This window comes from Carassius carassius, chromosome 8, assembly GCF_963082965.1.
Source record: "Carassius carassius chromosome 8, fCarCar2.1, whole genome shotgun sequence".
Lineage (NCBI taxonomy): Eukaryota > Metazoa > Chordata > Actinopteri > Cypriniformes > Cyprinidae > Carassius > Carassius carassius.
In genome coordinates, this window is record NC_081762.1 from 21,188,161 (window position 1) to 21,254,535 (window position 66,375).

The 66,375-nt window shown below is 39.2% G+C and overlaps 2 protein-coding genes and 2 long non-coding RNA genes across 6 annotated transcripts in view; 3 read left to right on the top strand and 1 right to left on the bottom strand.

Moving 5' to 3' along the window:
- Positions 1-22,855: 22,855 nt before the first annotated feature.
- LOC132144753 (uncharacterized) lies at positions 22,856-38,746 on the bottom strand. Of its 2 annotated transcripts, none has more exons than XR_009434398.1 (4): positions 38,648-38,746; positions 25,904-26,050; positions 24,738-24,921; positions 22,856-23,886 (listed from the first exon to the last, which is right to left on the bottom strand). It is a non-coding gene; the product is annotated as an uncharacterized LOC132144753 (long non-coding RNA). The 2 variants fall into 2 exon arrangements; XR_009434397.1 differs by having other exon boundaries at positions 25,886-26,050.
- A 167-nt stretch (positions 38,747-38,913) lies between these two features.
- Positions 38,914-56,544, top strand: LOC132145525 (visinin-like protein 1). Its single transcript, XM_059556627.1, has 4 exons — positions 38,914-39,057; positions 54,319-54,494; positions 55,154-55,369; positions 55,466-56,544. The coding sequence occupies exons 2-4, from the start codon at positions 54,333-54,335 to the stop codon at positions 55,661-55,663; spliced, it is 576 nt and encodes a 191-aa protein (XP_059412610.1). The 5' UTR covers positions 38,914-39,057; positions 54,319-54,332; the 3' UTR covers positions 55,664-56,544.
- Positions 56,545-57,005: 461 nt separating this feature from the next.
- LOC132145526 (uncharacterized) lies at positions 57,006-60,639 on the top strand. Its single transcript, XR_009434472.1, has 2 exons — positions 57,006-58,573; positions 58,685-60,639. It is a non-coding gene; the product is annotated as an uncharacterized LOC132145526 (long non-coding RNA).
- A 3,002-nt stretch (positions 60,640-63,641) lies between these two features.
- Positions 63,642-66,375, top strand: part of LOC132145527 (large proline-rich protein BAG6) — a 17,012-nt gene continuing 14,278 nt past the window's right edge. For both annotated transcript variants that reach the window (XM_059556628.1, XM_059556629.1), the window contains exons 1-3: positions 63,642-63,776; positions 64,317-64,407; positions 64,612-64,729. In XM_059556628.1, the coding sequence (XP_059412611.1) occupies positions 64,330-64,407; positions 64,612-64,729 (196 nt within the window). In that variant the 5' untranslated portion in view covers positions 63,642-63,776; positions 64,317-64,329. The remainder of the gene's footprint in view (positions 63,777-64,316; positions 64,408-64,611; positions 64,730-66,375) is intronic.

A 66,375-nucleotide genomic window follows, 5' to 3' on the forward strand; every position in this document is an offset into this window, starting at 1 on the left:
TGTGGACAGCGGCACAACGCAGCTGGCACATAAACAAATTGGAATTACTGGCAGTTTTTCTGGCTCTCCAGTATTTTTCGAGTCTACTGACCGGCCGTCATGTGCTTCTCAGAACGGACAACACTGCGGTCGTGGCTTATCTGAACCATCAGGGAGGATTACGTTCTCGCCCTCTGTGCAGACTGGCGAGGCGGATTCTTCTTTGGTCTCACGACAGATTTCTGTCGATCCGGGCTGTTCACATCCCCCGACGACTGAACTTCGGAGCGGATTTATTATCCAGGCAGACTCTGGAACAAGGGGAATGGAGATTACACCCCCAAACGGTGAATCACCTATGGCATATTTTCGGGGAAGCGAAAGTGGATTTATTCGCGTCGAGCACGACTACGCATTTCCCGCTATGGTTCTCCCTATGCCCTCCATCACCCCTGGGTCTGGATGCGCTAGCTCACAGCTGGCCCAGGACCAGTTTGTATGCATTTCCTCCGATTCGGCTGGTCCCAGCGGTATTATGCAGAATACGGCGGGACAGAGTGGGACAGCTGTTGCTGGTGGCTCCGCGATGGCACACACAGCCGTGGTTTGCGGATCTCATCAATCTTTTAGCGGGCTCTCCGGTGGAGATTCCCCTCAGACGGGACTTATTATCGCAAGCACAGGGACGGATCTGGCATCCGAGGCCAGATCTGTGGAACCTGTGGGCGTGGCCTCTGAGCGGAGTGAGTTGATATGTCCCGGTCTTTCTGCTGAAACTACCGAGACTATACTGAACTCTAGAGCAGTTTCTACGAGACGCTTATATGCTTTCAAGTGGAAACTGTTTATGACATGGTGTGAAACTCATGATGTAGATCCAGTTTACTGCCCTGTGGCTTCAGTACTGGAGTTTCTTCAAGACCGTTTTTCGGAGGGATTGACACCAGCCACCCTGAAGGTTTATGTGGCAGCTATCTCAGCTCACCATGAGCATATAGGTGGTGTTTCAGTGGGTCGTCATCCACTGGTTTCTCGCTTTATACAGGGTGCGCGACGGTTGAGACCTTTCCGCCCTGTGCGAGTTCCTTCATGGGATTTATCCATTGTGTTACTGGGTTTGTCAGGGCATCCGTTTGAGCCCCTGGAAACTGTATCGGATAAGCTCCTGACTCTGAAGACACTTCTTCTCATGGCTTTATCCTCCCTCAAGAGAGTTGGGGATTTACAGGCTCTCTCTGTCTCACCCTCGTGCATGGAGTTTGCACCAGGCTCTGTGAAAGTGTTGTTGCGACCTAGGCCTAATTATGTTCCTAAGGTCGCGTCTAATCCTTTTCATTTTCAGCAGGTGGTCCTGGAGGCTTTTTCTCCTGCTGCGACAGAGTCTGGAGATCTAAGTCTTTGCCCTGTGAGGGCGTTGAAGACTTATGTGGATCGCACTGCCCCATGGCGTGAGTCTGACCAGCTGTTTGTCTGTTTTGGACATAAGAATAAGGGCCATGCAGTTACGAAACAGCGCATGTCCCATTGGCTGGTGGAGGCTATTTCCTTGGCCTATGAGGCGCGCGGGCTCGCTTCGCCCTTAGGAGTAAAAGGTCATTCCACAAGAGCAGTGGCTTCTTCTCAAGCCTTTCTCAGTGGATCTTCTTTGAATGATATCTGTGCTGCGGCAGGCTGGTCCTCACCGAGCACTTTTATCAGGTCTTACAGTCTGGATGTGAGGATGGCTCCTGGCTCCCGGGTTCTCTCCGCTTGAGCAGATGCTTCCTTGGATCCAAGCTATCAGGTACGTCAGGCGTGATGGTATAGCGTTCCCATACGTGGTGACGTCACCGCAGCATCGAAGTGACCTATGAAAGGGAACATCTCGGTTACGTATGTAACCTTGGTTCCCTGAATAGGGAACGAGATGCTGCGGTTCTGGCCGTGCCATACCTTGATAGCTTTCTTCTCTTCTTCGTCATGAAATCTGAGGTAAATGGCGCGCGGCACCAGGTATATATATGCCTACGCATGCTGGGCGGTGCCACGCGCTATTTGGCCAATAGGATTGGCGGGATGGTATAGGGCTTCAGACATTCGTCACACCGAAGGTGTTCCCATACGTGGTGACGTCACCGCAGCATCTCGTTCCCTATTCAGGGAACCAAGGTTACATACGTAACCGAGATGTTTGACGGCTTGGGTTGAAAACGCTTAACCACTCCCCTCAAATCATTAGTCTGCTATGAGCAGAGATGGAGAGGAGGATCATTCCATCCTTATGTTCATAAACATTGTTCGCTAAATGTCTTGAGAACTGAATTGTATTTTTGAAATTCAATTAAAAAATATACGAATAAAATAAATAAAGTTCAGATATTTTTGCTCTTTAAACCTTTTTTGTTACACAATCTTTCCCACCCAAGTTACACCACGAAAACATCGAACGTTAAGTCTTCAAATTTTTTCATAAACCTCAAGGGTAGGCCTATGAGCAATATGGTATGGGCTTGCAATCTATTATTTGCCTGTACATAGCAGGATCATTGTGTGTATGCCATGTTCAGTAATAGTTCTTTGGCTATTGTTAGCCTTCAACGATTAGGTTATGTAGGACTAGTTGCCATTTCTTGTGAAATGTTATATATATATATATATATATATATATATATATATATATATATATATAGTCATATGCCTACCCACACACATTAAAATAATTTTGATACATTAATTGATTATAAGTGAGAGTTGTAGCATTACCTTTCTTTAAAAAATAAGAAGTAGAATAACGAAAGACAAATTTATCACAATTTCAAAAACAAATAAGCTGCACAACTGTTCAACTGATAATATTCAATTATCTTATTATTCTGATTTCTGAAGGATCATGTGACACTGAAGACTGGAGTAATGATGCTGAAAATTCAGCTTTGACATCATAGGGATAAATTACATCTAAAATACATTAAAATATATTATTTTGAATTGTAATAGGCTAATATCTTACAATATTTAATATTTTGAATTTCTTTCAAAGAAATGTTTGAGAATTTCTTGCAGAGTGAAATTCGTTTAAGGCAGAGCCATAGAGAGAGAGAGTTGCGACAACGGAAGTTCGAAATGTTTGGTTGTCACGTGATTCATGTAGACTTCAGATAGTTCCAGGAAGTGCGTTGGCGGCCACTCAAACTGATAGAGTAGAGTGACAGAACTGCGAATTCTGGTAAGGAGTCAATAAATGCATTTGTTTTATATATTTATACAACACACCGACATATGTATGTAGCATGAATATGTAGTTATAGCGATGTTATAAGGGGAAGTCGTGGCCTGGTGGTTAGAGAATCGGACTCCCAATCGAAGGGTTGTGGGTTCGAGTCTCGGGCCGGCAGGAATTGTAGGTGGGGGGAGTGCATGTACAGTTCTCTCTCCACCTTCAATACCACGACTTAGGTGCCCTTGAGCAAGGCACCGAACCCCCAACTGCTCCCCGGGCGCCGCAGCATAAATGGCTGCCCACTGCTCCGGGTGTGTGTTCACAGTGTGTGTGTGTGTTCACTGCTCTGTGTGTGTGCACTTCGGATGGGTTAAATGCAGAGCACAAATTCTGAGTATGGGTCACCATACTTGGCCGAATGTCACTTCACTATCACTTCACTATGTTGTTTTTAAAATATCAAATCAGGTAATTTTTGAGGATTAGTGTTCAATTAACTTACCGTTATTTTAAAAAGGCTGGTGACAGTTGATTTTCAGCTTGCACTGCACTGCACTATATACTGTTAGCAGCAGTAATTAGCATTTTAAGTAAATGTAAAATGAAGCTTATTGTTTACAATTCTTACAATTACATATATTAATATAATTATGTACTTATTCATATACACAATATATTCAGGCATACTTGTATGCAAACATGTACACTGCCATTCAAAAGTAATGATGCTGAAAATTCAGCTTGGCATCACATGAGTATATTACATTTTAAAATAGAAAACAGTTATTTTAAATTGTAATTATATATTACGAGATTACTTTTTCTTTGTATTTTTATTGAAATAAATGCAATTAACTATTTACAGCAATTCATGAATACATTTTTAATAAATTTAATAGCATTCCAAGCATTTTGTATGTGTCCTTTCTTTCATGTTGTCCTTGCATAGTCTTCACCATGGTTTGCTGTGCTGCATGGGGATGCTGCACTCGGTCAGAGAAAGGTGTGCAAATGTATGGCTTCCCCGCTGACATGGAGAGGAGAAAATAATGGTTGGATCAAGTCAGCAGCAGCAATCTAAATATAAATAAAAATTACATCAACAACAACAATTTGTTAGGTAATTATTCATAAATTTATTTAAACCCAGGGAGCTGAGACATTGCAGGGAGTCATCAGTGTTACCTATAACTGTGTACCATAACCTAATAAGTTGTGTGTGGAAACTAAACTCAAGTCACTCTGCAGGCACATTTTGAGGAAAACCAATTTGTCATGACCAAAAAATTAAAGAGTAGGCTGAGACCAGGTGCTATTCCGACAACCTTTGTGGTCAAAAAGAGGAGTGCCCCTGCTCCACGATGCACCCCTAGACCTGTAAACATACAGCAAATCGCTGCTGATTACAGCTATATTATTTCAGGTGATACATATATAATAAGTACAGACTCGTACTAGTTGAAGTAATATTTCTAATTTTGAAGTGATGTGATATTTTCAATATTTAAAATTAGCAATTCCATGTATTCTGCCTCTATCAGTTTCAAAGGTTGTGGAAAAAAATAATGAGGACACTTAGAGAAGGGAAAGTGACAGTGAAGAAATAGAGGACATGGCTAGAGAGGAGAGACAGGGACAGCTGACACTACTCAGTCAGCCAGCAGCAAGTCAGTCAGCTTTCCAGTGAACCATCAGCCAGTTACCTGGGTCTATTAAAAAAATTAAAGAGACAAGAAAAAAAAATAAAACAATGCAAAGGCAGCACTAAGAAAAATAAAGTATGAAAATGCAGCTTTAAAAAAAAGGTACCCTCACCACTCCTGAACTGCATCCTCACTGATGCTCCATCACAGAACAGTCCAGTGGCAGCACTGATCCTCCACCTACCAGCACCCACAGAATGTTACAGCATGTTAATTTTATACACTAACAAGTTTAAGTATATAATACAGTAGTATTATAACATAGACAGGTTATATAATATAGACAGTTAATAGTCAATGAATCACAATGACTAAAAACACTCCACCCATGTTTTTGCAAACTCAATTCACTCTAAATTTATATCAATAGGGTGCATTTTATTATTAAGGAATTTAATTATTTAATACGTGTAATAAGGAACAAACTTTAAAATCTCATTTTACCACTTCCACTCACCGCTGTCACACGCAGTCAAACGTTAATATTGAACTAATAGGCTATGTAACGTTAGCTAACTTTCCCCACCCAGCAAAAAAAAAATGTTTAGACTCCTTTTCTCTAATTCCAAACACGATGGATGAACCTGAATTAAGATAACAGATTTTACAATTAATAGGGTGTCCGTTACTAACTTTATTCAGCTACAATCCTAGCCTAATCTGTTAGTTATCGGTCTGTGTACTTTTTGATCATTTCATTTTCTTTTTGGAATGGAATAACGAGAAATGAAAACAAGCTCGTTTTTTAATTTAGTTTAAAAAACGAAAAATTCGATTTTGACTCGATTTTTCATTTTTCGTTTGTGGTTTACAAATCGGTTTATGGGTTCGATATTTCGTTTGCACACGTGGGCGGTACTGAAACGCCCCTTTCATCTGATTGGTCAAACCGCTCCGCTTTCAGTACGATCTTTTTTTTCTGTCAGGCAAAATAAGAGTCCGAGTGCGGCACTGACAAATACACTATAATAAAATAATGTCTGAAACCACCACTCACTGTTAACTAAGCACAATATTTGAAGCAGAAATATGTTGCTGGTCACGTAATTAGTGCTGATGAGACTTGCAAGCGACCCCAAAAATGTGAGCCACAGACAGTAGGCCTATAGGCTATGACAGATTATTTTAGCATGATGTATTTCTTCCCATTGATAAATACTGTGCAAATAGTTCCGTCCCTTTGGATAAAAGGAAAGAGGAAATAAAAATCAGGAATAGGCTGAACTAGGCTACAATAATATGTCCGTAACATTTACCACTCTCGTCTTTTATTTGCAACAAAAGGGAAAAATGTAATAGAAATAAAGATTATATTTGTGAATAGACGTAAGTATGTGTAGCTCAATTCACTTGAAACTCAGTTCACATGAAAAGAAAGAGACAGAAAAGAGAGAAGCAAGAATCAGTGAACGTAATACTGATAAAATTAGCAGGGTTTGAGATTTATTAAAATCATGTCGGTTGAAAACGGCATCCTACCTATAAAATGTTATTAGTTTTATTTTAAAACGAATAAAATTGTATTACATTCTGAATTGTTCGATGTTTCTCTGAGTTTTCTGTTATGTTGGCTTGAGAAAGCCATATATTTAAACATTAGGCTATTATTATTATTATTATTATTATTATGAGAAATTTACGCTGCCTAGAACTTTAATGCTCCACCAAACTCAGCTCAGACCTTCAGACTGGTCTGACTTGCTTATCTTTTCGGACTGGTCAGACTTACCTTCCAAAAAAAAAAAAAAATTCCCATCAACTCGTGTTAGTCTAGACTGTAGACTAGAGCAATGAAGGCCGTAATACTTAATGCTGTCCACTAGAGGGGGCGACAGGATAGTAAGTCTTTTTTACTCTCTTTCCCTGTTTGCATCAGTTTAAATGACAAATAAAAGCATGAATTTCACTCATAAACAGGCCATATCTGTGTATGAGAATAAGCTTTATACTTCAAGCTGTAGGCTACAACTAATTAAAACTTGAACCCTACTTCAAAGTTTGCCACTCTTTTTTTAAGATATTGTTATTCACACAGGTTTTTGCATTTATTGCTTGTCCATCTGGAACTATTATTTGTCATAAGCTCTATATTTTAAGATGTACTAGCTGTTGATAAATCACATTAAATTAATGTAATGAGCTAATGTCAGGGCAAATGTCCTGCAAAGTTTTGCTAGGCTAGTTAAACACACCTGAACCAGCTAAGCGAGGTCTTCATAATATCTAGAAATGTTCAGGAAAGTGTGTTGGAACTGGTTGGAGCTGAACTCTGTGCAGGAGCTGAATGTGCAAAGTTGGGTGTCTGCATGCAGGTTTGTAGGTGCAAAAACTTTATTCTGTTCTCACAACACATGCAAACAAAACGGCAATGTTTTTAAACTTTTGAAGATGTCTTTGTCACATACCCTGCTTGAACCTTACTAACTGAACAAACATTCATGCAGGAAGTGGAGAAAAATAGAAAGAATACTGTTTTACACAAAACTCTTAGTGACTTCAAGCACATTGGATAGGCCTGCAACTTCTGTGATGACAACTTCTTCAGATCTGCATTTAGGGCACTGCCTTGAGTTCTCCATCCACTGGTCAATGCAGACCTTGCACCCCACCACACTCCTGCAGCACGAGGTGAACACAGGTTCTTCAATGATAGCCTAATAAAGAAAATATAAAAAGTCAACATTAACTGCAGCTGGTGCCAAATAAACATGATTATGTTTTGGAAAACAGTAAGTCAAATCATATCAATTATAGCTGATATCATGGCTAAAAAATTATACAACCTTTGGCAGTTATTGCAAAAACCCAGTCTATAGGGGCCACACACTTGCAACTGATATCAGTGAATAGATTGAACATGATTTCAGCCGAGCAATATCCATGCTACTGTTTTAGCTCCATATTTGTTCCTTCTAGTTTACTGTGTTTTGGTTAGGACATTTCAAGATGCAGTTTTGTGTGTGTGTACCTCTGCAGATTAAACACATGAATGTCTCCTTTAAAATTGTTGCTAGGTTTGCCCTTTGTGCTGCTCCCTGTGTAATGGAAACAATCTCCTGAATCTGTCTGGACACATGTTCCAAACCATGAGAGGCCTCCAACAGCTCCTCGATTTGCGATTTAAGGTTCTGAAGGACAGATTTTTCAGCATCTCTGCGACTATTAAAAAAAGGTTAACACATAAATAATTTTCACTTATCCCCCCTTACTTTTAAATAGTGGGTAAGAAAAGGGTAATTTGTAATTTGCAGGAAATGTATTATATTATACTGCAATACCTCAGACTCCTACTGTGCTGCCACTGTCTAAACGCAGCGCTTTGCACTGCATGGACTTTTCTGGAGTTTGGCCTCCAATAAGATGATCCTAAACAACAACACAGGCAGATACCCAGTAAACAGTACAGCAACAAGTCTTTGCCAATAATAAATACAATAATAATAAAAAAGTCTGAAACTGAATCTGAAAGAAAGAAAAGGAAAAAAATCAAAGGCTAAAAACTTGGTCTTTATAAACATGGCATTTGCTACTGAAAATATCTGTCTGCATTTGTTTCTCTGAAGTACAAATGAGCTGCTAAAGTTTTAAATCATGCTTTTTCATTTTTCCCTCAGTGTTTTTGTCACATGTTAGAAAGGATAACAAAGATGGGTTCTCATTGACAAGTACATTTTTGAGACACAGTTTGTGTAAATATTGGCCCTTTATTATTTCTTCAAGTTTCAGATTTTATCTTCAATTTATTTATTTGTTTTTTGAAAATAAGAAAAAATATACTTTGTGCAAAGCTCAATATTAACAAACATAGGATTTTATTTACCAGTTGTGCCCTCTGAATGCAAGATTTCATTTCCTTGGGTGTTGGTAAGGACATAAGATTCATCATTGCCCAGAGCCAACTTCACTTTCTCTAGAATGCTGGGCACATTTGCCTCAGATTCTGTAAAACGCCCCACCACTACTCGACTAGAGACCAAGCGTGCATCTTGTATTTCAGAGATGTGTATGGATCTATAAAAGAAACACATTTCTGTATTGTACAAAAATGTAACTTAAATCCAGAAGAATTAATAATTTTAGTAGGAATAAAAATGTTTATAATGTTTATATTTTAAACTTTAAAAAAATGCTTAAAATGTTTATATTTTTATGACTTCACATATTGACATTATAAAGGAGTAGGATTTTAAGGGTTTACCTTTGAAATGATCTTGGCGTACTACCTTGACATCCTCTGCAGATTCCGCCACACTCCACCAGGGCTCCTTTTCTCTCCACCAGGGCTCCTTTTCTCTCCACCAGGGCTCCTTTTCTCTCCACCAGGGCTCCTCTTCTCTCCACCAGGGCTCCTCCTCTCTCCACCAGGGCTCCTCCTCTCTCCACCAGGGCTCCTCTTCTCTCCACCAGGGCTCCACCTCACTCCACCAGGGCTCCTCCTCTCTCCACCAGGGCTCCTCCTCTCTCCACCAGGGCTCCTCCTCTCTCCACCAGGGCTCCTCTTCTCTCCACCAGGGCTCCTCCTCTCTCCACCAGGGCTCCTCTTCTCTCCACCAGGGCTCCTCCTCTCTCCACCAGGGCTCCTCCTCTCTCCACCAGGGCTCCTCTTCTCTCCACCAGGGCTCCTCCTCTCTCCACCAGGGCTCCTCTTCTCTCCACCAGGGCTCCTCCTCTCTCCACCAGGGCTCCTCTTCTCTCCACCAGGGCTCCACCACAGTCCACCAGGGCTCCACCACACTCCACCAGGGCTCCTCCTCTCTTCACCTGGGCTCCTCCTCTCTCCACCAGGGCTCCTCCTCTCTCCACCAGGGCTCCTCCTCTCTCCACCAGGGCTCCTCCTCTCTCCACCAGGGCTCCTCCTCTCTCCACCAGGGCTCCTCCTCTCTCCACCAGGGCTCCTCCTCTCTTCACCTGGGCTCCTCCTCTCTCCACCAGGGCTCCTCTTCTCTCCACCAGGGCTCCTCCTCTCTCCACCAGGGCTCCTCCTCTCTCCACCAGGGCTCCTCTTCTCTCCACCAGGGCTCCACCACACTCCACCAGGGCTCCACCACACTCCACCAGGGCTCCTCCTCTCTTCACCTGGGCTCCTCCTCTCTTCACCTGGGCTCCTCCTCTCTTCACCAGGGCTCCTCTTCTCTCCACCAGGGCTCCACCACACTCCACCAGGGCTCCTCCTCTCTCCACCAGGGCTCCACCACACTCCACCAGAGCTCCTCATCTCTTCACCAGGGCTCCTCCTCTCTTCACCAGGGCTCCTCATTTCTTCACCAGGGCTCCTCTCTTCACCAGGGCTCCTCCTCTCTCCACCAGGGCTACACCACACTCCACCAGGGCTCCTCCTCTCTTCACCAGGGCTCCACCACACTCCACCAGAGCTCCTCATCTCTTCACCAGGGCTCCACCACACTCCACCAGGGCTCCTCCTCTCTTCACCAGGGCTCCTCCTCTCTCCACCAGGGCTCCACCACACTCCACCAGAGCTCCTCATCTCTCCACCAGAGCTCCTCCTCTCTTCACCAGGGCTCCTCATCTCTTCACCAGGGCTCCTCTCTTCACCAGGGCTCCATCACACTCCACCAGGGCTCCTCCTCTCTCCACCAGGGCTCCTCCTCTCTTCACCAGGGCTCCTCTGTGCCTGAATTCATTCCTGCTTTAGTCAGGCCCTTCCCCAAGGCACCTCCAAGAAAAGAAGTTGCCAAGCCCAGAAAGAAGATAATAAGTGCCATCCTCACAGACACTCCAGCCGTTGCAGAGGAAGAGGTTCGAAAGAGTAAAAAGACAGCCCCCAAGAACAGAAGCCTTGGTGTGAAAAAGCGAAGTAAATCAAGTAACTCAGTCGACTGCCTTGTGTGCGGGGAGGAATTTACATCCTCTGCACCTGGAGAGAAATGGGTTAAATGTGTCTTTTGTGATGGGTGGTCACATGAGTTATGCACAGAGGGAAATGAACATTATGTTTGTCATGTCTGTGATGAAGAGTAAGTTGTATTAAAGGGATAGTTCACTCAAAAAAGAAACGGAGCCAATGATTTACTCACCCTGAAGCCATCCTAGGCATATATGACACCTTCTTCTTTCAGACTAATACAATTCGAGTTGTATTTAAAAAATGTCCTGGCTCTTTCAAGCTTTATAATGAGAGTTAATGAGTATATTTTTTGGAAGTCCATCAGAGCACATTCATCTGTGATGGCAAATAAACCCATTCACTCCCATTATAAAGCTTGGAAGAGCCAGGACATTTTTTAATATAACTCGGATTATATTTGTTTGAAAGAAGAATGTCATATACACCTAGGATGACTAAAGGGTGAGTTAATCATGGGGAAATTTTCATTTTTGGGTGAACCATCCCTTTAACGAGTAAAGTTTCTAGGCTACACATCGTACAGTGGTATGTTGAAAATGTTTCCACTTACTATGTGATGAATATTTGTTAGATTTATCATTTATTAGTACTGATACAAAATAATCAGTTATTCAATTCATTCAAAATATCAGTTATACAGAAACGGTGTGAAAAGATGATTTTTTGTATCTTTACCTTGAAAAAGCTTATGCAAATGTTTAAATGTCTTGTGAAATGAAATGGTTTATGCACATTTTAAAATGTCTTAAGATAAAAAGAGAAAGTCACATGATTTTTAAAATGTTAGCCTATCGGTTCATGAAACAGAGGCCTATATACAGGTCTGTTTTAAAAGTAAAATAAAAAGAAATTGGCATGATTTGTTGTCTAATCTCCCTTAAATCACACAGTTGAAGAGGTTGAAATGTCTTCATAAATGTTAAGAGTGACATGTTTTTAATTTTTATTTATTTATTTATTTATTTATTAATGTATTTATTTATTTATTTATCTACTATGCCTACTGTAATAAGAAAAATAAATTATTATAATTATTGAACCAGTTTATTGTTGAAAATAAATCTTTGTCTACACTCAAGAATATTGTTTTAATAGATCAAAAAATGTACATACTGTGCTATGTGGAATACAACATTTAGTTGAGTATACTATAAGGAAATGGTACTACAATCTAAACTAAACAGATTTTTAATTTATTGTGTGAAATCTGACTCTTCCAGCAACTGTTACAACTAACCCCCTGTCTGTTACAACTAACCCCGCCCACGGGGTAAATTGTAACATTTGAATCTCGGCGCTTTGGGCGATACAGCACAGGAATGGTAGGTCCGACGAACATACAAACAGTGCTCATTTGTAAGAGAGGTTTGCATGTTGTTGGTTTAAAAATATGGTTTGACTAACCCCATTACTTTGTTAATTATTTGGCCAAATCCAAAAAGTGTTACGTTGTGCCCCACGCTCCCCTACTGAAGGCGGAGCGGTTTGACCAATCAGATGAAAGGGGCGTTTCAGTACCGCCCACGTGTGCAAACGAAATATCGAACCCATAAACCGATTTGTAAACCACAAACTTGTCTCTTAGCGCGCTACGAATACTCAAAAGGTACACCTTAACTACAGGTATACCTTTGCTACGTGTGTTCTCCGAACTATACCTTAGGATGTAGCTTAAGGTAAACCTTCTTAAGTTCGACCTTAGCAGTTGCTGTCCATGGTGGAGGCGCTGAATAGGTTGATATCGACGCCTCGATGATCGATTGTGCGCTCTTTCCTTCACAGCGGTATAGGTAAAGTATTGAGAAAACAATGTTCTTTATAAAGAAGCGTTTTAGAAATAGTACAAACTGCATTTATCGGGGCTTATTGAAATACGTACATGCAGAAATAAATATGAGTATGTGTTTATAATTTAGCAAGTGTACAATCCCAAACCCTCACGGCCATAAGTGTGTTAATGTTCTCCACAACGTATGCTGATTATCCACCAGCCGTATCACATTATTGGCGTAAATCGCTCATTTGTGTAATTGGATGATTTCCTCAATAAAAGCGCAAACATGAGAGACATACCGACATTCACTATGTCGGGGAAAAAAGTCCGCAAAAAGAGATCGCCCAGCCACACTGAGGTCTTACTCAGCCCATATCCATCCCCAACAACCTCCAGAAAACTCCCCACAGCATAAAAACGAAGAGCCGCCAGCAGCTGAATTTCGGGGCTGAGGGGGTAGCTCCGTCGAGTTTGTCTTGACAAATCTGGGCCAACAAGATGCAAGAGCTGCAGAATTTGCTCCCGTGGCAGGCAATTTTTTTTTACAATGGTCTCTTCTGACATGGTAGTCAGTGGACTAAAATGTTCTCTTATAAAGTAGTTGACATACACTAACTGGCTCCGCGGACGCCGCCGTCTTTGATTTAAAACAAGTACTCGCTGTCTCGCTGCCATAGCTATAAAGTTTGTGTAAACTCATCTTTCTTTATATAGACTCCTAAGCCTTTTCTGTCAAATGGTTCGCCAGCTGATGTGCCTTAGGATAGTAATTAAAAAAGCTAACAACCATTAGTGTATGGAAACTTTATTAATGAAAACACTTCCATACACTGGGTGTAGGCTATAACAACTTAAGTATTTTATGTGTATAATTTTAAAGTAAAGTAAAAATGTAATTTTAATTCTAAATCAGATTTTATATTAAAAGTTCATATAAAATTTTCTATGTGTAATTAAACTGCGATGTAAAAAATCTTTTTGCGTAGTGGTGGCCACTAGCGGTATGAACCGTAAGCAGCGATAAGGTATAGCTAAGAGCGCTCCAGACCAACCTTACGAACGCATGACTTACAGAAGGTATACTTAACTAAGAAGGTTTCGGAAACCACGTATTAACGATAAGGTACTTCTTAAGGTACAACTTAAGAACGACGTAGCGTTAAGGTAGTTTCGGAGAACGCACCCCTGTATAATAGAATAAGCAAATAAAGACTATATAAAAAAAGACTATATAAAATATAGGCTAGGCCTAATACAAACACATTTCCAAAACTGTAAAAGGTTAGGTTATATAAAAATAGAACATTAATAAATTATTTTATGATAAACATTGCCTATTACTGTCTTAGTTAACTCATAGTTAAACGCAAATAACAATGATCATTATTATTATATTTAGGCTATATATTTAGAAGACATTTTTATCCAAAAAACGAACAAAGTAATTAATCAAATTTCATTCATAATACAGGTTAGACAATAATAATACAGGGCCAGGGGGGTATTCCAGAAAGCAGGGTTAACTTACTGTGAACTAAAACCTGAACTCTCGGTTGATTAACCCCAAACCTTGCTTACTCGAGGTATGTGGTTCCAAAAACTTGTCCGGGAGTAAGTTAATTCAACTCAGAGTATGTTCCTGGTTAAGACTCAAGACATTCTCAACAGAGCGACGAATCGACGAGTCACTATAGAAACGGGCGCTAAGAAAACACGCGCCATGCTGTTTCTTTCTTCTTCTTTTGTTAATTAGTTGTTTACATGCTTAGAGCATATCTCCACCTAATTGATGGCGGTGCAATCATTTTTATTTTTTTCCATTTAATCTTTAATACTTGAGAATGTGAATTATATTGTTTGTTTTATGCTAATTATACATTAAGTCATATCAGATATGTATTTTGATTTAGAATTTAGACATTATAGAAAAATGCCACTCCATGCAGTGAGATATAACATATAATAAATAAAATATATAAATATATATAAGTTAAACCTTACCTTGTCATAGTGTTTTATAATTTATACATACCTCTTAATACATAATTTACAGATAACTCTTATATATGCCAATAAAAGAAATAATCATATTAGAATAATATATTACCTTATTTATTACTTATATTAGCGCTTCCTCATTAACATATATATATATATATATATATATATAATAGGCTATATTTCATATTCTAATATTATATAATGTTGTGCGGTATCTGTCACGCCCACTGAAGGCTCGCTGAAGTGAACTAATCGTGGATCATAACCTGCTCTGGAGCAGGTTATGTTCAGAGAGTGAGTTTCTATGACAACTAACATAACCTGAAAGTTACCTCTGTTTTTGGAACCGAAAGTTGAGGTTATCCATTTACTTACTCTTAAACATACCCGGGTATGTCACATAACCTGCTTTCTGGAATACCCCCCAGGATTATCACAAATAAACACAAGATTTTGACGCATATCCAATGGTTTGTGGGGCATATGGAGCGCGCACTGCAAGGAGGCACGGGCGCAAACCCTTGCATTTCCTATCAACAGTGGAAACAACTTAAAAAACTCTATCATTTCTGGACATAAAACATAATTATACATCATTCGCAACTACTTTTATTTGTGTAAACTCACAATAACAAGAAAACGTTGTGCTTTTGTAGCCTATAATAAAATAAAACAACCAGACGCGGTTTCATAATCTCCTTGAACTGGCCTTCAAAAAATAAATAAATAGCCTAACATTTTTTCCATATTAATTTGTGAATATTTTAAATGTTTAATAAAGGGGCATAAAGTCATCAACAGAAATCTGAAAATACGTCAATATTTATTTTTTTGCTCAGCATTTGGTGTATAGCCTACAATTCAAATTCAAATGTTGGTGTTCAACTTTGCGTTTTTTTAATTCAAATGTTATAAGAGCATTAGGAAATAATATTTTAACAATGTTATCATTAAACATTTTTAGAATGTTTTAGGGAATGTTATCCTAACTTTAAGGAGAACATTCTGGGCACTTAAATAAAATTAAACGCTAAAAAATTTATAAATAATGTTCCAACAATGTTATCATTAAACATTTTTAGCGTGTTCTTTTAGAATGTTATCTATAAGGAGACCATTCTGGGAACTTAAAACTACTCAATTAAAATGTTATAAGAACATTAGGGAATATGTTTTAACAATGTTATCATTAAAGATTTTTAGAATGTTTTTAGAGAATGTTTTCCTACCTTTTAGGATAACATTCTGGGAACTAATACCTGCTTAAAACATTATTAGAACAAGATAATGTTCTCAGAACATTTTTAGAAAAAAAAAAATCTAGCTGGGACCGTTCATTTTTCATTTTTCAATTACGGGTTAAAAAAGGAAAAACGAATGGACACAAAAACACAAGGACCCGACAGCCTATTGCTCCGTACTACGGGGAATTGTTTCTTTCTTATTTATTCATAATTTTTTTTATTGAAATTCAAAAATACAAATAAATTGAGTATGTTTTCATCAAATTATGTCTATCCACATAAGGATGCAAAAACTACAAAAAAATAAAATGAAATAAAAATGAAAGGACAACACAAACATAGGATGATCAAGACAATGGGAATGACCAAACAAACACAAAATACATCCTGAGTAATACGTCCAACAGTGGACCAGACGAAGTGGACAAAGACAGATCCATCAGGACCAGTTTATTTTGTGCTGACATTCAAGAAGTAAATACACATATCACACATGTCTTACCTTTGGTTAAATACCCTTTTCATTCATTGATAATATTTCACATCATATTTTCATTTATAACCTGTAGAATGAGGAAGACCTGTCAGATTCTGAAGGGGACATGCTTGATTCTGAAGATGAAAATTATGTGGACAGAGAAGACTTGATCTGAATTATCAGTGGTATGAAGTAAATGATTCTGTGACACAGTGTTTTTGTTAGTGTAATAGTTCACGTAGACCTGTTTTGCCAAAATACGGAAGTGAATTGACAGACATAAATAAAGTATTCAGCATTACCAACCCATGAAAGCACAAATAAAAACTAATGAGAATATTGACACCATTACGACATATCATTCCTGGGCAATTCTAAAATTCAAGAATGTACCAAACCCTGTTATTTTTATTTTTTACCCTGTTATTTTTGGTTTGCAGCTAGGATATGTTAAAGTGATTTAAAGTGAAAAAAGTGAAGCCATTTTTAGATTATACAGGGTAAACATTTCTAGGAAATATACCCAAGAAAAGGAAAGAAAATAAGCTGGACTGATATTCCTGATCATTCTGCTGTTCACATTTTTACATATTTTGTCTCTCTCTCCCTGTAGGGAAATGAAGATATAGCCGTTACTGGTGACAAGCCCTTGTATCCTGGTGCACCTATTTCACAAGGAGAAAGTGTGTTAATGCTGATGTCCTATCTGTTACGGCACAATTTAACAGGCGCACCAGTGTTCAAAAGTTCTAAATGCAGCATTTGGCCAATTCAGTGTCAGGTAATTGAACTGGAACCAGAATTGAGAAAAAGTCAAATTTTGATGTCAGCGTTATGGTTTGGGCCAAGTAAACTATCCATGCTAACATTACTAACACCATTTGTTAAAGAAGCCTTATTATTAGAGACTGAAGGTATTGACTGGCAATACACACAGGGAAACCGGCATGTTTCTAAAGTGTTTGTGGTGGTTTGTAGCTCTGATTCAATGGCTCGTCCAATGCTTCGTAACACAAAGCAGTTTAATGGTTTTTATGGTTGTGACTTCTGTTATCACAAAGATGGTAAATCCTATACGATCAACCTGAACCCGCACTTCGAAATGAAAGAGATCATTTCAGTCATGCAATGTCAGCTTCAGATAATGAGCCAGTATTTGGAGTCAAAGGGCCATCTCCTTTAACAAAGCTTAATCATTTCCAAATGATAAATGGTTTAATTCCTGAATATCAACATGTGTGCCTTGGAGTCACTCGGCAACTGTCCACATTGTGGTTTGATACAGCAAACAGTGAAGCCCCCTGGTACATTGGCAAACAGACGGAAGAGGTTGATATGCGACTTTTAAAAATAAAACCTCCTGTTGAGATAACTAGGACACCAAGATCAGTGAATGAAAGGAAGTTCTGGAAAGCTTCGGAATGGCGAGCATTTCTCCTATTCTATGCTCTCCCTGTACTGAAAGGAATACTACCTGCCAGATTTTGGAATCATTTGTTTTTATTGGTGTTTGGTATATATACATTACTCCAGGATAAGATCAAGACTAGAAGCGTATTGTTGATGGAACTGGCTCTTAAAAAATTTGTAATAGAATTTCAAAGAATATATGCGAAAGACCACATGACTTTTAACATACACTTGCTCACACATATCGCACAAAGTGTGAAACAGTGGGAACCATTATGGGCTATGTCAGCCTTTCCATTTGAATCCAATATGGGTACTCTGTTAACGTATTTTAATGGAACACAGAATGTCCCTTCACAAATAGTTAGAAAATTTATGTTGTGGAAAGAATTGCCAGAAAAGGCTAAACATACGAGTGCAAAGGTCCAGTCATTTGTTAAAAAACTTTATTTTAATAAGCAAAGAACAGATAAATGTGAAAAATTAAATGATAGTGTCCAGGTTTTTGGTGATCCCCCATTTCAGGAAAACATCACAACTTCTTCCCGGCTTGCGATTTCTAAGTTATGTGGAAATCTAAGTAACTGCTTCTGGTCTTACAGCCGTTTCTTGGTTAATGGAGTTCTGTATCACACTCAAAAATATGATAGACTGAAGAAAAGATATAACAGTGCTGCATACTTGAAAGATGGTACATTCTGTTTAATTAATGACTTAGTCATCTTTAAACAAATGTGCGCCCATCAAAGCCCTGCATATTGTGCATGTACCAAATATTGCTGTGCTTTAGTTGAGGTACTTGTTAAATCTAGCAGGCCTTTATGTAAAGATTCACAAATAAATGTAGAGAGTACTTTTGTACATGAGGTTAGGAAGAATGGAAAGATCAGTGCCATCTGGGCTGATATGATAAAAATGAAATGTGTTGTTGTTGAAACAGTTGACAATTTGTACATTGCACCTTTGCCAAATCCATTTGAAAGAGACTAAAAAAGCAGTCATTAGTGATATTATGCATAGTACTATAGTGTCATAAAAAGACTTGCTTCTTTTCCTATTTGGCTTGATGATTTGTAATGAGATTTAAAATTGTATCTGCTTGTATAGTTATCTATGTTATTATAGAAGCCAGTATGAATTAATTCTGTTCCAATTCTTACACCTGGCAAGAATTGCCAATAAAATCATTAAAAATGTATCTGTTTCTATGTGGGTTAGTATCACTGTGTCAATATCATGTTCAGTTACATGTTTATTTTATTTACTCTATGCTATTCCACCCGAAAGCTTGTTACTATATAAACTTGAACATGTTATTCTATAAGACAGTGTGTAATATCATTTTAAAAAGTATTAAGTAATAAAGTAATAAGTATAAAAGTAATAAGCTACTCAATCAAAATAGTAAACACAATTACACAATTAAGAATACTTAGAATACTTAATAATACTTTTAAGTATATCTCGAATAGCAAGCAGGCCAAATATACTTAGACTTGTCTGTCAGTATAAGTCAAGTATACTTAAGTGCAATTTGAAGTATATTTCTGAGAAGTACATCTGAATAGTACATACAAAGTAGACTGAAAGTAAACTCTCTTAATTTAAGTTTAAAGGGTTAGTTCGCCCAATTTGCAAAATTATGTCATTAATAACTCACCCTCATGTCGTTCCAAAACCGTAAGACCTTTACGGGTTTATTTTTGGAACACAGTTTAAGATATTTTAGATTTAGTCCGAGAGCTCTCAGTCTCTCCATTTAAGCTGTGTGAACGGTATACTGTCCATGTCCAGAAAGGTAAGAAAAACATCTTCAAAGTAGTCCATGTGACATCAGAGGGTCAGTTAGGATTTTTTGAAGCATCGAAAATACATTTCTGTCCAAAAATAGCAAAAACTACGACTTTATTCAGCATTGTCTTCTCTTCCGTGTCTGTTGTGAGAGAGTTCAAAACAAAGCAGTTTGTCATATCCGGTTCGCGAACGAATCATTCGATGTAACCGGATCTTTTTGAAACAGTTCACCAAATCGAACTGAATCGTTTAAAACGGTTCGCATCTCCAATACGCATTAATCCGCAAATGACTTAAGCTGTTAACTTTTTTAATGTGGCTGACACTCCCTCTGAGTTCAGACAAACCAATATCCCGGAGTAATTCATTTACTCAAACAGTACACTGACTGAACTGCTGTGAAGAGAGAACTGAAGATGAACACCAGCCGAGCCGGTTAAATCGTTCGACCAGTCCGTCTGTTTGTGGGTGATAGACGCTTGTTCGAACCGATTTAATGCCCAATAACTCGTAAAGCTCGCGAATAGTACGTGAAATAAAGGCCGTGCCTTGATTGGTGAGGATCTCCTTTGGGATCCCCACCTGGGAGATTAATCGAAACAGTGCACTCGCCACACTCTTAGCGGAACTAGAGCGGAGAGGTACTGCTTCAGGATATCGCGTTGCATAGTCCACCAGAACTAATGCAAAGCGATGTCCCCGTGCTGACCGCTCTAATGGCCTGATGAGGTCCATGCCAATTCGTTCGAAGGGGACCTGCATTAACAGTAGGGGGCACAATGGTGCTTTTGGGGTGGCCGGTGGATTCACCAAATGGCATTCACGACAAGCCGTGCACCACCTGCGCACATTCTCGTGAATGCCCGGCCAGAAGAAGCGTGCCATGAGACGGTTTAGTGTAGCCGCTTGCCCTTAATGCCCGGCCATTGGATTACAATGAGCCGCCTGGAAAAGCATTTCCCGACGGCTTCTAGGTATTAATAACTGGGTTGTATCTTGCTTTGTCTGGGCGTCTTGGATCACCCGATACAACTTATCTTTTAAAATTGAAAAATAAGGATAAGAGAGCGGTTGATCAGGGTGGAGAAGCTGTCCGTCGATCGAACGAACCTGATCAAAGACGTTTTTCAGCGTTTCGTCGCGGGACTGTTCCAGGGGAAAATCATCGCGCTCAGGGAGGATGTTCCGCTCGAGAGTACTCGGTTCCCCTGCAACAGGCTCCGGAGATTCCGGTTCAGCCTCTCCCACCTGCACAACCGCTACTCTAGCCTTCTCTTGTTTTCCCCAAGAGACATCCGAGCATAAATACCCCAATAATTTATTAAACGAGGGCCAATTCGTACCCAAAATTATCGGATGCCTGAGGTGCGGATTAACTGCCACCTCTATTCTATGCTTTTCTCCCCTGAATTGAATATCCACAGGCAAAATAGGATAATCCACCACTTCCCCATGTACACACCGAACCTTAACCATGCGGCTATTATCCAATGCCCCCGGATGAATCAGACTTTGATGGATGGAGGATTGGTTACATCCGGAATCAACCAAAGCCTGATATGTACCCCCCTTGATACTCACGGGTATTTGGTATAGGCCAGCTTGTTCGAGGGCAGCCTGTGGCGCGTCGGGAACCCGGATCAATGTCCCCACCTCCATCAGCGGACACCTTTCAATAAAATGCCCTTGGTCCCCGCAGCGCCAACAGGCCGGCCCAGACTTTACCGCCGCCCTGGCAGCAGAAAGTGGGTCAAGCGATTGGCGAGGAGAGAGCGGAGAGGGCGTGGCTTGGGGAAAGGATCCCGTGGGCGAACTCCCACCCCTGGGAGGAGCCCTGAGCCCCGCTGCTGTTTCGGCCCCGTTCCCCGTCCTCCACCTTGGGGCTAGCTTCGTCGGAAGCCCTCCACGGGACCTAGGGAGAGGGACAGATTTGGAGAGAGAGGGGGGAAGGGAGGAGAGAGAGGGAGAGAGAGAAGCCGATGGCAAGGGTTCGCCGACCCCTGGACATGCCAACATTTGGTCTTCCGCCAGCTGGATGGCCTGGTTCAGCGACGTCGGGCGGTGGCACTGGACCCACTGCGCCGTCTTCCTCGGCAGCTTGGCCACGAACTGCTCCAGTACCACACGATCGATCACGTCCTCGACGTCGCTACTGTCGGCCATCAACCACTTGCGGCAGGAGTCCCGGAGCTGCTGTGCCATCACGAAGGGCCGGCCCGACTCTTCCAGGGTCAGGGTCCTGAACCTCTGGCGGTGTTGCTCCGGGGTCCGACCGACCCACTGGAGGATGGCACGCTTGAGGTCCTGGTAGTCCTCAGCACTGCACAAGGTCCCAGCGTGTCTCTCTCTCTCTCTCTCTCTGCGGTGTCCCAGCTTATATCCGGTCTCTCCACGCCAATTACTGCAATCAAACACACGTGTTCGTTATTTGCACTTGACCTACTTACGCCTCGCTCTGCTCCCTCGTCTCTCTCCCGTTGCAGATTCCGCCAAACCACGCCCCCCTCGCCACAGTATACTAATAGCACACTTGAATAAACTTATTTTTCGTAAGGGGCGTATCACGGACAGCGACACTGAACCGAGCTCTCTTCTGCGAAGTTCTCCTTGAAGTCCCTCATGCACCTGAATGAACAAATACAAATCACAGTTTAAACAAACAAAAAGATGTGAAAGAGCCCAATTCAGTACTCGCGGTGTTCTGGTGTTCAGGGCTCATGCAGAGAAAGACGTCTCAAAACACTTGAACACCGAATTTGGTTCTTTTTGCTCTTGTGCATACAAAATATGTCAAAATATCCACCTTGGAAACTGTTATTTCTTAAGTGAAAGTAAACCGTTGAGGAATAAAATGGCATGTGTATTATATTGGATGCGTTCACCGTCTCTTAAAGTGACCGTGCCTAATTTAGCTACTGGCTGCTGTAATGTTAGTCCAAGAAAATGAAAATGAAAATCACTCACTGCTCTTGACTGAATTACTTTGTAGTTTTAACAGTCAAACTAAAAATTATTCAGACACCAGATATAATTTTTTATATATATAGCAAAACTGTAATAATGTGAGATATGTTGAAGGTGTCTGAATAAATGTAGGTTTGATTGTATATTTAATTTTTACATTGAAGACTATCCAGTGCTATTTTACATTTAATTATTTGGTTTCTGTACCTTGACACCTACAAACTTGAAAAAACACTTAAACATTTTGTAAATAGCACAAATAAATACAAATAAACGAACATACAAATTAAACAATTTCAAACAGGGCCCACTGGTACAACCTTCACCGGGGCCAGTAATTTTTTCTCTTTTTTTTTTTTTTGATTTTTGATTTTTTTGATTATGTTTTTACCAGTTAACTCTGTAAAATAAAATAAAACAATTTATCCATTAAATGCTATTATTTTATTTTGTTTTGTTAGAGAGCCTTTTAGAAGGACAAACATACAGGTAGTGGAAGAATGAAATATAGACAGCAAACAAGCACTGACAAACAGCTAAAACCACTGAAGTCTTAAGCAGACCATGGAAGAGCAAATGTTGACACTCAAATATTTTATTAACATAATTATTCATACATTTTCTCACACCAAGGTTACTGTTTGTTAAAAATAACAGACTTCAATAAAAGTTCCCTGTGCATGGTTTTTTCTTTTGTCTATTTGAAAGCCTTTGTGTGATGTGTGCAGTCTGTCTGATGTAGACTGCAGTGTGTGTGTGTGTGTGTGTGTGTGTGTGTGTGTGTTGTTAATAATCATGCATTGTTCACATACAGTAAGTGTAACTGGTGATTCTGGTTGATTTGGGCTCTTTCCTCTTTTACACATCATCAATCACTCCACCCCCCCCCCCTAAAACACACACACAAACACACACACACACACACACACTTGACCATTCAGTCTATAAATAGAACTAGTGAGAATCATTAATACAGGACATTTCTCTTCCTTCCTCCCATCTGTCTTCTCTTTTTGCCTTCTCTCTTTTTCCCAATTGTTCTCTTTTCTTCCTCACCTTTCTTCCTGTTTCTATTTGTTACCGCTCTCCCTTCATCCCTCTATACTCCCAGCCCCATGGTTTATCAATCAATAACTGAGTATTATTGATCCGGATATTGTATAAAAATTCTCTCATGTGGGACGGTCCCGGTCATATCACAGCTTTGTGAAGTGGGGTCATAACTACAGCGTAACCCTGTCAACTCGACCCACAATGCTCTCTGTTGCTCAGCCACAGACAAAAAGTCAGAAAAACAAAAAACACATTTGAAGAGCATTATTGAGTGTTGTTCAGGTCAGAAGAGCTGGTGATTCCTCTAAAAGAGGAGAGCATGATGCTTTGGTAATTGATGAATGTTCGACGGTTGAGTCACATCCTCAGTAAGGCTTGTGCATCAGGATGCATCATTACAACTGCTCGGCACATCACATATCTTTTTATTTATTTATTTTTTTTATTTAACCTTTATTTACCCAGGTAAGCACATTGAGAACACTTTCTCATTTACAATGGCGACCTAGCCAAGATAAAAGCGTCGAGGTACAAAAGTTACACATGCAATTACAAGACAAAACAGATCAAACATCAGATCAAACAGACAAAGACTGCCATGGTATATTAAAATGTACAAACACATATATTAATGACTAAAGTGTGAGCTGGGATTAGCATGTACAATGGTCTGACAATGTGTTTGCTAATAATAATTTGAATGTGGATAACGGGACAATGGATTCAAGCTTCAGAGATTTTTGAAGTGTATTCCAGTCGTTAACAGCGGAGAACTGGAAAGAAAGACGACCAAAGGAGGTACGGGCTTTAGTAGCAGTCAAAGTGATATACCTGCTTGAACGAAGGTTCATAAAGGGGGTAGCTCTAGAGATTAGTGATCTTAGATAAGGTGGGGTTTTACACAGTAGGCATTTATAGATGAAATGATACCAATGTTTTTGACGTCGGGTCTGTAATGAAGGCCAGCCGATTAAACTATAGAGGTCGCAGTGGTGGGTATTATATGAAGCATTGGTGACAAAACGGATGGCAGTATGATATACAACATCTAGTTTACTAAGGAGAGAGTTTGAAGCAATTCTGTAAATAATATCACCGTAGTCAATAATTGAAAGGATGGTCATTTTCACGAGAGCGAGTTTTGCTGGAAAAGTAAGAGAGGCTTTATTATGGAATAAGAAGCCAATTCTGGATTTCATTTTAGTTTGGAGCTGATTAATGTGGGTCTGGAAAGAAAGAGAAGAATCTAACCAAACCCCTAGGTATTTGTACTTCACATATTCCCCTCAACGTAAGATGCACTTTTTACAGGTTAAGGATCAGAGAAAGGTGAGAAGATGTGAGCTCTTCATGAGACAGATGAGAGTTATTGTGTTCTGCCATCATTCAGATCTGCAGTGCACTTAACCGCAGTATCTGTAATTAGTCTTCTGTATAGGTCCCTTTGGATTAATGTCTGTTCAAAAACAAGTTAGCAAAGTCAAGGGAGATACTGTATTACACTAGATATATACATAATAATGAAAATTATTGTTAGGTGTTTCATTGTCTCAGCAAGTAACAAGGTATGATTTTTTTTTTTTTTTTTTTTTTTATGAAATAATTAATGTTGATTATTTACACCTTTCATATTATACTGTTCAAAAGTTTGGGGACAGTGTGATTTTTTTTACGCTTTTAAAAAAAGACTCTTTTATTTGCCAAGGCTGCATTTATTTGACCAAAAATACAACAAAAACAGTAGTATTGTGAAATATTATTACAATTTAAATAACTGTTTTGGCAATGTCATTTAATCCTGTGATGCAAAGCTGAATTTTCAGCATCATTACTCCAGTCTTCAGTGTCATATGATCCTTCAGAAATCATTTTAATATTCTGTTTACATTTGGTATATTTGGTGTTTAAGAAACATTTCCTACTGTTATCAATGTTAACAACAAGTTGTGCTGCTAATATTTTATTTTATTTCCAAACCTAAATCAAACCTTTTAAACTTAATATATAATTTGATAAACAGAAAGTTCAAAAGCTAGTTACTAAAACTGTACTAAAAATATTTCAAATTTAAAAAAGTCCTAAAATTGGTATGCAAAATACAGTTTCTTATGGTTTATTTTGTAGATTTGGGGGTTAAATATAATGTACTTTTATTATTATTATTGTTTCTGTTGTTGTTGCAACTTTGATTTTGGAGTAATAAACTAAAATATAACCCAGACATGTTTGTGTGAAATAGGGCTATATGCAGGGGAAAAACAAAAACAGCAACACATGCGCTGACTAAATAAATGTCCTTATTTTTATAATTTCTCTTCATTATCTTACATTTTGTAGTCATTTGTCCACATTATTATCAATACTGTACTCCTTATTGCACCCCTAACACCCGCACACACAAACACTGTTGTGTGGGACACCTGTGTGTTGTTGGCCACCTGAGGGGCTTTGATACACGCTGGGCTTTAATCTCCACACTGGGCTCTTGTGCCTTTGAAGTGCTAATCTGAGGCACCTTCCCTTCCTCCTCACAACATGGACACACATCCTTGGTCAGCCTGTGGTCAGGCCTGGCCTGTGCAAACCTAAATACATGCACAGAAAAATACAAAAACAAACACCACCTGTTATTGGAGCAGCAAGGAAAACACTTGTAGCACCTCTAGAGGGATGTCAGAGCCCCTCATGTCATTTATTTTCCTTCTGTTATCACTAAGAATGTAACATTGTGTTTTGAATAAGGCACCATAATGATACTATGTTTTTGGGCACTAAGGTTATACTGCAGTCTTATTTTAAGTATAACACACACATACACAAAGAAAAAAAAATCTAGAAACATTTTTCCCTGAGACGTTGCTAGTAAATTTCACAAAAATGATAGAGTCAGCAATATTACAATGAATTAAACTTTATTTTCTTAGTGCATCAAATTAACAGAAAATTAGAAATGTTGACAACTAACTGAATTATATTTACCCTTTTTATATAATATTTATATTTTATTTAATTTCAGCTTTATGTCAGTAACAAAATCATTTTTATATTTTTTATATATGTGCTGTCAAATCAATCACAATTAATCACATCCACAATAAAAGTTCTGTACTGTGTATATTTAAATGTATATATTACACACACACACACACACACACACACACACACACGACTTATAAGATGACTTATAAGAACATTTAAATGCACATCATTTAATAATAACTTTTTATTAAATCATATTCATTGTAATGTACTTCTTGTAATCTTAGGTTGTAAGTGGTTCTAAAAGTGCTTCATAGTGTTTTTGTACAAATGGAACAGGAATAAAAAATATTTCACTTTAGTAGCAGTGAATGTGCAGTCAAGAGAGATTACATGCTTAATAGAGCCGGCATGAGAAAAGAAGAGAGGCAGGCGTGGGAATGAGAGAGCAAGAGGATATTTATAGTAACGTATATGAGGAAATCAAGGATGGAAAAGTAGACATTTCATAGATAGATGACTCTATGTTTTGTTCTTTCTCTCTTTCCATCCCTCCCTCTTTGTTCTCACCAGCCTCTCTGCAGATGAAATAAGAAGAGGAACATGCAAGGTGGTTGTCACAGGCCTTTTCTTAGCCCTGGAGGACTGGTGCGGTTGCTATAGAAACTAGGTCAGGGCTGCCGCATCCAGGGAGGCAGAATGTGTGAGTGAGTGTGTGTCAGGTGTATGAAGATGTGCTGATGAAAAGAGGGGTCGAGGTAAAGCGGAAGGAAGACTGACAAGGATGAGAGATGAAAAAGCAGGTTCCTGCACCATCATTCAGCTAAACTCAGCCTGTGTGTTTACATGAAATCACAAAACAGGCATTAAAGCTCAACTGTTCATATCATAAAGTACTTTAATAATAATAATAATATAAACTAATATTTTAATAAGTATATTTTATATGCACAAAAATAACTTTAAATAAAAAAAACTGGTCAGTCTGTGCACAAGTGATCAGGATTTATTTCTTTTATTATTATATTTTAGATTTGTACTTTTTATGTATTTTAAACACTCCACTAGGTGGTGACAAGTGATGGTCTTCATGAGTGAATCATTGAAACATTCATTTCACCCACTGAAAAACACACATTAATCCAGATAAGAAACAAATGAGAGTATTTGTAAGTGAGTCATTGAATGATTCACTCAACTGATTTAAAAACACTGATTCATTAAAAAACTAAACAGTTACTGTGTGTTGCCAGAATAACAATATTGTGTTTAAAATGTCAGTTTCTCAGTTTAAATTTTACATTACTATTAATTTAATTTAATTAGTGTATTTCTTTTTTGTCTATTACAAGCCAGCAGAGAAAGAGTCACTCTTTTTTTTCTTTAAAAGCACAAGACCACTCATTTATAGACCTGATTGCGTAAATAAAACCCAACCTTACCTTAACTCTAAACAATAAATACAGAAAGTAGCTGATCATTGTATAATAATGAAATATAACATTTTAGCTGATTTGCTTTTCATGTATTTCTACATCTCCAATATTTTTGATATTCCACATTATTAAATGTGCAGTGTCTGACTGACATTTCTGTTCACAAATAAACTCTCAGTTTATCAAAACTGGTAAACATTTACATTTAAAGCTTTTAGCAGATGCTCTTATCCAGACCAACTAACAAAACGTAATGTGAATGAGCTAAACTCCGCCTTAATGGATGTGTGTGTTCAGAGACAGAGTCAAACATCTGAGATATGGTTTGTGTCAGGATGTATATTGCTGATGGCAGATGTGAAACGGATTAACCAAAGGCCTCCAAAACATCTAACATCAATGTCACTGCCGGAGACTCTCTGTCTACATGACAAGCTGAGAAGAACTGCCTTTGTGTCCTTGGATCACACTGACACAAATGTTAACAGAGGAGCAAACTGTTTGGACTAAAGACCTTTTATCTCAGGTTTCTCTGTTGTTTTCTGTCGGCAGAAATAGACTGATACTTTGTGAGTCATTGAGATTTTTCTTGTTAACTATGGAAAAGCCTCAGAAAAACCTCAGGCCATTAACCCCAGTGACTCAGACGTCAGGTCTTCTCTTAGATACCATGAGAGATGCTCAATACTGGTTAACTCTGTGTTAAGTCTGAATGTCAGCATGGACTCTCAAAGTTTGCTCGTCAGTGTGAATCAGGTCATGGGTTTTGGCATACAGTACAGACCAAAAGTTTGGACACACCTTCTCATTCAAAGAGTTTTCTTTATTTTCATGACTATGAAAATTGTAGAGTCACACTGAAGGCATCAAGGGCTATTTGACCAAGAAGGAGAGTGATGGGGTGCTGCACCAGATGACCTGGCCTCCACAGTCACCGGACCTGAATCCAATCGAGATGGTTTAGGGGTGAGCTGGACCGCAGACAGAAGGCAAAAGGGCCAACAAGTGCTAAGCATCTCTCGGGGAACTCCTTCAAGACTGTTGGAAGACCATTTCAGGTGACTACCTCTTGAAGCTCATCAAGAGAATGCCAAGAGTGTGCAAAGCAGTAATCAAAGCAAAAGGTTGCTACTTTGAAGAACCTAGAATATGACATATTTTCAGTTGTTTCACACTTTTTTGTTATGTATATAATTCCATATATAATTCCACATGTGTTAATTCATAGTTTTGATGCCTTCAGTGTGAATCTACAATTTTCATAGTCATGAAAATAAAGAAAACTCTTTGAATGAGAAGGTGTGTCCAGACTTTTGGTCTGTACTGTATATGACAGCTTACAGGTTGTAGCCATCCACCTCACACAGTGAACTTCATTAATCTCTCTAGCCAGAGCCGAGAAGGATGTGTTTGCATGGAGCATCAGGAAATTAAACCTGAGATGTGCTGTTGTGGTCTACAACTCAGGAATACATTCAGTGATTCTGTACAGTGTATTATTTCTAAATATAAGTTCAATCTTTAGTGTAGCATTATATTTTAAACAGTTATGCACTTGAACAATTTAATCCTAATCAGTGGTGACTATTATATAGGAATGCACTATTTTTTTTATTCTGGAAGACACCGATAAGTCGATAATTATTCTCATATTATGGCTGATTATTATTTTACCTAAATAAATTAAATGAAGAATAAAATCACTAAAAATAAAATCAGTTGCTTTAAATTCAACTAGTTTTTATTTGTTTATTTCAAATTATTCAATATTATTAGTGTTGTTAAATATTAACCTTCAATGATAATTTGATTGTGGCAAATACAATCTAATTGTAAAAATAGAAGAAATTTGTAAATATCTATTACTGGGCAAATTTTTATGTTCCCAAGGTTCTCAGAAGTGGAAGCTATGTAGTTTGGTAAACTGGTGAACTAATGGCAGAAAACTACAACAAATGCAATGTTTATGATCGATTTCACACTCATAACAAAAGCAAGGTCCACAACATTTTTTCTATGAATTCCCAAAAGAGGGGGAAAAGTATTGTTGCTCAAAAATATCTAGGTTACGTATGTAACCCTTGTTCCCTGAAGGAAAAAAAGAGACTGACGAATGGGGTCTTGCCTGAGAGCCCAATCACCTTAGAGTGGAAAAAAAAATGAGCCAATGGTAACAGTGTACCTTGGTCTGCGATCGCGAGCTCCCCGCCACTGTGTGGGTATACAAGGAGCAACGCAAGCAACTCGCATTCAAGTCTTTCGCTGAGGAGCTGAGCCAAGTGACCTGGCCATTCAGCGGAACAGCGATGAGGCAAAGAGACGTAACATTGAACGTGACAGACTGAAAGGGAACATCTAGGTTACATATGTAACCCTCGTTCCCTGAAGGAGGGAACAGAGACATGAACGCTTCGTCAACTGAAAATGCCTGCAGGTCCCTGATCCTCTTAACTGAAGCCAAAGCCATCAGTAGCGCAGTTTTCAATGATAAAAACTTTGGCTTTACTGAGAGCAAGGGTTCAAAGGGAGCCCTCTGCAGTGCGAAAAGAACCACTGTGAGGTCCCAAGAGGGAACGTGATGAGGGTGAGGCAGATTGAGCCTCCTGGCCCCTCTCAGGAACCTGATGACCAGATCATGCTTCCCAAGAGACTTACCATCAACAGGGTTATGGTGAGCTGAAATGGCGGCCACATAGACCTTCAGGGTGGAAGGAGACAGCCTTCGTTCCAACTCCTCCTGAAGAAAGGAAAGCACTGACCCGATCGGGCATCTCCAGGGGTCTTCACGACGTGAAGAACACCAAGTGATGAAGAGGTTCCACTTCAAAGCATAGGCGTGTCGGGTAGATAAGGCTCTAGCCGAAGTGATGGTAACTACCAACTGAGGTGGCAAGATACCAAAACCTTCCGTGACCTGTCCAGAACCCACACATCTAGGTTCCAAAGATCAGGACGCGGGTGCCAGAGGGTGCCCCGTCTCTGAGAAAGAAGGTCCTTCCTCAGAGGAATTGGCCAGGGAGGGGCTGTCACAAAGAGTACAAGTTCAGGGAACCAGGTCCGGCCGGGCCAATAAGGTGCAACAATGAGGACCTGCTCCTCGTCCTCCCTGATCTTGCACAACGTCTGTGCAAAAAGGCTAACTGGGGGAAACACATACTTGCGCAGCCCCAGCAGCCAGCTGTGCGCCAGAGCATCCATGCCAAAGGTCCGAAGTATCTCCGAAGCGTTCCCAAATCAGCTGAACTGACTGGGTGTGGAGTCTCCATTCCCCGGGGCATGACTGCTGACGTGAAAGCTTGTTGGTTGCACGATTGAGCCTGTCCAGGATGTGAATGGCACGAAGCGACCTCAGATGCTTCTGACTCCACAAGAGGAGATGGTGAGTTGCGACATGTGACGGGAGCGTTGACCGTCCTGATGGTGGATGTACACTATGGTCGCAGTGTTGTACGTACAGACCAGAACATCCTTGTCCATTAGCAGAGCCATGAAGCAGTGAAGAACAAGCCGTACTGCTAGCACCTCGAGGCAAATGATATGCCACTGAAGTCGTGGTCCTGTCCAGGAGCCTGACGCAGCATACCCATTGCACATGGCACCCCAGAGAACATGTCTGGACACTGGTTCTAGGGGAACGCCAGCCCGTAGAAACGAGAGGTCCAACCACGAGGTGAAGGTTCAGGGGCAGGCTGGAGGGACGGTCACTCAGCATGCCCTGTTGCCATGCCATATTCTGTGGATGACATATGGCCCAGGAGCCTCTGAAATAGTTTCAGTGGAACCGCTCTCTTGCCCTTGAATTGACTTAGGCAATTCAGCAGTGAATGCGCACGCTCGTTCATAAGCTCCGCAAACATGGCGACCGAGTCTATTTCCATACCGACAAAAGAGATCCTCTGCTCTGGGGAGAGTTTGCTCTTTTCCCAGTTTACCAGAAGACCCAGACGGGCAAGGTGTCTTAGCACCAGATCCCTGTGCTCGCATAACCACGCACAAGAGTGAGCTAGAGGTAGTTGAGGTTATGGACACCTCGTTCCATGAGAGCAGCCAGAGGCTGGGGAGCTCTAGCCAGGCTCCCAGAAACCGATCCAGCAGGGTCAAGGGAACTACAGACGTACCCACAGTGGGGCAGCAGGGTGGAACAGATGGCCCCCGGGATGGGAGGCATAGCGTCCCGAGAGCTGGCAAAGAGGGCGTGAGAAGGCAATCCGTTCTCAAGCCGGCTCTGCATGGAAACTGGCAAGGGGAGAGTGGAACAAGAGCGCTGAGGAAGCACGTCGCTAACTGTTGTCTGCGGCCTCTTGGGACCTGGAGGTAGAGGAAACAGCTCTTAATGAAGGTTTGGGTATCAGTGGCTGTGGGGCCAGTGGCGGAATAAAATGAAAATGAGAACAAAGGATCCACACCCGGCCCTCCTCCAGGGGAAGGAGTGGTCATTTTACCATCTCTCGAAGAGCTGACATCCCCAACAGGAATGCCGCTTTGCAGGTTTGGGGGCAGAGACGGGCTGCGCCGCCCATCTCCTCACTGCAGCCGAGGTGGAGGCTGCTGTTGTGGCTGAGCAGGAGTCGAGGAGACCGGGGGGGGCCCTTGGCAACGAGCAGACTGAGCCAGCGGCAGTGTGGAGGCAGCAGTGGGCCACCGGGGCAGAATATGCTTGATGGCCGCAGACTGCTTCTGGGTGGCAGAGAACTGCTGGGCAAAATACTCCACCGTGTTGCTGGAGATGCCAGCCTGGGAGACCGGGGAGTTGAGGAGCTGAGTCCATTTAGACTCCCTCATGTCTGCCAAATTTAGCCATAGGTGGCGCTCCTGGACCACCAAAGTGGACATCACCTGACCCAAGGAGCATGCAGCGACCTTCCTTCCACCTCCTGCAAAACCTCTGGGTCAGCACTGCCCCCGTGCAGCTTCTTGAGCACCTTGCCCTGGTAGACCTGATGTGTGGCAATGGCGTGCAGGGCAGAAGCGGCCTGACCCGCAGCTCTGTAAGCCTTGGCCACAAGCATGGATGAGAACTTACAGGCTTTGGAGGGAAGCTTGGGACCACCATGCCATGTGGAGGCGTCCTGAGGACTTAATTAACTGCATTGCAACAGAATGCTCCACTGGGGGTACCCCAGCATTACCCTTTGGCTGCTCCGCCATCGAGGGCAATGAAGGCAGAGGAAGAAGCAGAACGGTTTCAGGCAGTTAAAGGTGCCTTCCATGAACTGGTCACTTCCTGGAGCACCTCCGGGAAGAAAGGAACTGGAGGTGGGGCACTGATGATCAGCGCGTGCAGCCCCCAGGAACCTATCATCCAACCTAGAGCACTCGGGACAGGGTGGAGGATTCCACATGCTCTCATCTGCCTGGGAAAGCATGGCCATCAGACTCGGGCAACGCTGGCGCTCCCGAGGGAGGCAACGTGGCCGAATCCTCATTTCCATAGGACTCAAGCCTGCTTTGTGATGCAGCGATCGACATTTGGTCTTTCTCCTGAGCCCCGACTTTGTTGCCAGGATCCTGATGAGAGGGTCCAGAAAACTCATCCGGAAACTCAACCAGCTGCGGCGTTTGTGGAGGGGGTGTGGCCTGTGGAGGCTGGCTCATCGGGGAAGCCCACACAATAATCCTCAGATCACCCTGGCCATCAGCCAAAGTAGCCCTCTTACAAAAAGAGGAGCTAGATCGGGGTGTGGCAGAGGGGACTCTATGCCTTTTAAGGTAATCAAGTCTCGTTAACGCCGGGATGGTCATGTTCTCGCAATGAGAACATGAGTCATCCACGAACGCAGTCTCAGCTGGCCATCGTGGCCATCACGAGGAGCCATATATCGACCGCACCAAGAAACACAGGGGTGTAATGACATCTTTAAAAAGACACAAACACAACCCCAAAAGTCTTTTAGAAAGCTCTTTCAGAGGTGCTGAAGCGCTCAGGGGAACGCAGGAGCTGAAGGCAGGAAGCTCTTGACGAACCACTGAATCATGCCGTCACACCAACACCAGCTGACTCGCAGCCAGCAGAAGAAGTGCTCGGCTACGAGGCGAAAGTTTGAATGTGAGTTGCTTGCGCTGCTCCTTATATACCCACACAGCAGGCCAGAGTTCGCGATGCAAATCCCGCAGACCAAGGTACACTGTGTACCATTGGCTCGTTTTGTTACCACTCGAAGGTGATTGGGCTCTCGGGCCAGACCCCATTCTTCAGTCTCTTTCTGACGTAACGTTGAACGTGACAATGATAAAATACATTGATAAAAATAAAGATTTTTCATCATTTAGATTAGAAAATTAGAAAATTAGAAACACTGAGCATCGTTAACTAGTTTTGTGTAATTTAAGACCAAGGTAAAAAAACACAAAGTATTACAAATGTATATAATTTTTAACCATCATCATGTAGACTCATCTTCTGAGCTAAACTTTATGTCACAGGATAAACAAAATGGCAAATCGTGACTTCAGCAAAGAGGGTCAGAGGCAGACATTTGCCCTAATTTGATTAAAAGGCCTCTGATATAAAAAGGAAATACAGCGTCTCTCTCCTTTAAAGGTCAGGATGTGTGGGGAAGGGGAATTGAGGTCAGATAATTCTGCGACAGCACCACACTAGCCTGATTGGATGCTCTGTGGCTACATGATACCTTTCCCATTGATCCAGCGTGCGTCACCTCTCTGTAAATGCACATGCCCTCCCTTCTTTGCTTAATTATTACCACTGTTGATTAGCTGGCTACAAAAAAGATTCCAGCTCTGCAAACTCTAATTAATTTGTTTTCCCTACAATGGTGGGCTGTCGGCAGAGAAATGGAGGTAGAGGGGGTGGGGAGGGTGCCCTTTGAAACAAGCGGAAAGGTCGTTTAAACTGTTAAACTGTTGTTCTCCATCATGCCAAAAAATGGATGAAGATTAAATGGGACTGTGTGTGTAAAAACAAAGCTGAGGTGGCAATGTGCTATAGGTTTGGGAATGATGTATTATCAGTTGTTTATATTACGGTGTTTATGGCATTTCCATGAATAGAAGCACCTTGGGACACTGGGATGGGCTCATCAGAACTACAATAAGAGGGTTTCCAAAAAGAGGGTTTTGCAGTAATGCCATAGAAGAACCATTATCATTTCCTTAAAGCACCTTTCAGTAAGTATTTTTAAAAGAACCATTTAAAAAAATAAATAAAAAATTCTTAATAATCTAAAAAAACCTTTTCCCCCTATTAAGGACCTTTTGTATCTGTTTGATGCAAGGATGGAGATTGCAGTTGACCAGGCCGTGGAGGCTAAAGGTCAAGTTTGAGACCCTCAAGAGCATTTCGATTTTATTGCCATTAACTTTGATTATATTAAACTTAATGCTGGAAGAGCAAATAAACAGATGCGTACCTCAATACCAAGACAGTTCTTCTGGCATCCCTCCACAATTTCATCTCATGCGTTATTTCTGTCCGCTCGTTAATAATTTCATTTATTAAATAATTTGGCAGGACTTTAGTTCTCTAGTCAAGTCTCAAGCTCGAGCCCTCTTGAACAGCAAGCCAAATCTGTTTACAAACTGCACTGGCATCAAATTACTGATAGCATGGTTTTAGAAAGACTACATTACTTTCAACACTAGCCTAAAACAATATATAAATAGATATCTAGCTGGATAACGTTACACTAGTCTGTGTGGCCTACCCATTTGAAAAAAAGTATTCTCGAAAAATCCATAAAGGAAGAACTGAACATCACAGTAAGAGTTCACAGTATCATATGTGGTCTCCTAATTCTGATCAAATTTAGGAATAGCATGTGTGCAGCAGTAGGGTGACTGGCAGGGCAAATCAACGCACTTCAAATTGACTGTGACAGAAGCCCACAGTGAGAACCAACTGTTAACCAAATGCTGCCCATCTCTGGGAAACTGCAAGAGACTGTAAACCAGATACCTGCTGTTTTCCTATCAGAACGACATTTCATACTGACACCTGCCAGTACAGTGCTGGACGCCATATTTCCTCATCTATGGAGGAGAGTCTGGAGTGGGAGGACACCAGGAGGGACGTGCATGACATGTCTGCTGATGTTCTTTTAGAGTGACCCAGAATATGCGTGAAGGTGAATACAGCAAATAATTATACCCTTTCTGATGTGATGCTAAATGGCCAAGGAGATCCAAAGGCAAAGTGATGAAAAAGAAGGACAGGACGAGACCATTTTAAAAAAGTAAGGGAAAAAAACAACAATAGAATGTTGTGTCTCAGAAGAAAACTATTTGCTAATCAAGTAATTGTTGAGTTGTCAATATTGTCATTAGAATTGAGCGTTGGGTATTGGATGTAAAAGAACACAAGGTCACCTGGTATTGTATTACAGTGTTTTCTCGATTGCTTTGGATCAATTCTTAATTGAGATTCAGATCTCTAAACAATTAGTTTCTTGTTCAAACCAGATTTGAATTTCTTAATGCATGGGTTTTGGCACATTTCTGCAAATGAGTAAGTACAACTGTCAACAATTTTGTACTTATACACATTTTGGTCAAAACTGACAAGTTACTTTGTGCTAAATTGGTAAATGTTGACTTTATAACTTGGACGTGCAATTTTTCCATTTACATGTAACACATTGCTACAAAAATAAACGAATTGTAAACATACACATGTGCATAAGTCTTTTTCTGTGTACTACTTGACTTTTCCAGTAAAACTTCACCTACTTTTAAAATCTGTATCTAAAGAAAAGATTTGGTCGAGTTACAATAGGCTATTTTGCAGACATGTAATTTAATTGTGATTGCACTTACAGTCTAGAAAATGTTAAGCTTTGGTGCATTTCTCAGATCAGAAATGAAGATCTTAAAACTTGTTCAACCTCCACATCATCTAGTCACTTGTGCATATTATAAAAGCAGTTTCTCATTCTTTTGAACAAGTTGCAATTTCTTTTGAACATTCATGCAATTGATAATGCACATTTATCTGTGGTTTCCTACATTATCAGTTGCTAATGTCATGTTGCTCAAAATGTATTATATACAAATATAATATACAAAATGTATAACACAAGAGTTACACATTCTGAAAATTTACTTATTTTCATCTTTGTGCCCATATTTCTTTTTCCTTTTTTATATCACAATGACATTGTAAAGAGTTTTTTATTATTATAATTTTTTGGGCCAGACCACTAGTAAAAGTGTATCTGGGAAATCTATCCAGTCTTTATCAATCAATATCCCACTTACAGTAATGTGTAAATGTGTACTTTTGTATATATGGATACATAAGCATATGGCATACTGTTCAATACAGTAACTGTCATCCAAACTGTTGCCACAGTTTACATCAGAACATCTCTGCAGAATACACTGTTATATTGACAACATGACTAAGTAATTTGACTGTCTTATCCGTAAACTATGACACAAGCTCTTGTCATTCTGATGGCACTGACATGTTCATTGACACAGATATTTATTTCTGAGAGACGAACTAAAGATTTTGAGCAAGAGACTGGCTTTTGCAGGTAATCCATGGTGTTTTGCTATTTGTACGAGTTGTTTTGAGAAATACACTTACTGTTTTGCAAATCTCAAGGATGATTCGAGAAATGTACCAAAGCGACTGAGAAAAACTGTAAATGCCAAATGCTTGATCTATTTGTCATAAACTGTCAAGCATATTTTTTTTACACATTTCTATTAGACTTGACTTGTACTTGTAGACGATATATGACTTGTAAATTTACCATGAAATGAGGTGAATCTTGACTTTCACTATAATGAAGAGAATGTAGATCAATTATAAACCAGTTCAAGATGCATCTTGTGACCTTCAATTGGAAAGCATATAGACAGAGCACAACACAAGAGTTACACATTCTGACAACGGATGAACATCCAGGAAATGATCAGGATCAACAGTTGAGAGGAAGAATAGGAGTAACACGGTGGAAGGGTACAGACTCTACAGAGGCAAATCAGAGGAAAAGGCAGAAGAAGCCAAGGAGGAGCATATCAGATGAAATGAGGGCCACTATTGTGGACCATGTTGCCAATCATGGCTTACAATGGCTGAGGTGGGTTTCCTGTGTTTGCCTTTCTAATTTTGTATCTAATTTCATATTTATTTTTCTTTTCTATATTACAATGAGAGTGTACTGTGAATCCTATCCAGTCTCTTTCAATCAATACCCCACATATAATAGTGTGTAAATTTGTACTTTTGAAATGAAAATATTCAGAAGTAGTGCAGCTTTCTGCATTTTACTGTAACTGTCATCCAAACTGTTGCTTGTTTACATCAGCTAATACTAACATAGTGCATTGTTATATTGACAACATGACTAAGACTAAGACTTTTGACTATCTTGTTTGTGAACAATGACACAAGGACTTTACATTCTGATTGCACTGATATTTTCATTGACAAAAATAAAGATTTTGAGTAAGTTACAGGCTTTTTGCAGGTAATCCATTATGTGGTGCTGCTTGTACGAATTGTTTTGAGAAATGCATATACTTCTTTGCAAATATTAGGGATGATTCGAGAAATGCACAAAAGCGACTGAGAAAGCAACTTAGAAAATATTGTAACAATAGTCTCCAGATGTAGCCTAAAACTCCATTCCATATCCAGCACAAACTTGATCAAATGTTTATGTAGATAGATAGATAGATAGATAGATAGATAGATAGATAGATAGATAGATAGATAGATAGATAGATAGATAGATAGATAGATAGATAGAAAGATAGATATTTCCACGTGTACACCTGGAATGCAAATTATTAAAGTACCTGTTCGAGTGAAGATAAACATGTACATTTGCTCTGTTGTCTGTTGGCACGCAGTGATGCCCGCAGCAAGGTGCAACAAGCTCTAGTTCGTAAGGTATGCGGCAACGAGCTGTTTTTTGACTGACAGTTGAGAGCATCCAATTATAAACGAATAATTGTTGACAGTCGCTCTAATCAAATACTCTTTGCTCTAATCTCTGATATCGACCAATCAGAGAACGGACTAGGCGGTCCTTATGCAAATGTGTTGGCAAGGGAAACGAAACCGCTCCGTTCATCCTCCTCATCACAGAGAAGAAACAAATAGGTGGCGTTTCTCTGTTGAAGTACAGTTTACTCCTCCAACAGCGAGTGTACAAGTCACTTTGAGCGATAAATAATAGACCGGATACTTCTCTCACGATATTTGGGTGAGTAATATTGTATCTGTATTGAAGTATCTACCTGTCTCGTCATTTCATCATGTCAATTCACAATGCGCGCATTTCTCCTTCAAGCTTCGCTGAATACAACATACAGATTTTATATTTCAGTTAATAACACTTGATAAATTGATCCACATATACTAAAACACATTAATACTATTGCATTCACTTTTTTCTTTGCTATTAAGGGACAAATGTTTTTCAATAATGTGCCATTACAACTTTTACTTAAAACACATTGCTATGTTGTTTAATCTTAGTCATACATTGCTATAGCGTATATGTATTTATGTTATTAAAGTAAGATTAAACAAAATAATGGAACGTTAACAAAACATTTCATTTGGTTTTATGTTCAAATGAGTGTTAAGTTGTCCTGTGGTTTTATATCCTACTGATGAATTGGTCTGTTGCATTTATTAGCCTGTGCTGTTGACACAAGCTTGAGGCGTTAAGGTTTGTTTATGAATAGCGTGGTGCCAGAAAAGTTCATGGATGCGTGGATGTGAGTCAATGTTGTGTCTGCCCCACGCATTTATGAGTGGGATAACACGGCTGTGTCTCAAAATCCTTCCTAGGCAGCATCTTTGGCCATCAAAATTGTTTTATTTTGGGCATCATTGGGGACTGCAGCATTTCTGGGTATGTATAGCATTTTGGGCACCATGGACTCACGTAGAATTTTTTGACAATTATAGGTGCTTGCAGCAGTTTTGTTAAACATACCTACAGCATTTTTGGACGTTTTTGTTTGGCAGCATTTTTTTGTGGGCATCATGTGTGTACAGTATATTTTAGGCATATTTCGTTGCTCTAGGGTTGATTCTGGGGCATCACAGGTTCACACATTATATTTTAAGAATATTTCATATCTCATATTTGGGCATCATGAACGCATCATAGTGCATTGAGCATTTTTGGGAATCATGGACTTGTGCGTCACTTTTGGACATCATATGTGTGTGCAGCCTTTTTCTTTCAGCAGCATTTTTGGCATTACTACTTGTGCAGCTTACTGTGGGCATCATAAGTGCACACAGCATATTTGAGACATATGTCACAGTTTAGGGATAATGTTTGGGCATCATGGATTCATGCAGAATTTTGGGTTTCATAGGCTCATGCTTTATTTATTTATTCATTTATTATGGCATCATAAGATGCATGCAGAATTGTTTAGGCATCATAGGACGTTGAAGCATTTTTTGGTCATTTTAGGTGCATACATCATATTTTAGGCTTATTCCTAGGTATAATTTTGGGGAATCATGGATGCATGTAGTGTTTTTTTGGCATCATAAGATGAATGCAGAAATGTTTAGGCATTATAGGCTGTTGCAGCAGTTTTGTGCATTTTAGGGACATTTTTTGGGCTTCATGGATCCATGCAGCATTTTGTGGCATTAGGACACTGCAGCAGTTTTGGGCATCAGAAGCTCATTTAGCCTTTTTAGTCATAATAGAATTTTAAGGCATCTGGCATTAGGCATCAAAGAAGCTGTAAACAGCGTACACACTTTTAAAACACATCCCAATACTGTTCTGTTTCTTTCTTTGTGAATGTGTGCTCTTACATTTGCAAACAATCTGCAGATAAGCGCCCAACTTTAATAAATAATTGACTGCTCTTTGAGTGCTCTGCTCACTGGTCACAAAGTGCTCACCACTCACCTGTCACTAAAATGATCAGCAGCAAGTTGTGAGAGCATCGGTGTGTTGGCACCACACCTGTTTGCATCCATGCTGCCATTTGGATGGGCCTGCGAGTGGCCATGAAGCTTTGATGAGCTCAGTATGTCTCAAGGCCACTGCTCATTAAGTTCAAATAATGAATGGATGCAGAGGTGATTATGTATGCTTAGATGAAACACGGCAGAGGGCAGAGAGATGTGGAATGGTTTTTTTAGATGTTTGACAAATATAAAGAATATTACAAAAAATGTTGCATGTGTTTTTTTGTTAAGAACCATATTTTATATATTGGGCTTTTATGGTCCATACAGTATAATAGTGAAAAATATGTAGCTCATATTTGAACACGAACGATAGCAAATATATATAATACAATACAATCTTGAATGAGAGATGTACACAAAAGACTGTTCCAAAACTTTTACTTATAAAATTCAATTAAACATTCACAGGAAAAAGGCACAAGAAATTACACTAAAACAGACTTGCTTAAAAAGCATAAACTATCAATTATATGACGGAGGGCATGTACAAGATTGTGATCAGCTAGTTTTGATCAGGTGAATAATTTAGAGACCTCAGAAATTTAGGCGTACTGATTATTATAAAAAAAATGTTTTAGGGGAACTAAAAGGCTGTGGACGGGTCATAAGGTCAGCACACACACGTCTAGCCGTCCCCTTGATTTTGTCCCCAACAAGAGCAGTCGGCAGTATCGTGCTACACTCACACGCATGGCCGACTGACTGATTACCCACATCACATGCTCTGGTTTTCATGGAGATGGATGGCAGGTTTAAAATGGCTGCGCTCTGAAAGCCACATACAGTTGTCAGCTTTTTGGCGGGACCGATCTAATGGCCTCCGGGAGGCTCAATATGGAAAAACAAAGGAATGCCTGCATGGAAGAATGAACAAGGACTGTTGCATTTTGTTCCCCTCTCCGATGGGATCCTGTTAATATTGTGCATGTTTGTCATGTCAAACAAAGCAGTCTGGCTTGTTTTCTTTCGGTTAATCTTTTTTTCTGGCGTTGTTGTTGTTGTTCTTTGCTCTGCTTCCTGTTCTGAATTTGAATGAGAGGCAAGTACAGTGTCATAACGGGGGGATGCTGTCAGATACATTTAGCAGCTGGAGTTATCGGATGACGCCCCGGGGTGTTAGAAACAAATTGTTCAATGTGCTTACCCAACACGTTACAGCATATAGACAAGGCAGGATATGCAATTCAAACCATGAAACCAAACCCATCAAACCAAAACTGACTGTTCCATGGCAAACATTGTGTTGACATAGAATGACGCCCACTGTGCTTCCAGTCTATAGATAGCATGTGCAGCACATCCTTTAGCTTCTGACTGCTTGTCAGTTTCCATCCTATTGATTTGAAAACAAATTGATTTTACATTGAACTGACAATAGAAACTAAGCATATATGTAACATTTGCACCTCCTGAGAGATGATATTCCAAACTTTTGATGTTTACGATTGATTTGCAGTTTTGTTTTCACTGGAACTGTATCTGATGCAACTAATTTTATTTAGTGCACTTCTTTTCAGAAGCATTGCAGTGTGCACTACATCCACTGCCCAGACTGGTCACCACATTTCATAATCCTATTTATTCCCCCCCCAAGTACCATCCTTGAAGAGGGCACAGTTCAAATACAGCCTGCCAAGCCACTTAAATCAAATGCAGCAAAATAAAATGAACCCAGAAAGACTGTGCACCTGTGTGACATGCCGTTCTGAATACTAAATACTGATTTTGCTCAAGTTGTATTATTGCAGCATCTGGAACAGCCGTTTAATGATACAATATTTTGTTTCTGCTTAACAGAGATGGATGGCATGAGCTTATTGAAATCAACTGTTTACAATGTTGCTGTTTTGTACTAGTGGAAGTACCATTAAAAACTTTATTAAACCACAACCATGGTAATCATTTTATAAAATGTTGTTTAGATGGTGGTTAGTTTATCATCTGACAACCATCTTATGTATAATTTTTCAAATATACAAGGAAATGAATTTAGATAGTTCACCCCAACATTTTTATTTGGTCATTGCCATTTGCTTCCATAGCATGGAAAAATACTGTGGAAGTCCATGGCTACCGTCAGCTTTTTGGTAACCAACATTCTTCAAAATATCTTCTTTTGTGTTCAACTGAAGAAAGAAACTCATACAGGTTTAGGACAGATTGAGGGCAAGTAAACAATGACAGAATATTAATATAAATATATGGCTTTTCATCTGACATCATTTGACAGGTGAAAATATAGAAATAACATACCTCTACTCAACAAGCTTCACGTTTTGGTATGTGTTTGTGTTTGTATTAGGGATTCAAATCACTCACCCTGTGTGCCTCAGCAATAACTACTGTAATTGGTATTACTGTTAACCCCCTTTTTACTCTTTGCACAGAATTATCTCTAATTCAGAGCATAATACAATTGTTTTTTGAGGAAGCATTTGGGAGTTTCATTGTATTCTGTGGAACTATAGTGCTTTTAGGTTCCTCAAAATACTGCATTTTGCTTCTTTGTATTTCAAGCCATCAGCTGCAACAGTGTTGCATTAGCAGATACAAATGACAGTACTTAGTACTTACAATATTTTGAGAGGTAGAGAGCAGGTGCGGTGACCTTCACTGGGTTGCCCTCTTCTCCTGAGAGAGGAGAATATGTTTCTTCAGCACTGGAGTGGGGAAACATCACTATAGAAACACCAGAGGATCTAATTTAACATGATGCTATGGGACTCGTTTAGAGCCGGTAAACATGACTAGCTGTTTATCACAAAGACAATTTTTTTATTGCTCAGGGGTTGTGCTTTCATAGCTCAGGAGAAGGGATTCTCAGCTGTTGTATTTTAGTATCAACTTTGTCTGAAATGTTTCTCCTGAAAGTCCTTGATGTAAAAGAAATAAAAAATAAACCCAAATTAGACCTTTCGGCATTGTAAAGAGCTCAAATAAATTACACTGGCTTTTTTGGGGAGAAATGTTTGAAAACTTGATTTCAAAATTTTATGTTTTGGCAAACAGAACACTTGTTTTTGAAAAAGCAGGACTCTTTTACCCAAAGGGATAGTTCACTCAAAATTGAAAATTCACATATTCAACCTCGTGTCATTCCAAAGCTGAATAACTTGCTTTTTTTCTGTTGAACATAAAGCAAGATATTTGTGTTTGTCCATACATTGAAAGATAATAGGGTCCAAAAGAATGCTGGACCTATTTATAAGCTAAAACACAGAGACAAAATATCTTCTTCAAAATTCAAGATGCATCTACAATCATTTTTTTATTGCTGTTTAGGCATTGAATGCTTTAAGAATTTAATCCTGTGTTTAGTGTCACAGCTTTCCTATAGTCCTGCTACAGGTTTGTCGTTACTGACAGATACAGGGGAAAATAAAGGGACTGTATTTTCTACATTGATCTGTTCATGTATAATTGAAGAATCTCCTTTATGCTGGCTCTTTTGCTCACAAAAGCTCCTTTGGCAGATGATGATGATGATGACTGACAGTTTTGGATGTGCCCCTTTGACTCCAGATAATCATGGCTGACCTTTAGCGTGCATATCTCCAATAGCTGCATTATTTATGCCCACTATTGGTTGTTATGCCACATGAGTCAGTGAAGAATTTTATGACTCACCTGTAATTGAACTGCAGTCATGAGAAGTTGGCATAAAAAGCTTCAGGAGTGACGTAAACATCCATAAAACTTTTGTAGATTGAGAGAAGGATCATAATATTGACTAATATTTCTGATCATGATTTTGCATTTTTCCAACTTTCTGTATGTATTACTTATATTATACAGTAATGTTACATTTAAGTTAACTTTTTTGGGAGGGGAAATGTGATTTCAGAATAGTAGTTTGTGTCCCTTTCGCTTTAATGACAGATGGCCAATAAATTGTGAGATAAAAAAAATTAAACTAAGCAGTTCCAGGGGAATGACATATGAGGTCAGTGTTGAATTCGTCTGAAAGAAGAAAGTCATATTCAGTACACCTAGGATGAATGCAGGGTAATTTATGGCTTAATTTTCATTTTTGGCTGAACTAACCCTTTAACTACTTTGCTGGAAAAAAAAATCTAAATGACATCAGCTATGGAAAACAGTAACATTTTTGAATTAGACAAATAATTATTGAGGGACCTCGTCGATAACTTTCTCAGTTCATGACTCCTTTAAATTGCAAACCAACCCCGAATAGAAAATAGCAAATCAAATTTAAGATGAACTGATTTTGCTATTTCATGCAACGAAAGAGACAGAAAAGGAAAAGCAAACATCTATTCGTGGCATCTAACCAGTTGTTATTTGCTGAATTTTGTGACACAAGGGTTGTTAAAGCTTCCTGGTCTGTTACCAGGACAACCAATTATTCACCATTGGTATCATCCCAGGGTTTTGATAAAGCACAATTGTAACATGCCACTTTTGTCCACCATTAAAGGGACAGAACATTATTGTGAAAAGGCTATATAGCGTCCTTACAGATTACTTAAAGCACCCTCTCTATTCAGGTCAGTGATGCTTAATTGGATGTGTGTTTGTGTGCTGGACTGGTGCATATGTGTGTGTGTGTGTGTGTGTCCTGTTTCACCTTTATATGTTAATAATAATACATTTTAGTCATCTCTCTTCAGTTTATTGAAATTTTGGTTTTAAGTTGTTTTTACATATATTGGTTGCTAAAAACGTGTTTTCTGTCTTTAATAACATCTGTAAATACATCAATATTTCAATATCAATTTTATGATTTCTGATGCATTCTCAAAAGCACTAAATGTCTTTTTTAATCAGTTATCCAACTATATTGAAATGATGCAAAGAAAAGGCAATTATGATGGAATGATGCCACAAGAATTATAACAGGAACAAGGAAAGCAGCCATTTATCCTTGTCTTGTGATTGACAGGATTAGATGAACATGCTCCTCCCAAACCTTCATTTGGAGCCCCATTTGTTTAAATGACAGCTACTTCATTGCGTTTGATCTATTATGTCTGACTACGCAGATAAAACCCATTCGCTGTCCCTGTGAGGTTCATGGCCCCTGTTATATTGAGCTGTCAGGGGGAGTTAAGAGAGAGAGAGTTAAAGGCAATGACGGAAGACAGTGGTGGCTGGGATTGGTGGAAACTCTCAGCAGAGACACATGCGCTCAGGCAAGAAGCTCAAAGAGATGCCACAGTAGTTTTTATTGGAATGAAAGGTCAGCAGTCTTGAAGGAGTAGTTAAACCAACAATTTAAAAGCTGAAAATGTACTCACTCTCAGGCCATCTAAGATGTAGATGAGTTTGTTTCTTCATCAGAAAAGATTTTGAGAAGTGTACCTTTACATCACTTGCTCATTAATGTGAATGGGTGCCGTCATTCAGAAGGAGAGTCCAAACAGTTGATAAAAACATCACATTAACCCACAAGTAATCCACATGGCTCCAGTCCATCAAATTAACATAAGGTGAAGCAAAAAGCTGCGTGTTTGTTAAAAGCAAATCCATCATGTCATTTAAATGTTAAACTGTTCCTTCTGGCCAAAATAGGATGTCATAATCCATAATAACGCTTCCTTCAATGAAAAAGTCCAACCCCTGTTGTCCTCTCACATCAAAATCAACAAATTTGTTTAAACTGGTTTTCACTTGATCTGTGCATATTTCTCTCTTGATTCAGATGACACAACATTTTTTTTTTACTGAACAAAGCAATATTAAGGATGGGTGACTCATTGTCACGCTGTCTGGTCTCTGTTTCCCTGAGTCTCCACTAGTGGTCTCACTTCCCCATAGGCACCTCACTGTAGGCACTACAATTCCCACAAAGCCTTGTCCCTTCATCACAGTAATTGCACTCCTGTTAATTGCACTCAGGTGTCTTCACTTGATAGTCATTACCCTGCCTATATTAACCAGTCTTTTTCTGTTTGATGGAGTCCTTCTGTTACGTTCGGAACCTAGGGAAACACAGGAGACGAGAGAGCCAACTGCAGTGTGGGTTTTAATGGGTAATCCAAATCAGCATCCAACAAGCAGGGGTCAAAACCATAAATCCATCCAAAAATAAACAAACAGGGAAAGAATAGGAAAGGGAACAGAAAACTCGGAAGATGAGGACACTCGGAAGGCGAGTTTTTTTTTTTTTTTTTTTTTTACAAAAACAGCTTTTTTTTTTCACAAAAGGTTAAAGGTGCTCTAAGTGATGTCACATTTTTTAGGCCAAAACATTTTTTATCACATCCAGCAAACATCTCCTCACTATCCGCTAGCTGCTTGTCCCCTGAACACACTGTAAAAAACAGGGTCTCTCTAGACACCACAGGCTCCACAAACAACAAGAAAAACAAACTGGGCTCACCCGCACCACAAGACATAACAAACTGTTCCAGCCAATAACCGACAAGAAAGATTTTGGGGTTAGTGCACGGATGAGGAGGAGGGAGGGTCTAGCTAGCCTCCGTTTTGTTTGACAACAATTTCAACAAGAAGTTACGACTCCCGGCATCGCTTAGAGCAGGGGTCACCAATCTCGGTCCTGGAGGGCCGCTGTCCTTCAGAGTTGAGCTCCAACACCAATTAAACACACCTGAACCAGATAATCAAGATCTCACTAGGCATACTGACTTTCAAACAGGTGTGTTGGAGCTGGTTGGAGCTAAACTCTGCAGGACAGCGGCCCTCCAGGACCGAGATTGGTGACCACTGGCTTAGAGCACCTTTAACTGATGGACTGGAGTGGTGTGGATTACTGTGTTGTTTTTATCAGCTGTTTAGAGTCTTTCTGACGGCACCCATTCACCGCAGAGGTTCCATTGGAGAGTTTTACTCCTAACCCTAGGGTTGTGGGTTCGAATTTTGGGTTGGCAATACCATGATTGAGGTGCCCTTGAGCAAGGCATCAAACCCCAAACTGCTCCCTTGGCGCCGCAGCAAAAATGGCTGCCCACTGCTCCGGGTGTGTGTTCACAGTGTGTGTGTGTTCACTACTCTGTGTGTGTGCAATTCGGATGGGTTAAATGCAGAGCACAAATTCTGAGTATGGGTCACCATACTTGGCTGACTGTCACGTCACTTCGAATATGTTTTGATGAAGAAACAAACTCCTGTACACATGATGGTGAGGAAACTTTCAGAAAATTTTCATTTTTATAAATGCTAAAAAAAGACAAATTACAATTTCCCATACTAATGTCTTGGTAATGCTAGTCTAGCAGGTAAACCAGTGCTGCCAAACTGGTGAACTACTATCTGACCTCCATATAACCTCCATTATTATATGACAGGTTCGGTGTGTTTCCCAGGGTTTAAATCTAGAAATCTTGAAACTACTCTTTCACCATTTCTACGTGTCACTCTTGAATGAGTTTGCAGAGGGTCACTGAGGTGAATAAAGTCTGTAAGAGTATCAAATTGAATCATCTCTTCTTTTCTCGTTCAATCTCTGACAGTTGCCAGTACAATGTCCAAGCCCTAAAAAAAAAAGAATCATTTTTTCCCTCCTAGGATCAATTTAAGCGCCAGACCTGTATGTCTTTGTACGTGTGTGTTTGTGTGTGCGCTGTGGTGGAATTAATCCACTGCCAATATCCCGGTGTCCAGCACATCTCAGCTCCCAGGGTTCTCATCTCATTTGGTGGCTCTTAAAAGGAACACTCACAGACTGATGTGGCTGGAATATCAAAGACATCAGCAGTGACCACACAGCCAATCACTGTCCATCGATCAATCCTACTGACAATGGAGAACTGATGAAAGAGAGAAAGTGATAGGAGAGGCCATGAAACAAGGCCACAAAAGACATTTGCTTCTTTTTCTTGCTAAGAGGAAGGTAACAGCTATGCGTGACTCTGTAAAAACAAAATCACTGAAAGAACATGAAGCAGAATTAATGTGCATGACCTCTTGGCCTCGTCACAGGAATTTTGTGAGAGCTATTCATTTTTGGGATTTTATGGTCTTTAAAGTCAACATAAAGTCAGAATAGACAATATTTACTTTCTTAAAGTTAATTGTGCAAGTTATTCTAAAAAAGCAATAAAGGAATATTTACCGGATGTCAGCTAGGTAGCAAGGGAAAGAATAACCAGTAGTCAAATAGCCAAATTAAAGCAGACTTGTACAAATACAAATATGAATACTACTATTATTAATACCCCTACTAATAGCCAAAAAAAAAAAAGACCTTTAGGACCTTTCTGGCTCAACATCTCAGACACATCTTGTTACTGGAATAAAATATGCAAATGCCATTTCATGTTGACTTTAAGGTTATATAAATATAAGAAAATCTGAAATACAGTGTGACATTCCTCATCCTTATCTCATACAATATTTACAAAAAAAAAACATTATTAGTGTACGTCATTTAATGACAGATTTTTATTGAGACTAATATTTTTGTTTTTAAAACTATTTTTCATACCACAGATTCATTTAAATTGGCTGATAGTATTCAACTTCAATTAGATAAAATGTGGAAAAAAAAACTAAGAAAAGGTGACCAATTACAGCATGTAAAACCAGACACTTGCATGTACAGTATAATTTTTTAGTGTACTTCCAAAGAGTTGAGTCTACTTTCAATGAACTGTTTTGACTTTCCTTAAAGGAGTTTAATGTTTGCTTTGAAAGAGCAGTTGTAAGAAAGCTATCAGAACAATCATTTACCTGTTTGGAAGCATAAAGCTAACTGTGTAGCCCTCTCTGGCTGCCCTTATGAAGTTTATTTTTCACTGACAAGTCTACAACCTCTAGGGCAATGGCATGTGGTTCAAGCAACTTAAAACATGAAGTATTAATTTGCAAAGCCTCACAGATAAGCATCACTTTTGCTCAAAGAATGAGAAGCGGCATAGTGACGGCAGCACCTTTACAATGTCTCGCACATTTCTTCCCTCAGCACCACTAGACTAATCCACAAGCAGCTGTCATAATCGAATAGGAGCCACAAAAATGCAATCATTCACTGATAAGCAGAAATGGCCTCTCAGGCGGCAAATTAAGCTGGAACTGACTCATCAGACAGAAACTCAGGAGAGATTTTATTCCACAGCAAACAACTGTGAAAAGAAGACTGAGTTTCCAAATGAAACCATTATTTATCAACACAAGCCAATCGGAAGATTAAAGGTTTTTGGTGTACTTTGTCATTTTTCCATTCATTTTTAGACTGCCCATATTTCTTATCAGCTGAGGTGCTTTTGGAAGCTCAGTTTTCTGCAACATTTGCTCTCCTGACAGTCATTAAATTGGGCCTTGTCCATGGCTCTGGATGGAGCTGCTTTGTTCAACCTTCACCTTGGATATCAAACACAGCTGGCCTCTGGCCCTCTTAAAAAAACCCTCCATTCCTGTTCTCCTTCTTAAAAGGGTTAGTTCACCCGAGAATGAAAATTCTTCAACTCACCCTCGAAGCATCCTAGGTGTATGTGACTTAATCCAATCCGAGTTATATTAAATATTGTCCTTGCTCTTCCAAGCCTTTCAGTGGGTGTTTGTTGTCAACAGTTTAGAAGACGTGAAATAAAGTGCATGCATCTGTTATAAAACGTCCCTCACATGGCTCTGGGGGGGGGGGGGGGGTTGAAAAAAGGCCCCTGTAGCGAATCCATGCGTTTTTGTAAGATAAATATCCAGATTCCAAACTTAATGAACACTTTTTTTTCGCATTTCTGCTGACTGTTGGGAACCGGAAGTCGTGTAGGCGGATGTTGTAGTTCGTCAGTGCTGTGTGGTTAATGACAAGCACGGAAAGAGAATAAAACAAAATGCTGGTCACTGGTCAATTTTTAACATAACTCCGATTGGATAATTCTGAAAAAAGGAAAGTCACATACACCTAGGATGATTCGAGGGTGAGTAGAATATGAACAAATTTTCATTCGCTGGTGAACTAACCCTTTAACACTTCCCTCACCTTCCAGACCTTAAACAACAATTTATTCCATCGTTTTTGTATGACATACTTGTGGCTCCCGTGAAAGTGATGTAGAGTGTGACAAAATAAGAGGGTAGGGTCAAGACGAAATCCAGATACAGGTGGTCACAGGAGATGCATTTAAAACAAATGGTAATAGCTGGTGTAAATAGTAATGCCTCTTGGATGACCACTTGTGAATGGCTGACTGAAAGTGTATCTTAATGCAGGTGTAAACAAGGTCTTTATGTTTCTATTTAGTCACCTTGATCACAGTTTCTTACCACCCTCCTCGCCAGCACACCATGTGTCCCTTGTTGTCCTCATTGTGAGATATGAAGAGATACATGCTGGTAGACTTGATCTGTGGTTCTGAATTTAATTGTAGAAATGGGTAAAAAGAACAGGTCAAGGACATGCTATGAAACTAAAGGGTGTCACCCTGCACACATTTTAAGACTGACAGTTTCTTTTTTTCTGTCATGTTGGTCATGTTGGTCCTGACTCTAAATACGATCCCATTATGAACCGCAACACAAACTTGCACACTTAGTGATGAAAGATTTGGTTTTTGCCAATATGTATGTAGGCACAATAAGTGCACTGTATCAGATTCTTAATTTAAATGTAAATACATAGTAGTTAAGGCCACTTAATATAAAGTGGGACCAACTATTCATTAAATGAACCACCTCAAAAGAGGTCAAAATCCATCTATTAAAATTTTTACTGTTGAAAAGTGGTACAGGAACCAGGGAAACTACTATACATTATAAAAATATTCATTTTAAGAATTAACAACAAGGTCCTTGCAACACAGTTGAGTGAGTACAGTTGAACACATACAGCTTCAGAACAGTAAGGGCAGCAAATACATTTTCACACAGCCTCTGAAAATAGAGTAAAGATCGATCCAATGGTTTCAAGAATCAATATTGGGATAGTTAAAATGTGTTCAACTTGATGTTACAACTCCCAGGTAACCACACAACTCGCTCACAGGTTCCAAATCAATATGGGTGTAGATTAACTTTCATAAGCCCCTCCACCAACATTGCTTTCCAATTTGAGCCATTCTTTATTTCATTTGCAGTTTCATGGAGGCCTCTGAAGTAATGATTGACAGATTTTGATTCTTTTTCAAAGCACGCCGGCTCTTTGAGCAGTCACTCATTACAAACGAGTTAACAAAGGTCGGCCTGTGGGCATGAGTGCTTGCAGAAGCCTTTCTGTTTGAAAACAATAGTGGATTGTCTCACCATGCCCAAAGAATCAGCTTTCCAGAGCCTTGAGGCAAGTGTTGTTAGCCATACCATTCATTAACCACTTAAATCTTTAATTAAACCCCGTCTAATGTTAACTAATCAGAAAGATGCCAAAATTAGCAAAGCTGCCAGACCACAGAATTCCAAAAAAGGTCAGCGACAGAGAGGGAGCGAGAGAAAACGAGAGGAGATGAATGCTCACCTCTGATTAGTCATCGTGATCCCACTAAAACGACCTTTTACCAGGGGGAGAAAATAGCACCGTGGGCGATCGGGTCTCTGAACGTCTCAGATGAGTTCCTCTGCAAAGCTGCTGCTGCTGTATTTCATCGTCATGTGCCCCTCGTCAACTATTTAGAACTGTTCAATATTTAATGAACTTTAATAATCCGGGAGAGGAGATAATGACTCATTAATGCAGTGCCTCATTTGTCATTCGTGCACCCAAATATATCCATTTTCAAAGCCCAGGGCCATTTGGATTTGGTTTAATATATCTTGGATATAAGCCATAATGCCATGGCAAAGTGTAAAACCCAAAAGAATAGCAGGCAACAGCTGCTACTCTAACAGAAGACAGAGAAATGGAAACATCAACTGTGACTAGTTCTAACCAGTCTGCACTGTACACAGCATTGTAGGTAAATAACTACAAGAGCAGAAAAGCACAGTAAATGTTAAGACTATTCGCACTGCAAATCAGTATGTTTATAATTACAACATTAAATTAAAATAAAAAAAATATCAGTTTGCAATATCAAGCAGCATAACTGTTTTGTAAAGCTAAAATAACTGTAGTTACAAACCCAAAAATGAAACTTCTGTCATTAATTACTCAGCTCATGTTGTTCCAAACATGTAAGAACTCCATTCATCTTGGGAAAACAAATTTAGATATTTTTGATGTTATTTTTGAACTGACAGGTTCAAGACCTTTCTGGGTCTTGAAAGTGGTAGTTGTGTTGCTGTCAGTGGAGGGTCAGAAAGCTCTTGGATTTCATCAAAAAATATCTTAATTTGTGTTCTGAAGATGAACGAAGGTCGTTTGGGTTTGGAACGACATGAAGGTGAGTAATTAATGACAGAATTTAAATTTTTAGGTAAACCATCCCTTTAAAATGAGGTGGATAGTGTTTAATTTTTTTTAATCTTTTTAACATTTTAAATCTTTAATGTTGTTTCAATTTTATATAAACTCATTTGTTACACTAATTGACGATGGAACATTATTTCAGCTATATTTTGATATTTTATTTTCACAAAAGTGACCTAAAACATTAAAGAAACAAAGAATCATGGTCATGTAGTTCTTCACCTGAATATATTTACATTTTAACAAAAATGGTGCAATTGCACTGACTGATGGCTTCAACAGAAACATATACCATTGATTATTAACCTCAGAGCTCAATGTTAAGTGTGCCTTGAATGTTTTATCTCTTTCTCTAGAGAAAATGAATGGGAACTCGACTTGAGAGAACATGCAATACCATTTAATTACAAAAGTCTTTGTTAATGATAAACATATTTGGTAATGATAGAGTCTTGCTCTATACTCTTGATTTTTCCAATACTTGAGGGAGAAGTAATGGCAGAGGTGTGAAATTGTGCAATTCTCCGTCACGTTAAGCTTTTCAAAAGACCTACTGTCCAAAATACATTTCTGTTTTTGATTGCTGTTGTCAGTCTATAAAGCAGTGATTCTCAACTTTTTTTCCACTGTGCAGCACTATGGTCCAAGTGCAAGTCTCACGGGCTGCAGCAATATCATCTACATATTACGTCACCAATATAAACCAACCAGATTTATAATATCATAGCCTAAATATTATGATATCTAATCGATTACATTCACTGAAATAAATAAATAAATAATTCTACTTACCATTAATAAAACATCTGATAACCAATTTTGTGAAATTCGGCTCGAAAAGAGTAACAGCACAATGACGTTGCGATTATAAGTTGCAGTCTGTGCAGTCTGGACTTGATGTGTGACATTGCAGAAAATGTGCATTCAAAAAAAGTAGCCAATGTTGATCCAAATATGGAAAGAACTTTCAAATGTAATAATCTGAGGTACTCTCCATAGATCTTTTGCCACATTTCTGCAATTAAGGATGATTGCTGCGTAGTATGGGCATTTCCTTTTGCCTGAACATCAAGTGAGTGGTGGTGCAAACCGAAAGTCCAGTACTCTTCTACTTTCACTGCTGATACTGTGACTTTTCTTGTTTGTATGTGTTCATTCGCGGGTATTTTCCTCACTGAGAACCGCGGGTTGAGAACCACTGCTATAAAGCATGAATGTATTTTAATGGCTCTTTTCCCACCTTGTTCACAGAGAGGTGTAGAAATATGGGGAAACACAACAGCAAGCTTGCTCCTGAGGTGCTTGATGACTTGTCCAAGAGTACAGAGTTCAACGAAGCTGAGCTGAAGCAGTGGTATAAGGGGTTCCTGAAGGACTGTCCATCTGGCATCCTGAATCTGGAAGAGTTCCAGCAACTCTATGTCAAGGTGAGGGAAGTCAAAGGTATGCTTTACACATTAGATATACCTACTCTCAGTGTGACCCTCAGATACATTAAGGAAATTAAAAAACATAATGAAAAATATGGTCAAGGCTTTCCCTGTTGAAAAAAACAGCATATGCTGATTAGGTATGTTTTGAAGCATGGCAGCTGGTTTGAGCTGGTTGGTCCTTAGCTGGTCATGTGCTGGTCCAAAGATGGTCCTAAGCAACTAGTTCCTGCTCAGGAACATGTCAGGACCAGTGTAAACCAGCTCATTACCAACCAAGGACCATCTTAAGCCAGCTCAAACCAGCTGCCATGCTTCAAAACATAACCAGCATATTAGGGTTAGTTCACCCAAATAGGAAAATTCTGTCATCATAATTTACTTACACTCATGCTGTTCCAAACCAGTATAACTTTATTTCTCCTTATGTGGATCACAAAAGATGTTAAGCAGAAATTTGACCTTCATATTTTCCATAAAATAAGATCATATTACGACTAGGGACTGTAAAACTACAAAAATGATGAAAAGTCACTATAAAAATATAATAAAAATGGTGATTATCATTTTGGGGTGAAGTATTCCCTTAAGTAGGGCTATGTAGTTAAGTTACTAAAAAGTGTACTAAAAGCCAGATGCTGTTTTGTGTCTTTCAGTTCTTTCCTTATGGCGATGCTTCGAAATTCGCCCAGCATGCCTTTCGTACATTTGACAAAAACGGTGATGGTACCATTGACTTCAGGGAGTTCATCTGTGCACTGTCCATCACTTCCAGGGGAAGTTTTGAGCAGAAACTCAACTGGGCCTTCAACATGTACGACCTGGACGGAGATGGCAAGATCACACGCATGGAAATGCTGGAGATCATTGAGGTGAGGGATTCAGAGAAGGCATTGCATCACATAATAAAATATGTATTTTCTTTAGATGCGTGTTCATCCCATTTTTGGGATGTCTCTGATGTCCAGGCAATCTACAAGATGGTTGGGACGGTGATCATGATGCGTATGAACGAGGACGGGCTGACCCCACAGCAGCGTGTGGACAAAATCTTCAGCAAGATGGACAAGGACCACAACGACGAGATCACACTGGAGGAGTTCAAAGAGGCGGCCAAGAGCGACCCCTCCATTGTTCTTTTACTGCAGTGTGACATGCAGAAGTAAGGAAGGAGAGCAGGAAGATGAATGAAGTGGGCTGGGGGGTGTAGGGAGGGGAGGAGAACCATGTACAGACTTCTAGAGAGATGTAGGTAATAGATAATGAGAGAAAATGTACATTCAGTTGAACATAAGTTAGACTGCATGATAATCTTGGGAATGTTAAGGGAATGATTATGGCCATTTGGAATGATTAGTCAAAGTAATGCAAGAGAGAGTCTTTTCCACCCTGTATCACTTATTACACATTCTGTCTGCTTTCCAGCCTCTAGAGAGAGTCAGAAAGTTCAAAAGATTGAATCCTTAATACAAGACATTTCTTTCCTAAAAAAAAGTCACTTCTAAGCCAACTAACTCTCTTTTAGGATTAGAGGCATATTTGAACAATTTAATGTAATAATTACAAAAAGCAAAGAAATTTTGCATTTTTAGGCCTGAAACTGTACACACGACACACGATATATCAGATTGATGATCAATATATCATTAATATGGTGTAGAAAAAAATGTTCACTCAGAAATTGCCAGTACATTTCACATAATGACAAATAAATGGCAAACAAGCCATAAATTAAATGTAAAATTTAGAAGAAGAAAGACTGAAATAGTATTCACATAAAACATTCTAAAATATTAAAATATTTGTTTTGCTATGAAAAATCATATTATTTAGTGTTACTGATTTTTTTATTTATTGGTGGATATTAAAACTTAGGGAGCCCGCGCATGTCATGCAAGAAAAAAAATTGTAGGGTAAATCATGTGCACAATTTACTATTCCGTTCCCTCGATTTATAAATTGTGTGCACGATTTAGTAATTTGTTCCCTCATTGTACTAAAACGTGCAGACGATTGCTATTTTGTTCCCTCGATTTGCTAATTCGTTCCTTCGTATAAATACATGTATTTCTTGGCGACGTCATCACTGCTTGCGCACGCAACCAGGAGGCAAAAGACCCGCGCTCTTCTTAGAGTAAAGGGTTTAGGCTAGTAGCATAGTGGTGGTGTTGTTGCTAGTCAAAATGCCAAGGAGTTGTTGCGTGGTCAATTGTACTAACCGAGCCAGTGCTGGATGTCAGATGTTCACAGTATGTCCGGATTTTTATTCGTAAACAGTTGGACGTTTTACATAATGTTATATTAATATGAAACACAAACAAACAGATCCAACTCTGAAATTGCAATTTATTATTGAGTCAACAAGAAATTACAAACAATGCGAAATCTACGTTAATTACAATGTTGTCTTACTGAACTCGGCATAACAGGTTTTCTGCCTCCTGGATGCGCGCGCATCAGGTGTTGTTTGTATACAAGAAACCTGTGTATAGTGCGCAAGATTTACTAATTAGTTAACTCTTTTTGCTAAATCGTGCAAATTATTTATAAATCAAGAGAACAATTTTGTAAATTGTGCCCACGATTTATCAATTTTAGGGAACGATTTAGCAAATCGAGGGAACGAAATAGTAAATCATGCATACGTGTCATGTGCGGGGCTCCCTAGAAATGACCTGGTATTTGAGATACTTAATAGTTCATGGTCATTTCCCCTATTTAGATTATCTTTGCTGTCATTAACACTCACTTAAATATAATCTTTAGCATATGAATTTCCACTTTTCATACTGTACATTTTTATATAGTTTATTTAGAAAAAATGGAATCAATAGATAGAATAGAATTTATCCATTATTCATTTATCTACAGAAGCAGTGTCAAGATTAAAAGAACACAAGAAAGATGACTTCCGGAATTTATCGGTTATTGCGCATAACAACAATTATCTGCTTATCGGTATCGGCCAAATGTTTATACCATGCATCTTTTTTATTTATTTAGATTTTTTTGCTCAGATTGAAAATGTCAGAACAGCAGCATGCCTTGGTTGTGCCAAGGTTGTGCCAGAGGAAGAGCATTACAGAACTACAGAGAGTTCAGGGCAGGACTGAATCCTTTTGATATTTGTGGGTGCCTTCATATACAGTGCTCTACCCCATTAGATAACACTCCAGCAACTTATACTGACACATCTGTGGAGTTTGAACGCATTGCCATAATCTGACGATACCATCAAGAAGCATAGCCTTCTAATTGCGTTATTGGCCGAGATAAAACTGAAAAGCCATGGTTGAGTAAAAGGGTGATATCGTAACGGCTCATGCCAGAAAACGAGGAGTAGCGTTAGCTAGAGTTCTGACAATATATGTACATGATGACATTTTGTACATAATGCCTATACACATGCTTAATATGTACATGTAAATGTTTCTCTACCTTAGAACTGCTTTCATAATCTGACACAGCTGCAATGATTTGTGTGGTAACACAAAAAAACCTTACTGTCTGTCTGTGAAACAGGGACACTAATGTGTGCATTTTCTTCACTTTAATCTGGTGTGAAAGCTGCGGTGTGACTGTGTGAGTTCACGTAAGGGAACACAAATGCCTCAACCTTTGTATTAATTCTTTCTTATTATCCTCATGCCAGTGCTAGGAGTATTACATCATCATGTTTGTTGTTACCTGGTGTGGCTGGTGAGTTTATTTATTTGTATTTTTTTGTCATGAGAGCTTTAGTTTAGTTCAGTCTTTGGTAGTTCATCTCTTATTTCATAAGCTTTGCAGGTGTCACCCAAGGGGATTTTAATTGTATAATCTTGTAATATAAGTGGACACAAATGAAAACCAGATGCAGAATGTGTAGTACTTGTCAATGTTACTATGCCGCAATACTTATTAACATGAGATTGCTGTTGCACTATGTAGTGAGTAGAGGCAATACAGCTTTAGTTTAAGACTGCCTCCCTGTGGTGACTTGCCCAGTTAACTTAAGCACCAGATCTTCAAACACTATGATTTCACTCAGAACCAGGGCTGTCAGGGGGTCGAAGGAGTCCAACTAAGCTCCTTATGTGATATAGCATCTGTGAATTTTAGCAGGACCCCCCCACCCCTACCCCCCACCCCTTAAAAGAAAGAGCTTGCAGTTTTTGAAAAAAAAAATTGGTTTCTTTTTGGAACAGATTTTGAGATATTTAGCATTACATCACTTGCTCACCAAAGGATATTCTGCAGGGAATGGGTGCCGTCAGAATGAGAGTCTTAACAGCTGATAAAAACATCACGATAACCCATAAGTAATCCACATGACTCCAGTCAATAATCCATCCTGTAAAGTAACATCTTGTAAAGCAAAAAGATGAGTGTTTGAAAGAAAAAAATCAATCTTTTAAGGCATTTTAACTTTAAACTGTTGCTTTTTGCCAAAATACATCCATAATAATGCTTCATCCAGTTCACTGCATAGGATCCATTGGTGAGCAAGTGATGTAATTTCTCCAGATTTCTCTTTTAAACCCTAAATGTACTTCTAGATCACAATGAGGAGGATCTTACTGGAACATTGTGCTACAAAAAAGCAATGATTATTTGAATTTAGACATCTTTTTAGCTTTACCCAAGTGACTTATTTTTCATTAGTGAAAGGCTGTAGCAATACTCAAAGATTAATCCTGCGATTCATTTTGCAGCATATCCTGTGATGTTACATCTTCAGTAACAGCAGTTTAAGCAATTTCTTTACTCGCCTATGAGCGCATTTTGTCGCAACTGCTTTTACACTACTCATAATCTTGTGAAATCCTTGTGGGATGTGTTTCCTGTCACATTCACACACCTCTGCTGCTGTTTTACACCTCTGCTCATGAGCGGCAAGTGTAATCGCTTTCTTATTATGTCACATAATAGCGTTCTTTATACTAAGATGTGCTAACCCTTGTGAAAATGTGCACTTGTAGTGTACTTCAGATCTTTTGGGTATATTTAAAAAAAACTGTACTTGCAGATAATATTAATAAATTAAAAGGCCACTTAACTTAATACACTTAAGTACACTTTGTAGCACTTTCCAATTAAAACTACATTTTAAATCATTATGTTAATAATATTTTGTCTTGTTTTTGAAGACACTCTTACTTTGATGTGTTTATTAACATACTAAAGTGCATGTAAAGTACTTGGTTAATATATTTTAAAAGCACTAAACTGCAACTTCATCATTACACATGTATAATTACAAAATTATTTAAATATGTGACATAAAATTTTCAATAGAAATGATATTATTTTTATTTTAAATAATTAATATAAATCCATGTAATACAATGATGTACTTAAGTCCTACTTAAGTGGGTCAGATAAATAACTCTAAAATTCAGCTAATTGCATTTAATGTTAATTTAAACCGTAATAATGTTTCATTTAAATAACATGCGTGTCTGAAAACATTACATTCAGTTCACACTTAAGTATATTAAGTACTCTTTTTAAAAGTATGCTAAAGTGTACTTCTTTTTCACAAGGTAAAATCTAATTTTATTGGTCACTTTTACTGAATTTTATCGTAGACTGCAATTCAGAGCTGTACCAGCGTTACTCAATATATGGTCTGCAATCTTTCAGACTGACCATCTGACTATCTAATGATTACTGTGATTAGATTACATAAACGCAGTAATGGTCATGGGTAATGATTATGGGAAGTGCAAAATGGGTCTTGTGGATTTTGTGCATTGTCCTGATCTGCCGGTGAGCTAAAGTCCAATAAGTCAATTTCTGTGCCAAAGACTCAATAATACAAAAAAATTAAATAAGAAATAAGATATGTGTATACACATAGATGTTCTGAACTTGCACCCAATTGTTGAAAATGTATTATGATTGCATTAATATTTATATTACAGCTTAAAAATGTGTGTAACCTTCCACTGCAAATTCTGATATTGTCCAAAAATGATAACATTGAAAAGGGAGTAATTGTGTCCAATTGTGCAATACAATGCTTTCTGTACTGTATGTGTGCTGTGCATTTCTAAATGTCTCGTTTCTGTTCACTTTTTCAATATCGTAAAGCTCCTGGAACAAAGATGTGTAATTATTTTTGTTACATAGAGAATTAAATATGTGGATGTCTACTGAATCATCTCCGGCTGTGTTTTGTTTCTCGTCCTTACTGATTAGGTAAATGCAAAACTTATCACTTCTCTCTCTCTCTCTCTCTCTCCGTCTCATTGTTATGCACACAAATATTTCATATGCAGAACTGTGCAGTATGAGTCACTCTAGGTGAGGTGATGTCATGATAAATGCTGTTGTCATGGCAGCAGGGCTGTAGCACATCTGAAGTGTTATGGGAGAATTGCATAAATGTAGACCTTCCATCAGGGACACACAATTCACATGCAATTTCCCAACAAATTGATACACTCAACCTTTAAACTAGCTCTGAGCCATCGGTCTCTTCCTGCCTACCTCATCTCACTCATTACAGCACTGCTGAAATTGATTTCAACCAACCTAAACTGGTTCGCAGGTCTAACAGAAAGGTTGGTGTGGTCTGGTCTGCTGATTTTACGACCATGTTTGAACGCAAATACATAATGTTCACATTACACAGACCCTAGAGAAATAAATGCTGGTAGTGGAGCTTTTTTTTAATTATTATTCATGGTTTCTGAAATAAGTAAATAAAAGCAATATATTTTTTACATACAAATACATAATAAATATCAGCTTGAACAACAATACACACAATAGTCAAATACTCTTTGATCACGTCTTAACTCGGGTAGATTGTTTTTTTTCAGCGCACACTAGATGTAAGACTAATTGTCTCATGAATATTAATCCTGCGTTCGCCCACTGTGATTTGCTGAAATTAAAACGATAGGTTAGCTTGAGCCAATAGCATTACAATTTTTACGTTAGCCCCGCCCACCGGTGAAAAAAAACAGCTGGCAAGGCTTCTACTTTAGGTGCGTTCCATTCGACAGGGTCCCTACGCAGTGTTCACTGCTCCCTACTCCCTGAGCACGGTATATCAGTTGGAAGTGGACTTCACTGGCAATAACCGCTCATTTGGAACGCCCTGCAAACGTCATCAAAGAAAGTAAACGATGGGGCCGCGCAGATTATGATATACCATAAATATTATACATTCATATTTTAATTTTTATTTACAATCACATTTAAAATATGTGCACTATACAATAAAAAAAGACAAAAAAACATTGAGTACTATATAATGAAAAACGTATTTTTATTATACACTTTAATTGACTATTGCTGCTATTACTTGACTATTAACAGAATTGAAGCCCTGCTGTAACTGTCATGCAAATATGAAAATAAACTTTTATTTGGTTAACTGTGTATATACGTGTTTTTAATAAATGGTCATATAATTGCATAGCGGTCTCGTGCGCCTTCTTCCCGCGCACAGCCGTATAGTAAACACTTAGGTAAATAAAGAAAAATGGCAGAGCCTCATCTGCTTCTAGTCGCTTTTACATTATCATACCTTTTTACAATCCTTAATGAAAATGAAGGAAGACAGCGAAGAGGCGAGAAGAGGCCGGCGTAATGACGTGCTGCGCGCAATGACAGTTGGGTGTAGTGGTGGAAATTATGATTATTTCTAGAGATTCGTTCATTTTCAGTTCGTTCACCAAAATGATTCGTTCAGAATCGTTCACTGATTCGTTCAGTGACCATTTCTTCGTATAACACAAAATAAGCCAGCAGGTGGCAAAAAAAGACTTTATGTGTTATGTGTCTTTAGTCAACGAACGTATTCACTTGTTACAAAAACTGATCTGGCTTTATTAAAATGTGTGAATAATCGCATTCAATATATAAAGTCTAATTAAGTTGTTCAGATGAACAAAGCACAAGGTTTTCTTTCCTAATTAGCATTTTAATTGTTTGATCAGACAGTTTGTACATTATATATTCACATTCATAAATCGGGGATTAAACGTGGAGTTGCTATCAAAACAAGCGTATGTGCACAGTACCTATAACTGCGCTTTGCATTTTGCGAGATTGACATGCTAAATGGCAGACTAACCCGGTTTACTCTCATTCATTTTGTTCACGAACGAGATAAGCTATGTACCAGTTCATTTCATTCACGAACGACATGTGTACCAGTTCAGTCATTTCATTCACGAACCAGATGTACTAAATCATTCAACTCATTCACGAACTACCTGGATACCAGTTCAGTCATTTCGTTCACGAACGATAAGATCTCTAGATCTAGTTCAGACTCATAAGAAACTGGTTCATTGAAGGGCGTATTCGTTCACTACATTTAACAAATCACATACTCTGTCACATCTCATACTCGAAGGCTATTGGCTCGAGGTTGAGTAATTCTTTGACAGGATGAAATGGTTGTTACCCGGTTCACTGAGCTGCGCATGCGCCGCTTATAGCGCCGCGCTGCTGTGGAGGGAGGAACTTCACTGAACGAGAAATATGAGTCAGTGGATTACGTGAACGAGAACGATTCGTTCACCTAAAAGATTCGTTCAAAAAGAACGATTCGTTCACGAACGACACATCACTAGTTGGGTGATAATCGCTCTCCACTTCCTGTGAAGTGATGTATCGATGTTCCCTTATTCCCTGTGCCGTGCGCAGTGCCATTCGAACTGAACATGTTCGCTCCCTTCGGATTCGAATCTCACTTAAGATGGCGGAATACCCTGTGAAGTCCACTTCGCAGTACACTTACGGTCGAATGGAACGCACCTTTTGTTTTCCCTTGAATTTTCGGCAAATTAATCTGCTTAAATGTAATTGATTTTCCTAATAGCGTAGGGAAAAATTAAAAAATATATATGTCTCCCCAGTTTTGACGGTTGAGAAAGAGAGGAAGCAGATGAAAATAAACACCAGCAATATCTCTCCTTTACTGGTGATAGACTCATTAATTCATGTAAATAATTAGTTTAACGTTATATCTAATACATTTTGTTCGTTTTGTCAACGTTTAGGAATAAATAATAAACCAAATAATAAATCAATACATTTAAATGGCAACAAACCAGGTCGATAATAGACGAACAAACAAATATATACACTTTCGGATTTAGATTTGTAGTTTTATTTTGAAATCGCAGTTTAATTGCAGAACGTGACATCACTTCCTGCCAAGGCAACGTCTGGGATTAGCTAGCTGCTCAGCTAGCATGTCCCTATAGCTGTTGTGTAGGATAAAATTATAATTAAACACTTAAATCGCCGAACTGCCACAGTTGTCCCTTAAAAGTAAGGTGTTTAATCATTTACATTTCTAATCCAGATATCCTCTGCTGCTATTCATAATGTAACGTTAGCTTTTTTATAGAATGCACAACCGAATCGCGTTGACTGTTGTTAGCTGCTAATATAGTAATGGTCTTGAACAGTAACAGTTATGTGTGGCCCTACTGGTCATATATAGATCAGGCGTAGCTATTTTGTTTATACACGGTATTAAAATATGGCTTGTGTTTATTATACGGCTGTCATGATGTCCGTTATCAGTACGTTACTGTCAGCATTGCAGTGCTAGCAGCGCCCATAGACTGTATAAAACCCCAGCGTTACTATGGAGACAAAACAAGACGCTCGTGTTATAATGACAGAAGCAGCACTGCAACTATATGATGTTTCATAATGCGCGGTAAAACTAGATTATTTTATTAAAATGAGGTCTGGTTTATTTTTGCTGTCAGTGTAGATGATATAACTCATAGAGGTTAATTGCTAATACTAGTCCTTGTAATAATTTTTGGAAGCTTTCTAAATGTTCTCACCTTTTTAAAGAAACTCTGGAGTCATGGAGGAACCAGGAGCAGTAGAGGTGACCGTGAAGACTCTGGACTCCCAGAGCAGGATGTTCACCGTCAGGGGAGAGGTGTGTGTCTGTGTGCTCTATGATATTATCAGTCACATCATGTGAGGAATTTGTTTGTGCTATGATTATTTTGTATGTAGCTATCTAATTTAACAAAGTATAAACCAGACCGCTATAACAAAGGTCTGTTAAATACACTTTAAATCTATAACCAATTACGTTTGCCTGTTTAATCTGATCGCCACCTCTCTTACTTTCACTCAGTGGACCGTGAAGCAGTTTAAAGAGCACATCGCTTCTGCTGTTGAGATCCCGGTGGATAAGCAGAGGTTGATCTACCAGGGTAAAGTGCTGCAGGATGAGAGGACACTCACAGAATACAGTGAGACACTTCTTTGTGTCTGTTTTTTGGCACTGGGGGACTGTTAACTGTTTGTATATTACTCTGCATGTCAGTTTTTGGTGCATTCCAGCCAGGAGGTGGTGACGTGGGACTGTTTTTCTTAGTGAGTCATTGAAACGTTCACTCAACCGCTTTGTTCAAAACACAAATTCATTCAGGAACTGAACGAGTGGCTGTTGGTGGATTCGGAACAGCGTACTACTCTTTCTATTTTTGACAATATTTCTAAAGCCCCTTTCACACTGCGATTCCGGCAAATACACGGGTAATGTGTCCCGGCAATTGTTCCCGGGTCGCTTGATTTTGCACTTTCACACTGCTAGTGATTACCCGGAATATGTGTGTGTGTTCACACACAACCCGTAAAGGTCTTGTAATGACACGAGACATCAGGGCGTGACGTGTAATGTACGAGTCGAAAACGCTAGGCACATTATACTTTCACTGAAGCTGGCGAACGATCTCAGTGTCAGCGTGGAAAGTGAGGAACTAACTGATCTCTGCTTCATTACAGTTTGCACATATTTGTTTCGTCACGAACGTTGATCTGCCTTCAAAACACCTGGTAAAAGAGTCGCGCGATAACATGTCATCACTACGACACGGCATTAGATCTGGCTTTTGTTCACACAGCGCTCGTTCCGGGACTGAACCCGGCAATGTTACTTGGTCCCCGACCCGGGACCAATCCCAGAATCAATCCCGGGATGTGTTTGCTTTCACACAGAGGGCGACCCGGCAATGTTCCAGCAATTTTCCGGGTCCAACATGCAGTGTGAAAGGGGCTTATGGCAGGAATAGTAGAAGCTGTATGCAATTCTTAATTCAGAATGTCTAAATAAGTAATTGATTTATTAATAAGAATGCTGATTGATTCATGAATTAAAATGTGTAAATATTTTCACTGGCAAAAGTAAGACCATGATTAGTATAAAGTATGATCCATGATTACTTGTATTTTAATCAGGATTAGGGCTGTCACTAATGATTATTTTGGTAATCGAGTAATTTTAAAAGGACATACATGCATGTATAATAACAATTAGGCAATAATAATTAATTAAAATAAAGTATCAAAAGCAAGTAATCTTAAAATTTTATTGAACAAAACTGTTAAAATACACATAGATATTGCAAACAACAGTGCTAATGTTAGCGTAGGTTTATAAATGGTTTTCTTTACAAATCTGATGAAATGGCGCACGTTGCGTTCCCAAATGAATGTTATAATAAACCCAAACAAACAACAACATGCAGAAATGGAGTTTGAGATGCTCCACACTTGGGATATGCCGGTATCAAATTTTCCTGTTGCTGTTAATTGCTATCGCTTTTATCACAATTATAAAACTATTGAAATTTAGTTTAGTCAAAAAAGTTGTCATAATACAGTATAACAGGTTAAATAACTTTTTTCTTATAACAAAAATAACTGAACATTTAAATACAATAAAGCAATACAGAAAAATATATAAAGTTACAATTTTACACAGATTGAAGTTCACAATGAGCAATAGCTACATTTGCTACAGAAGTTATTAATCTTTGTTGAAAAATACATGTCGTAGTTAATGTAAGTCCATTAACACAGTTGCAACTTTTAACAACGTGTTTTTAAATATTGG

Bases quoted from the DNA above. Each gene is read 5' to 3' on its own strand.
- LOC132145525 (XM_059556627.1), top strand. From the start codon at position 54,333: ATGGGGAAACACAACAGCAAGCTTGCTCCTGAGGTGCTTGATGACTTG. The intron at 54,495-55,153 runs GTGAGGGAAGTC...TGTGTCTTTCAG, and splicing joins TCCAGCAACTCTATGTCAAG to TTCTTTCCTTATGGCGATGC. The intron at 55,370-55,465 runs GTGAGGGATTCA...TCTGATGTCCAG, and splicing joins AAATGCTGGAGATCATTGAG to GCAATCTACAAGATGGTTGG.